The sequence below is a fragment of the Chroicocephalus ridibundus genome, chromosome 3, assembly GCF_963924245.1.
Source record: "Chroicocephalus ridibundus chromosome 3, bChrRid1.1, whole genome shotgun sequence".
NCBI lineage: Eukaryota > Metazoa > Chordata > Aves > Charadriiformes > Laridae > Chroicocephalus > Chroicocephalus ridibundus.
The window spans coordinates 72,588,954-72,660,413 of record NC_086286.1 but is presented as its reverse complement, the minus strand read 5'-3'; the positions used below and the strand labels follow the sequence as shown (position 1 = coordinate 72,660,413).

Below are 71,460 nucleotides of genomic sequence, written 5' to 3'. Positions count from 1 at the left end.
CCCCAACCCACATGCTGGACCTTGCCCTTGGCCTTGTTGAACTTCATGAGTTTTTCAGAGGCCCACTTCTGAAGACTGTCAAGGTCCCTCTGGATGGCATCTCTTCCCTCCAGCGTGTCGACTGCTCCACACAGCTTGGTGTCATTTGCAAATTTGCTGAGGGTGCACTCAATCCCAACATTCATGTCGCCAACATGACATGAATCGCGGTCCCTGAGGAACTCCACTCATCGCTGGTCACCACTTGGACACAGAGCCATTGACCGCAACTCTTTGAGTGCGACTGTCCAGCCAGTTCCTTATCCACCAAGTGGTCCATCCATCAAATCCATGTCTCTCCAATTTAGAGACAAGGATGTCACATGGGACAGCATCAAATTTTTGCACAAGTCCAGGTAGATGACATCAGTTGCTCTTCCCTTATCCACCAACGCTGTCACGCTGTCGTAGAAGGCCACCAAATTTGTCAGACACAATTTGCCCTTAAGGAAGCCATGTTGGCTGTCATCTCCTTATTTTCCGTGTGCCTTAGCAGAGTTTCCAGGAGGATTTGCTCCATGATCTTGCTGGGCACAGAGGTAAGACTGACCGGCCTGTATTTCCCCGGGTCTTCCTTTTTTCCCTTTTTAAAAATGGGGGATATGTTTCCCCTTTTTCATTCGGTGGGAACTTCACCAGACTGCCACAAATTCTCAAATATGATGGTTAGGGGCTTGGCAACTTCATCTTCTAGTTCCCTCCAGACCCACGGATTCCTTTGTTAAATTTCTCCTCTTACTGTTTTCTGCCACCAAATAATATTCTCTAAGTTTTCTTTGTTGTGAACTGTTGTTCTTTTCAGTTCCTCAGTTGTAAGTTTGGATTTTTTTGTTGGGGGAAGGGTGCTTAGGGGAGTTGTTCTTTTCTTCTAAGAATTGAGTTATTTAGTCTTATGCTGAAGAACTTTTATGTATTAGAGACTTTGTTTATAGTAGTTTCTCAGTGGGTCTCAATATGTGTAGTGCAATTTACCTGAACTGAGCATCTGGGTAGTATCTACTTACGGAAGCTGAGAATACAGCCCAAAGGTTTTATGGGGGCATGCTTTTGTGGCTGGGAGGTGTTTGGTTTTTTCACTTTGGGCCTTTGTCCAAACTTGAAAACCTCAATTATCATTTAAACTTTAGAGTATTTATAAAGGACCTTCAAAGGCCGAAGGGAGAAGATTTCTTTCTCTCCTTCCCCCTCTTTCCTCACTTCCCAGTCCCATTTTGGGGAAAAACTTCAGTTTTTTCACAGAAGGTCATAAGAACTTTGGCCACATCCACGTCCAATTTTGACAGCTGAACATACTGTTGCCCTTGCTAATGTAAGTCTTAACTGTATTGTTTTGCCTTTTTATTTGGACACAAAGAGATGCCACTTAACTAAAACTTTGTGTTTATTTTTCATTTTAAATTACTTTCATAAAGTTATGCAATATGAGTTGGGCTTCGCTGAGCAAGAACAATGCAGTTCTGGCAAGCACCAGCATCCCTTTCCTGTCCTTTTTTGAAAAAAAGTTGCTGTGAAAGATAAAAAGGAAAGTAAATAACTTCAATTTATGTTTCTAGGTAATAATATCCTAAATTTGTTCATTGGTTTTAAATATTATACTTCTACTCAGTCTTAGGATATCTCACAGATACCGATGTGTTCTAGTCTTGGGCTCTTGGTTACTCATACTTACCTCATAAGGTATGAGAAGCCTTTATCAGTTAGTATTGCTACTATTAAGTTATTTTGGTTGCAGACAGTATGACTACAGCTTCTGTAGTCCTCAGTATTTGCACTGTGGTACAAGAAAACTTTTCATGGTGAGCAACCTAATAAATTATCTTCAGTTAAAAATGTCAAAAGACACAAACACACAAACTGTACTGTCTCAGAAGGCACAGTTGTGTATGATCCTGAAATGCTGGCAATTCTTGCAAATCTAGCATCTGTGTCTAAAGAGCTGTATAAACAGCTCTCTCATTTTGGAATTTAAATATCCTGTTTCAGCTAATGTGAGTATTAGAAGTGCGCAAGCTTGCTTCTTCTGGTTCTTCAACCTCATTTTCCTTCTCCTATTCTGTCACCTGACACTAAGGGGACAAACAGGTTCTTTTAGGGATCCTGGGCAGAGTGATGATGGCACTAAGCTGTAGTAACAATTAAAGCTTTATTTTCTTAACCAGCTATTATGATTAGTATAGCCACAGAGTTTATTATTAAAATGGTGCAGGATTTCTACAAGCAGTATCAGTGTAGTACAATTTATTAGTAGTGTAATACAGAATTTATAATACAACTTAACTTACAATTTCTAATTACCTGAACCCTCTGCAGGTCGGGTCAAATCTTAATACATGGTTTGCTGTGCAATATAACAATCATAATCTAGACTTGAAAAATCCTATAAAAGAATGCGAGTCACTTGCTCAATCCAGTGAGGAAACAGATGACATTGGAGGCATCCCCGGTCACTGGGGGGCTCACAGGTCTCACAGTCCAGGTTCCCGCTTGAGACTCTTAGTTGCTTGATAACAGCGCTCTATGCACTGTTAGCCTTCCCTCAGGGTCAGCAGCAGCACCTGACTGGCCACATGCCTGGGACCTTCGAGGCCAGCAAGGAAGGGAGTAATCGTCCTGGCACTCAGGAACCTTGAGATTCCTGGCACTGTCATTTTTTAACAATGTTAGGATCTTAGTACTCACCAAATTATTAATAATTTTCGTTGTGTTCATGTATCTAGCAGGGTAGACAATTGAAGAAATAAGCTATCTGCTAAACTGAGGAATTCTAGTTTGAAAATTAAATCTCTTCAGTCACCTTCTTCTAATATGGGATAAAGTACCTTTTAGGATGTCTTTGGCTTCCTGAATCTGAGTCATTAGCTTAGACGTCATCTTTTCAGATGCCTGAAGGTGGCTGAAATGTAGTATGCCTGGAGTGCCTTATGCTTGTTGCAGTTGTGTCTGATGTGCAATTGTGTTATGAGAACACATTTCTTAAGCAGAGGTTTAAATCCTGTATTGTAAAAGAAAGTTGGGAAACTTAAATTGCCTAACATGCTCTTGTGTAACTTGAGGCTTTTCTGAGAGAGCTCCTGCTGGTGAAAGCCACAGAGACAACTGAAGAGGGGTACCTCATTGAGACCTTCTCAGGGCTTCTGAGTACTTTCTTGACGAGTTGACCTTTAAAGCTAATTCAGAAGGCTGTCAGCCTGAGTAGCTTGGATGTCTGTAATCTCTGCTTCTCCAGGTGAAGCACTATCTCTTTTCACCTGTTCAGGGTGGATTGTTGGCTAACTTTTGTTCCCATGATATTTCTTTTTTTTTTTTTAAGAGAAACAGCTCCTGTAATATAGGAACTCCCTAATTATCACGGTGGTATTTATTAAAAGTTCTTACCTGTTCCCAGGGATTAAATTTCCTCCTGCTGCCTTTTTCCATAGCTTTGCATTACACACTTAAAATAAGCAAGTAGGGTGCTGCTCCCTCCATCTAGGGAGTTCCCTGAATGTACTGTCTTCCTGCATATGAGGGCCTTTTTTTTTGTTTGGCATAGCTTTTTTGCTGCTCATGACGTTTTGATGAAGTGCTGTAACAGTCTTGAGGGATTGTGTATTATGACAGTACATGACGGTTGCTAAACCAGTATCGTGATTTTTCACTATCACCTCTTTGCAGAGACTGCATGTGGTATAATAATATATATCAGATGAGGCTGGTGGAGGGAAGTAATTATCTTTTATTAGACTGGTTTATAATGGGACAGGGTGCCATGCAAGCTTTTGGTCACACATTGCCTCAGAGGGTTTATGCACCCAGATGCATATCAGGTCTTTTTTCCAGCTATATTAGTTAGCCTAATAAAAGGTATTACCTCCTCATAGAAACATTGCCTAACTTGCAGCCTTCGTGATCTAAGGATGCAACAACATGGCGACCATTACCAAGGCAGACCAACGTGTGCTTCTGTGTACTATTTCCAGTTCCTCCCTCTCTCGTTTGCCATATGCACTTTTCAGGTGTAGGGTTTTATGTTCAAGAAGTGATGAAGTCCGCTTTAATCAATATGGTCTCTTCTTTAAGTAAATTGTGAAAGAAAATTTAACTTGTCTAAATTGAAATGGAAAATTTCACTTTGCAGTGGCTCTGGCATCTTTCAACATCACTTTAGTGCATGGTTTTTAATAAATGAGACCCAGGTTTGTAACTCTGGGAACCTAAAGGTCATCCATGCTTCAGGTATAAGCATGTGTAATTTATCATTATGTGTATTTGCTTTTAAAACTTATTGTGTTCATGAGCAACACAGTGCTTCATGGGATGACGTTTACTGTTGCCTTTCAGTTACTAAGTGAAGGATACTAGAAACCTGTTTCTGATGCCTGCTTTATGTATCCTGCTTGAGATAATAACTAAACTCAAAAGCAGCTTAACAAATAAGGTGTTAGGATGTGTCAGTAATGATCACTTACCCTGTTTTATCTCCATAGATCTTCTCTCTTTTCATGTAAATAGGTTTTACTTCATGATGAAGGAAGCATTCGATGATTGTTTTGAGGAGTTCAGTGTTACTTACAAAATCCCAGTTTCCCTTCACCCTTTTTCTTTCAATGTTGGGCTTTTTTTTTTTTTTTAAGATCTACTAAAATATTTTCCTTGAATTTTCAGGGGGGGAAAAAACCCTTTGGAAGGAAGGTACCAATCTTAAACAGAAACAAATGAGGCATCAACAGCTCTGTTGAGGCGGTGAGTAACCGTAGCTACTGAGTCATGCTAAAACGTAAAACTTTAGATAGTTTAAAATTGTGGGATTATGTCCAACTTATTTATGTACCTCTGACATTGAGGAGTATACTGGTGTCCACCTGTAACTGCCAGCTGTGTGGACTTCTAAGACAAATTTTGGTTTAAATAAGTAAGAATATCTAGCGGTGGTTTAAATTTCTACTCTTCAGAATTCCTTACTTATACCCAGTTACTCTGAGGTATTTCAGGTGGAATATTTAACGTCTTTCCTCTTCTCATAAATGAGTATGTGTGTGTGTATAACTAGTATCAATATGATGTATCTTGTCTAAGCAGCTACAGTGTAGCTAAGAAGCTACAATCTGATGAAGAAGAAAGAGCCAGCAAGGCTCATTTGTCATGGGTGTTTGCTGTGATGGTTTTTATGCTATTCCATTAGCAATAAAAAGGTTTGTGCTGACAATGTAGTGGCTAATGGCTTTCCGGTATGGAAGTTGATTTTTTTTTTTTAATTATTATTATTTATGATTTTTGTTACTGTGATCTAATTAGTTACTGAGAAAACTGCCTCTTTTTCAAGAGCAGAAGACATAGCCGTAGTGGCCCATCATGTATAAATTTTCATAAACTGTGCATTTACTTTTCTAGCAAAACGTACAGACACTCCCCAAGTTGTGTAATGATTATCTGAAGAGCCAGGTTTCAGTGCGCTTTGAATGTTATTGAAATTATGATAATGTAGTAATTTGTAGAAGAATGGGGAAGTATTTTATATCCCTCTAGCTGTCGCCTTCTCCAACTACTATAGGCTTTTGTTATGGCTCTTGAACACGATAAATCACATGAATTTTAGTCAGTTACCAGTAGATTATCCTTACCTCCACTGAGTATCAGTACTCTTCATGTCACAATCTCTTCGAGGTATTTTTTTGTTTTAGAAGTCACAGCATCCTTACTCTTAAGAAAGAGGAATTTAATATAATTAATGCCACATCATTGTTCTGAGTTTTTCGTCTTATGATTGCAAACAAGAACTCTGACATGTTGCTTGTCTTGATTATGAATGAACATGTAGAATTAGGCTGATGTAGGAAGGATTATTTTTTTATTAACTGTTGAGTGGCAAGTGGTCTGTTCTCTTGTTCACACTCTCCCCCATCCCCAGATGTTGCATTACAGTCTTATAGTCAAACTCTAAGCCTGCCACAAAAGCAGTAAGTGAAACATGGTAAAACTTAACTTTCTGAAAACAACTGACCCAGGTGTTTTTCTGCGTTGATACGTGTCATTAAAACGGTATCTCCTATAGGTTTTTCTTAGAATTTTAGTCTCTTTTTGTCAGATCCAGTCCAGGAAACACTTCCTCTCTTGATATTGAAATAATATAAATGTGAGAGTAGTAGTTTTTTATTCCTTTTGCAAGATACATACATAAGGTGATATGCAATTACTTAAAGAAATGGCCTTTTAATTACAAATCATGTGCTCCATAGCTATTTCACTGATTTAAATTTCATACTTCTATACAAGTGCTTGTAAATGAGGGCAACCCTTTTCAGAACTTTTTTTTTTAACTTAGTAAACTTCATAGTGTTTGAAGTCTATGTCTAAATCTGTTTCAAGCTGCTTTCTGAATGGAACTCCTGAAAAAATTATGATAAATAAGAACATACACATACAGCACTTGCAATATTAGCACATTTAGGTTTGCTTTTACCAGCCAGCTTTTGCAGGTCTCTTAAAAGGTAATTCATGATCCACATGCTTGTGACACTGGTTGAAAAAACAACTGGTCTCAAACTCCCATAAAATTTCTCATGTTTTTTTTTTTTTTTTTCTTTTTCCTGTGTGCTTAGCCAGTAACTGCTCTACCACAAACCCCAAGGACTTACAGCTCTTCTCTAGAGTAACCAGTGGTGTTCAGCACATACTTGCTGTGTCATGGCTGGAGCTACACTCAGTCTACACTTGAATTCGTAGCTTATAGGTAGATGATACAATGAGCTTAGTAGTTAGTTAATATAGACTCAGTACTACTCAGCCCTTCCTAAGGGAATTCTTTCTCTGCACCCTTAGAGATTTTTCATTTTCCTCTGAGCTCTAACTCTTGCTAGTTTTTTAGCTTGGTGATAAACATCATTACTTTTTGTGGTTTTAAAACAACACTGATAATGGAGATTTTACAGGGTATTTGTTTTTCTTATTACCAATGTGAGATGTAAATAATTTTGTATGAAAGCAGTAAGGAATGTATACAACTGAAAAGTATGGAGTAACTTCTGGGGCCTTGCTGTAAGAGTGCTCTTGCACCCCTAGTGCAGTTGTTGGGTAGTCTTACTGTTTTGAGGTTTTCTAAAGTTAAAGAAAAAAAATAAAAAAGCTTAACCCTATCAGTTTTAATGTGTTCTGATGTGTATTTTTCAGGGTCAGATATCTGATTGAAAAAAGCATATTCTTCATGGCACTCTGAAATTATGCCTTACATGACAGTAATTCTTACTACTTACATATGGTCATTCTAAATTGCTGTTCTTGAGAATATGGTTGGTTTTAAGCTTTCAAGTTAATATCATGCAGTGCTAAAATGGCATTTGTTCAGTCTTGAGACAGAGAACCTCAAAGTGGTAGAAAAATATCTAAGTAGTCACACTATACTGTTAGCACACTAATCTCAATGGAAATTGAGGAGTTAGCTTTTTTTATTAGACTCATTTGAAAAATATTAATTTCCTGAAAGATACACTACATTAAGTATTGCTACGCTACTTAACGCTTTATCTGAAATATTGAGAAAGAACGTCCCTATTTAATTTATTACACAAGGAATTACCCAAGTTAAGTTTAGGTTATTCAAAGAATGTGAACTTAAAAATGTGTAAAGTAGCAGGAGAAAGGAAGAGTATTACATGGGGCAGGAGTGTATTTTGGGAAGGGTTAGCAGGCATTCCATGTGTTTGAATGTGGGAAAGGAGGAATGAGATTGCTCGTAAAGGTGTACTGCCCTCCTTCCCTGTCTGGCCTACTCTAGTTATGAATTAAGAAAAAGAAATGGAACTTCTAAAAGCTCTATTTAGATACAAGGGGGCTGGGACCAGTCCCTTATGTTGATGGGAACAAGGGTGAGAAAGGGAGCCTTTTTCTGTCTCTGTGGAGACTTCTTCCTTACAGCCTGCTGATTCTCAGGGTATTATTCCTTTTCACTTGGCAGGTTATGAGTTGAAAAGTGAGTCTTGGAGTTTTTTGGTTTTTTGGATTTTCTGTTTGTGTTGGAAGTGGAGTTAAAGCAGAAGCAGGCAGTGGTGAGGGCAAAGTGTTCAGTGGAAGTCAGTTATTGTGGTCCAACAGTTGCTCTGAATGAGTCATGAGACACGCATGTATTTTAGTTATTCTCACTGAATGTGAATGGAGTTCTGCCATGGGCAAAAGGAAAGGCTTCACAATGGCAGCTTGTGCTCAGTATTGGTCTGAGGTGGGAATGTTGCTTTTGCTTCAGCTCCCTTTCTGATAAGAGTGCAAACATCAATCTTAGTGCAACTCCTGTGTTGCATTAAGAACAAATGTTCTAGTTACAGTTTTCAAAAGGGAATTTAAGGAGTATTCGGCATATGGGTATACCAGAATGAACATATATTGTGGACTCTGAAACTTCCATCTGAGATGATAATGAAATATATCTTCTGGAACTAAACAAAGACTTGTGAAGTCATTGTTTGCTGCTTTGAATCAACTGTAGTTCTTTCAGACAGTTCAGTAGTACTTGAGACCCGTCAGGTAAAATCTAACAAACTTGAACGATGCATCTTTTGGTTTAAATGTGCCTTTCTAGAATATGCTTAAGAGTGTTTTCATAGAATTATAGAACTGTTAGGGTTGGAAGGGACCTTAAAGATCGTCTAGTTCCAACCCCCCTGCCCTGGGCAGGGACACCTCCCACTAGATCAGGCTGCTCAAAGCCCCATCCAGCCTGGCCTTGAACACTTCCAGGGATGGGGCTTCCACCACCTCTCTGGGCAACCTGTTCCAGTGTCTCACCACCCTCATGGCGAAGAACTTGTCCTTAATGTCCAGTCTGAATCGACCCATCTCTAGTTTTAATCCATTCCTCTAGTCCTACCATTACCCTACATCCTAAAAAGTCCCTCACCAGCTTTCTTGTAGGCCCCCTCAAGAAACTAGTAGGTCACTATAAGGTCTCCCCGGAGCCTTCTTTTCTCCAGACTGAACAACCCCAACTCTCTCAGTCTGTCCTCATAGGAGAGGTGCTCCAGCGCTCTGATCATCCTCGTGGCCCTTCTCTGGACACGTTCCAGCACGTCCATATCTTTCTTGTAGTAGGGGTTCCAGAATTGGACACAGTACTCCAGGTGGGGTCTCATGAGAGTGGAGTAGAGGGGGAGAACTGCCTCCCTCGACCTGCTGGCCACACTTCTCCTGATGCAGCCCAGGATATGATTGGCTTTCTGGGCTGCTAGTGCACACTGACGGCTCACGTTGAGCCTCTCGTCCACCAGCACCCCCAAGTCCTTTTCTTCAGGGCTGCTCTCAAGCCAGTCGCTGCCCAGCCTATATTGGTGCTTGGCATTGCCCCGACCCAGATGGAGGACCTTGCACTTGGTCTTGTTGAACTTCATGAGGTTGGCATGGGCCCACCTCTCCAGCCTGTCAAGGTCCCTCTGGATGGCATCCCTTCCCACCAGCGTGTCAGCCACCTCACACAGCTTGGTGTCGTCAGCAAACTTGCTGAGGGTGCTCTCTATGCCACTGTCTATGTCACTGATGAAGATGTTAAACAAGACCGGTCCCAGTACTGATACTTGAGGGACTCCACTTGGACATGGACCCATTGACAGCCACTCTTTGGGTGCGGCCGTCAAGCCAGTTCTTTATCCACTGAATTGTCAGTCCATCAAACCCATATTTTATCAGCTTGGAGACCAGGATGTCACGCGGGACAGTGTCAAAGGCTTTTCTCAGGTCCAGGTAAATGATGTCAGTTGCTCTCCCCTTGTCTATTGATGTTGTGACCTTCTCATAGAAGGCCACCAGGTTTGTCAGGCATGATTTGCCCTTGCTGAAGCCGTGTTGATTGTACCCAATCACCTCTTCATTATTCTTCTGCCTCAGCAGTGCCTCCAGGAAGATCTGCTCCATAATCTTACTAGGCATAGAGGTGAGACTGACTGGCCTATAGTTCCCTGGTTCATCCTTCATTCCCTTTTTGAAAATGGGGATTATGTTTCCTCTCTTCCAGTCAGTGGGGACCTCACCAGACTGCCATGACTTTTGAAATATAATAGAGAGCAGTTTAGAAACCTCATCCACCAGTTCCTTCAGTACCCGTGGGTGTATCCCATAGGGTCCCATGGACTTGATCACTTTCAGGTTCATCAGATGGTCACGAACCTGATCTTCACTTACAATGGGCAGTTCTTTCCAACCCCTGCCATTACCTTCTGTGACTCTGGGAGTGTGGCTGGAGCCCTTGCCAGTGAAGACTGAGGAAAAGATGTTGTTGAGGACCTCAGCCTTCTCCATATCACTTGTCACCAGTTCTCCCGTTTCCTTTCTGAGGGGGCCCACATCTTCCCTAGTCGTGTTCTTACCGTTAATATATCTATAGAAATTTTTGCTGTTTGAATCCTTGGCTTCTATTTTTGCTGATGTCAGGTTACCTCACAGGCTCAACTGCAGAACGGTAATTTCCTGAAGCATTTTAATATAGAATTAAGTCTATTGCATTTCCCTCCACGTTTTCTGATGGGCTGGAGTTACGGCTGTTGAGCAGATGTTTCTTGTTTTGATTCCATGCTTTAACTACTTTGCTACAAAGCAGAAGACCAAATAAGTCCATAGGAAGACCTCTGTTGTGCTTTGACACCAAGAGAACAGAACAAAAACTTAAGAAAATGTAGTGATTTGCCATCTGTACACTCCTGTAGTTGGAGCTCGTTACCCTAACAGTATGAGTGAGCACTTCAACAAGGCTGAGACTGAGAAGTTTGCTGCCAGTCCTGAAGAATTCAGACTGTAACTAACTGATTTTACATCTCTGCTGCTGGGTATGTGAAGCTACCACCATTTTATAAACCAAGTGAAAATTAGATTAAGATTTGCACAAGGCTGTGGTGTCATTAAATTATGAGATTTTTCACGCAGTTCCATGCGACAGTCAATAGACATTGTCTATTGTGTGGCAGTTTGAAGTGTTTGTTTTGCTTAAAAGATTTAACTCTCCTGAGTCTCCTTAGGCTTCTTCCCAGTTGCAAGATCATTAACTGATGCATTCTAATAAATAAACCAGTCCTGGTTGCTATCTTCAGTTGAAAGTTATGGAAAAAATTGCTTGTTTATTGACTATCCACTATGCTTTCACACAGAGGCATCCATGTTGTGGCTTCCAAAAATGCTGAAAACAAACATTACTTGAGTTGAAATTACGTGGCTTTATGATAACAAATAAGTTTACTTAGAAGAAAATACTTTGCTTTAGTAAAAGCCTTCTCCCTTTTTTACTGCTGTGCTCATACAGTTTGAGAGAGAATGTGCATTTGCGCAGCAGAACTAACACAGAGGTTAAAAAAGAACGTACTCCATGGAAAGATACCCCAACTAAGGTGTAAGACAAGTCAGTTTCAGAGAGTCATGGGCTGTGTACAAACCAAAATTTGCTTCACCCCTTGCATTTCAACTCTTGTCTGGCACGGTTAGTAACTTTGTTAGCAAGGAAAACTCTTTAACTGGGCATATGTTACCCTAAGGTTTGTGTAAAATGAAAGAAAGTAAATTGTTAGATAAAACTCGTGTTTATTTTATGCAATGAAGCATGTGGCTGACTTAAGTCACCTTAGTTTTTTTTAGCAGGTCTGAACTTTTGCTGTCATTAGCTTTTATTGGAACGCTTCTAAATAACGCTATTTGCTGCTGCACAGCATATGGTGTGTTAATGCTTTCTTTTTATTTTTAGTATGCCAGAACTATGTGTTCCTCCCTACAGCATGAGCTGGCTTTCCTTGTTCACATTCCTTGCAGTCCATCTGCCTATAAATGTTTTTACAGTACATCGAGTGATGACGCTAAGATACTGATGTGTTAAGTCACTAACAATAAAAATAAAACATAAAATTTTGTGTATTTGGCCTGAACACATTCTACTACCACCCCACAATCAAGTAGCCTCTGGTTTTTAACTAAAATCTTATTTGGGAGCTTTTAATCTAAAATCAGTGTTTGTCATATTTGTTGAGAGCATCTTTGGGAATAAATCTGAAATTTTCTCATGTAGAATGCCTAGTGTCTTGTGGACAGGAAAGATCAAAAGATTACTTGTGATTAGGGCAGATGGTGTAAAACAAGTTCTCTCAGGCTTGGACAGAAACTGAGTGTTTTTTCCAAGTCATTGTGAAATGAAGGAACCTAAAAGAGGATACATGCCCGTTAGACACAATTCAGCTAAGTAAGTTATATTTTCTGAGATGTGTGTGATTTTCATTGTATAATCCTCATCCAAAACATTTTTGGATGTTGTGGTATAAAACACTGTATATTTGCAAAGCAGCAGAGATTGCCACCTCTTCTTGCTTTAAGTCAGCAGTTATTGATCTAAAAATACTAACAACTTACAGTTGCCTGTAATTCCCAAATTGCATCTTTAACAGTGGGCTCCTCGGGATTATTGAGCGTACTTTGGGAGTAATGCTTGCTCTGCCGGAGCCTTGAACTTAAACTGCTGTTCAGCAAGAGTCCCAGATCTTGTGATCCCACAGTGGAAAAAGGGAAAACAGGTGGTAGGGCTAGATATAATGGTTCTTTCCATTTTTACCAGTGCTCTGTCAGCTTGCCTTAGGAGGCTTACTCTTTAGAAAAGAGATAAAATAGTAAACAGAACTGGCCAGGCATATACAATGCGTGTCAGCGTCTAAGTCCTGTCATCTGTGGTACAAATCCTTGGATTTAAGATCGGTCCTTTACTCATTTACACAGCAACAAATAATTTTATTCTTTGTTTAGAAAAAAAAATTAAAATCTTTTGTTGTCAGTATATGGCATGCTTCATTCAGTAACAGTAGTTAAATTAGTGTTGTCTGTCACGCCTATGTGTAACTTTAAAAAAATATCTTAAGTAAACAGTTGATTCATAGCAATATCTCTGTATTCTTTACCAGTTCCAGATCAGTATCTAAGTAGTAGAGCAGCATACACCCACAGTCTTGTATGTAGCAATACTTTTGTATTTAGTATCAGCATTTTCTAACACAGTTCTTTTCCCCCACCCCCACCCCAGGGTAGAGAAGGTTTTTAGGTAAGAATCCTGTCCTGTGTTTGAGTCGGTTTAGACAGCTTTGTACTAGTAAATGGGCATACTGTTCTCATCAACAGCTGCTCCGGGATGAGCAGAAACCACCATATCACTGGCACAAACCTAGATTACATCAAGAAAGAAGAAATAGGCAGAACTGATGCTGCTTCGTCTGAGTCAGCAAGACAGATACTAAGTCAGAACCCTTCAGCACTCAAATAAGCACTGTATCCAGGTTTAGATCTTCTTTGTCAGAATGCTTGGGAAAGCAAGTCTTAAATACTTGTGCATAACATACCACTTCTGGTATGTCAGTATGCAAAATTTGGTGAGTTAACCAAACATTTTTTTGTAAAAGCATGTCCGTCTACCCTCCTTAATATTAATTTCCTCTATGATGCAGCCTTTTCTTCAAACCGTCGTGCTAGTAAGTATAGCAGTGTCTAGCTTACGTGAGTTATCTCAAAAGGGTATTTAAAGGGTTAGGTGCTGACTGAAGTCCCACTGATTCTATACTTGAGGTAGTAGGGTGACTCAAAATGCCTTTGTCAGATGTCTTTAACCTCTCCAGCTGTCCTGTCAGTGAGGATGAGTCAGAAGCTGCAGTCCTACAACTAACACTAAATCTGGAAGGCTCAACTGTTAGCGTAAGTGATTTGGCAGCTTGGGGCAGGATGTGGACTGGTGCATTACTGAGGTGACTACAGCCTTTCCAGAGTGCTGCCGCATCTTTTGGAGAAGAGAGGAAAGTCTCTTGGTCCTTTGTTTTATTCTATGCCAACAGTGAAAACAGTATTTTCCTGGAGAACTGAGCTGACTGTGGGCTGATAGTAAAAATAGTGTTCATGGGAACTTCTCAGGCTGGTTGTATGGTAGCACGTTGTTCGCTTTCTGTGCAGAAACAGTAAGTCTGGTATTTGGGGGAAGCTGCTAAACTTGCAGCACATGCGTGATGCAGGAGGTGACTGGTCTGCAGTCCCCCTGCTCCTGAAAGTAAGTAGGTGGCTGGCCCAGTCAGAAAGGTCTCCATTAAGACTTGGGCATCCCTACTGTTTAGTAGAGAGATATATGGCGTATGTGCAGACTGAGTTCACGTGTTCAGTCCTGATGTATCCACACCTGTGTCACCCGACACTAAGGGGACAGATGGGTTCCTTTTAGGGATCCCGAACAGAATGACGATGGCACTAAGCTGTAGTAATAATTAAAACTTTATTTTCTTAACCGGATATTATGATTGGTATAGCACAGAATTTATGATTAGAATGGTGCAGGATTCCTAAAGGAGATTCAATATAGTACGATTTATAAATAGCGTAAACCAAACAATTTATATAGGATTTATAATACGACTTAATTTATGATTTCTAATCACCTGGATCCTCTGCAGCATGGGTCAAATCTTAGGACATGGTTTGGTGTACAATATAACAATCATAATCTCGACTTGAAAAATCATAAAAGAATACAAGTCGTTCCCTCAATCCTGGGAGGAAGCAGGCGACAGTGGAGGTGTCCCTGGTCACGGGGGGTCGCCTGTGCAGCAGCAGTTTGGGTCCAAGTTCCCACTAAAGACTTGTAACTGCTTGATTTTACAGACAGCGCTCTGTGCGCTGTTACACTTTCCTCAGGCTCATCAACCCGGCTGGCCATGTGCCTGGGACCTTCAAGGCCAACAGAGAAGGGAGTAATCGTCCTGGTGCCCAGGAACCTTGAGGCCGGTAGGGAGGGGAAGAAGAAGTCGGTTTGGTGTGTCTACTTGGTTCGTAGCCCCCTTCATACTTCAGGGGCTGCTAATGAGGGAAAGGGAACAAATATGTGACCTATTCACTGCCTGCCTGCCTTAAAAAATGGCATTAGTTATGCTAACCACATTACCAGGGGTCAGGAGTAGGGGGTTTTGGTAGCGCTGTCCTATGGATGTTAAGCAGAAACACCCCCTCCTCACAATGAGGATTCACAGAAGGTCATCCTGTGCAAACCATAGTTTAGAGCCCGTAAGTCAGATTTGTGGCCTTCCCTGCCTTTGAGCCTTTGAAAGGAAAGCTCTGCGCTTTGTGGTCACCTGGCAACTATGTACACACTACAAGAGAGAGTGATTGTTTTCGAGTTACATCATCATGATTTAACTATAGTTACAAAGTGCCATTTCCAGGTTCTAAAATTTTTTTTTTTCATTTTTTCCAGCAAAACTCCACAGATCTAACAGCAAGTTTTTGTAAACTTTAAATGAAATATCAACAGACTTGTAATTTTAGCTCTGTAGGCATAGAGAAATGGGGTGTTTTTTCTGTATTTTGTTGATGGTTACCCTGGCTGCATGTTTGAGTACATTTGTGTTTTGCTTTTGCTTTTAGTATAGCGTTAAAACTATTACACAAACAAAGCTTTCATTTTACTTCCACAATATCTCCTGCAGGCTTCAATAGAAATTGAGGCATACAGGAAACAAGATTTAGTCTTCGCTTTATAACGCCATTTTAATTGTCCTCTTAAAAATATAGCTTTTATAGCAGTAATCACAAAATTTTCAACTGTTTTTGAAGATGATATTTATTTTTTTTTAGCCCAGTTGGACTTGGAGTACTCTGCTGCATGGTTGTGAAAAGAAACCAGTCAGTATAATAAAGATCCTAGGCCTGAGATCTTCTTCAGGCGGGGACAGACTAAAGCAAACTGCAATAAAAATGTTCAAGCTCACTAACGAGGAAAGAGTATCTTACAAACCAAGATTTTGAAAAGTTAGGGAAACTGGCAAACTAAAGGGGCAGAAAATCTTTTAAGTGTAAAGGCTTGCTAAGGGGACAGTTTATGGGATTGGATGAATGTCTTAAAAATTAATCTTTCTTCTGGCCTCAGAACAGATGTAACTTACCTGGAAATGGTAGGGGAAGCATGTGAGAAAGTGAGAGTAAGGCAGCACACCAGTGATATTTTTAAGCTGGGCAAGGGTATGACTATGGGAAGTATCCCCGATTTTTTTCCACAACTTAAGGTATTTTCTAAAACTAGTGGAAGAGTTGTCATGTGCTCGGATTTAATTCCTATGTTTTTTTCCAGCAGTGAAAACAAACTTGAAGAAAACTGGTCTAAAAGTATGGTTTTTCCATGGCTGAAATTATGCATTGTGTTATCACAGCTTACACTCAGGTTTTCCTTCTCTTTCTGGAATACATCCATCCAATACAGATTGGGTGCTCAGACATCAGAATAGAAGTTGTGAAAATCAAGAACATCTAGTAAGAAAAAATACTGTATTCTTCTACCTGCTGTTTGTTTACATAAAGAGATTTCTTATAACCCAAGGCCATATTGTTTCTAATACTTTCTTTTTCTTGTTGACACAGGTTTTGTTTTGGCACTTGTCTGTGTTGATCAGGAAAATACCAAGCACTTGGAATATGCTTTAACCTATGCTTCATCTATGATTTAAAGTATTTGAAAACAGAGTTGTCTTGCTTTTATTATACTTTACCCCTCTTCATAAATCCTTCACTGGGAGGAGAGAATCTCAAGGTATAATATGTCCTAACGCAAGCTTCTTTGCTCTTTACATCCACTCCTAGACCGTTCTTTCAGCTGGGATGATGCAACTGCTTTTGCATCTGAATTACCTGGATTAAAGAACCGGTTTAGAAACTTACTCTCCCCCAGGTGTTTAAGGTATTTTTTTTGTGTGTGTTTTTTTTTTTTTTTTTAATCTAATTTGTCTTGATCTAATAGTTACTGCAGTAGGAATAGTTATTGCAGGAGGTAACACAGCAGGGAGGGAGTGGAAAGGATTGAATAACATGGCATTGTAGGGGGAGGGTAGGGAGCGAAAAATGTTATCAAACCAGAGCATTTTATGTCCTGATGTTGCTTGCAGTGTTCTCTCTGTTTTTGAAGGAGCAGCACCTAGCTGAAGAGGAGAGCAGTTTTTGAACAGTATCATGGGGAAGAAGCTTTGTTTCTTGGGGGGGGGGAGGGATTATTATGTTTATGGGGCTTCTTTAGTAATATAACTAGTAAATCTGCAAGTGGAATGTCGTAGTGGTCCTCTGTGTGTGTGACTAACTTGGTAAAAGAAGAATTTAGTATACAGCTTTAGAGTACAGATTCTGTTTCATAATCACAGAATGGCAGGGGTTGGAAGGGACCTTCGGAAATCATCTAGTCCACCCCCCTGCCAAAGCAGGGTCACCTAGAGCAGGTTGGACAGGAACACATACAGGTGGGTTTTAAGTATCTCCAGAGAAGGAGACTCCACAATCTCTCTGGGCAGCCTGTTCCAGTGCTCTGCCACCCTCAGGGTAAAGAAGTTTTTCCTTATGTTGAGATGGAATCTCTTGTGTTCCAGTTTGTGCCTGTTGCCCCTTGTCCTGTTGCTGGGCACCACTGAAAAGAGTCTGGCCCCATCCTCTTGACACCCATCCTTGAGATATTTATAAGCATTGATGAGGTCCCCTCTCAGTCTTGTTTTCTCCAGGCTAAACAGAGCCAGGTCTCTCAGCCTTTCCGCATGAGAGGTGTTCCATTCCCTTGATCATCTTCGTAGTCCTTCACTGGACTCTCTCCAATAGTTCCCTGTCTTTCTTGAACTGGGGAGCCCAGAACTGGACACAGTACTCCAGATGTGGCCTCACTAGGGTGGAGTAGAGGGAGAGGATGACCTCCCTCTATCTGCTGGCAACGTTCTTTTTAATGCACCCCAGGAGACCATTGGCCTTCTTGGCCACAAGGGTGTATTTCTGGGCTCATGGTCAACTTGTTGTCCACCAGGACTCCCAGGTCTCTCTCTGCAGAGCTGCTTTCACAGCCTTCTGGTGTGTCAGCCACCCCTCCCAATAATGACAATAGTACTTGTCACTAATACAGAGCACCATAGCCTGAGACTTGTTCCTCAGCACTGAGTGACAGACCTTAATGATGAGTAGGGAAATTAAAGAAATATTAATTTGTTATTTGTAATGTCCCTAAAGGAGGTGACTTTGGGGATGTGATTGTAGCTCTTACCTAGAGGAGAGAAGAGGAGGAAGTGATACGTTGCTGAGGCTACTGTAGAGTTTCAGGATAAGGCACCAAGCATGTGCAAACCACAGACAGAATCTGCCAGAACGGTGAAGTCCAGATGCTCTGTCTGTATTTAGTTCTTACATCTGCAAAATACAGAAGACTACCAGTTGTGGGTTTGTCCTTTTCTTTGTTTTTGTTTTTTTGACATATGCTCTCAGCATAACAGCCAATTTGTGTGGGGAAGAACAAGCAGCCTGGCAAGGAAAAAAACATTGGTGCAAATTCAAAAATAGCTTTATTACATTTAACTAACTAAACAAAGGTGATGACAGCTGCAATTGCAGTTGCAGCATAGATTGCATTTCAGTCACCAGCTGTCCAGTGAACTGTGGTGTGTAGCTGCTACAGCAGTAGTTTTAAGCAAACTGGGAAGGAAATAGCAGAATCCTGTGAAAACTACAGCAAGTCATTACCTTGCGTAGTATCTCACAATACAAGAAAACTAGTAATTTCAGTCACATTTTTGGTAATCAAGTAATTTACTTTTTCCTTTAAAAAAACTTACAGGAATCTGAAAAAGCAGTGAACAACAGGGGATTAGACACAGACATGGAAGATTACAGTTCCACCTGTTCAGATTCAGGTAAATTAGACTGAGGTTAACCAGTTTGCTGTGTTCTGTTTTCAGTCTGAGGTTTTTCCAGTTTTAAACATCCTGAAGAGATTGTTAAATGGCCATTAGCATGGAGAGAGATATGACATGACAGACTGCACAACCACAGAGCAGGTGTTTTTTGTCCATTCAAATCATATCTCTGAATGGCCTTAAGAAGCAGACTAATCTAATATAATTTATTCTTGAAAATAAACTTAATTTTAAAACTTAATAAGAACACCATTAATTTTACATGTCAAATACATGGTTAAAGTTGCTTATGGGTACTTTGTGAAGAATTTCTACTGTGCTTTGTGCTTTTGATAAGAGTAAACCGATGCAAGGGATGTTCTTCGAAGCTCTGGAATTGAGCTGGCAGAACAGTTATGTTAAGGAGGTCCTAAAGTGAAATAGCATGAAATGGAGGCCTTTGAATAACTAAATCACGTAGTATGTGCTTGCTAAACTAGCTTCAGGTTAGATAAAATCTGCTTTTCATGCCTTACTTGGTTTGATTTATGAGCCCTTCATTGCTATGATGTTCATAACATCTATGTTATGAAATCCTACTTGAAGAAATGAAATCTTGAGAAAACTGTGCTAACATTTTGTGGTATCTGCTTTTCATTTTGTAATAAAACAGTGTTGAGTTTGGATAACCAATAAGCACATATGCTTACGGGTTTTTTACCATAGGAACTATTTTTCCACAATTACCAACACATGACCACAGCAAACTGCTCTAAAACTTTGGTAAAGTTTTCTGCCAGGCATGCTGCCTATGAAGCCTCTTTCCTTTTTTCCCCATATCTACCATTCTTCCAAAAGCTTCAATAAAAAGATTAACTTTGCAGAAAACCCCTAAAATCAGATAATCTGGCCTGAATTGGAACTCATTCTAAGCATGTTAAGAAATGGGTTTAGACTTGGGTATGTTTTTGGTCCCCTTTTTAAAGGGGTGTGCAAGGGGGGTCGTGTACGGCTTCAAGCATTTTAAGACTGGAATTCTTTAAAGACACTGACTGCATTTAATTGAATGCTATCTTAGCTTGTTTGAAATACACCTTTTGCAAGTTTATACTCTTTTCCTCATAGTACGAGAAAATAGTCTTTTAAGATACACTGAGCATTTTGATGGAGTATAGAGGATCTTGTCTAATTAGGAAAAGCCTAAATCACATATTCCTCATACATAAGCAAATAAGAAATGGATACCATTTCTGTGCCATTTCCATAGCAAGCTATCTCGAAGGGTTAGTAGTAAATATGAATGTAGGTCTGAATTTTCCTTTCAAGAAAAAAAGCCATTGGTCATGAATGGAAGTGGGTTTCACTTACCATAGCTTAATTTTAGATATACTGTGGGCAACATTTATCATAATTTAATTTTAAAACTTACTGCCAGTCTTTATTGTATCATTGTCTATTAGATATCCGGTGTGCTGACTGTGCCATCTGCTTTTCCTGCAGGGCATGTGGAGAAAAGAAGGACAATTAATCACTTCGCTATTAAAAAAACTGAACAGTACTTCAATCAGATGCACAAGGACAGCAAAAAGCTAACTGAAAGGATATTGGCTTTGGAAGAACAGTCTCTTCAGAAGCTCTCTTGCCTAGTTTCATCATGAACATAGAAATCTCCAAGGCTGTCCAAGGTTCAAGGAGGATTAATTTAAAACTAGGTCTCTTAGGGCCACTTCTAATTCAAGCTGCTCCTAACATGTGCAGAGCTGGAACTCCTAGAAGCACTTCCAGTTATTTAAATGGCGTTAATACCTTTTTTTGAGGTGGAAGACTTGCATCGAATTTGGCTGTGAAGTGCCATGCACAGTATTTGATATTACAGACATTCCAGGAAGGTTTACTTGTGGCCTTCTGTGTTTGTTCCAAGGGAAACATACATTGCAAGCCCAGTGACTGATTTGTCTTTTGCTTTCACGGGGATCAAGATAAACAAATCAATAAAGACAACTGGATCTGAAACATAAATTATAGCATGTAACTCTCAGAGTTACAGGATGATTGTGTCATTCTTTACTACCTTATTGTTGCCAGAACCTTCAAATGTCGTGCATTTTAGTCAGGACAAATAGTGGTCACAGAAAAACGAGAGTATCACCTTGAAATCTGTCACCCTAACTTTGGCTCCCTTGTGATTTTCAGTTGCTTGTTTTGCATCATGCTGCTTGTCTTAAGGAAAATCTATAGAGTGGTATTCTTTGGGGAGCTGTTGTAGGCTTTACTCAGGGTCTGATGTAACAGGAATTCACACAGGTTGCACTTCAGACATAGCAGCAGCCCATAAGGAAAGCGCGGCTGTTGACACTTGCTGTAGATCCCACTATAGTGGAAGAAAATAGAAAGTGAGAGAGGGCAGGTGAAGTTCATATCAGAAAAGTATTTTTACATGAGGGCTGTTTTGTGACCTCTATTTGTAAGTATGCTGTAGAATAAAGAATTGCCATCCCAAATTATTTTTCTTAGACCACATCAAAACTGGACTATCAGTGGCCAAAGCTCCTTTAAGAGAATATCGGACTGCTGTGGGGTTTGCTTGATGATCTAGCATGAGCGAAAAAGACCAGTAGCGGTTGTGATTCCAAGCATATGCGATGTCAAAATAAACAGGTAGTGATGTGAACAGATACCTAGCTTTATTCCCTTGGCTTCCTGCACAGATTTGAGGTGCGGCTACTGCTGTAGCCTCTCTATGATAAAGCTGAAGAAAGGGTGTTGGAAATGAGATGTTCCCTGTTGGCAGCACTCTTAGTCCCCGAGCACTAGGTCTTAGTTGGAATTCCTGCATGGGCGGGGGGGGACGACTGTGGGCACTGGGCAGGGGGGACGAGGCAGGGGAGGAACAGTATCTGATGGGGCTCGAGGGGTTAGTTGAGGGGTATGGGAAGAGATCTGTTCATTCTGAATTCCCAACATCTCACAACACCCAAAAAGTTTTACATTGTTAAGTTTTTGTGGTGAGGAGAGGGCAAGACCTGTATTGTGAAAGATTTAAATAGCTTGACCTGTCTCAAACTGATAGTTACCAGATTTCTGCGAGCTGAATGGAGGAAAACTTTACTGCATAGGGGAAAAAGATGATTGATAGCACTGCTCATGAAGACACTGGGAAGTCAAACAGCTCCGGGTTAAAGACTGGTGAGTTCTACAATTGCTGACTTGTAAAATAACATTAATGGGAAGCTTCATGAACATGGGCAAGCAATTACCTTGTGCTCAGACATTGTAAGATAATAAAAAACTAATTGAAGGGTTACTTGAGTTGTACATAGCTAACACTTTATGCTAAGTATTAAATTAATAACTTCCAATTATTAAGCCTTAAGGCTTCAGAAGAAAATTTTTTTCCTAAAAAGAGGTTTAGCAAGAAAGCTTAAAAGAATTCCTTCAACTGTAAGATGTTGGAAATCAAGTTATACAATGGTCTTTCTCACCAAGACGATGTTCAAGCTACTAGCGAAATGCAAAAAATTAAGTGCATGGTTCCACTTCTGTCTGAGCAAAAGTTATCAATATAACATTTTACCTTTTGAAATAATTGAACATTTACAAGCACAATTTGAAATATTGCCCAACAATTCTGCAAGTCAACTTCTATTTTCAAATGTATGTTGTAAGTAACAAATGTAAGATGGAGGGCAATACTGCGTCCAGATTAAATCACAACCATATTCGCTCTGCTTATCTAGCATTTGTAGCTAGATAAATGGAACGTGCTAGGAGCTTGCTGCACGTATGACAAGATGAAAAGTTACTTGGACAATTACTGTATACTTGTGCTTAAATTTAAAAGGCATTCTTTTAAGTCTTATCATTCCAAATGCTGACTCTGACAAGCTAAGCCATAAACTTAGTAACTGTGACTTCTCCTCTCAGGAATGGTCTAGTGAGTATCAGTCAACGAGTTTGTTACAGGCCGTTGTGGCCTGACAACGCTAAGAGAAAAGAGAAGCTGTGTGATACACATCTTGAAATGGAAACAGTAAAATTCATTTTCCTGCAGGCTACCAGGCGAAAGGTTCTCAATTTTTTTTTTCCTGTGCCATTGTACTTTCTTCTCATTGTAAACTGAAGCAGATCAAGCTGACCTTGATTCTTTAGAGACTTTTTTGAGAACTCTCAACAAGATAAAACATCTGTAATACTGTCAATTGATGAGAATTTGTTGTGAAAATATTAGTTTTACTTCCATAGAACAATTTCTTAAAAATTAGTTGCCATTAAGTCTGTGATTAAATTTGCAAAATACTTGGTAGAGTATGGAAACAATTTCATTTTATTGCATTTTACCATTCATTAGGGTAACTAGTTTTCTAGAGGTATCCTTTTGATTTAAATCAGTTTCTTTTCAGAGTCTCTCTAACCAATGGGCCTGAAGTCTAAACACAACTTGCCTTGGCAAGAAGGTCTGCTTAGGGACTGCCAGACTTTCTTTCTAGATAGCTTGGATGTTTCTGCTGTACATGTGCTTATATTATTATATGTTCTTTTTCTTAGGTCATGTACATAATGATTTACTGTGCTATGCGTGCCCGTGTTCTTCAGTTGACTGGGTATTTCTTGACCTTTCTACCAGACCTTTCTGAAAACATAGGATTGGGTAGTCTTTAAAAATGCATGTTCTTTGCACCTGTAAGTTGCCAACCTGTTCTGCTGCCCTCCCCGGATCCCAGTCACAGGCCAGAGCAGACTGCTGAGAGAGAACTGGCAGCAGAAGTGACTGTTTCAACCAGCTTTGAAAAACCTGAACAACTTTATACTTATTTTCACTGAAAATGACATCAAACTGAGGAACCTGAAAACCCGGAAGTCAGATTTATTTATTTATTCTTATTATTATTACAACCATGAGAAGCTTGAGGATAACAGATGAGGTGCCTCCAGCTCTGCCTACGTTGGCGAGGAAGCTGCCAAGATGGAAGCCGTGCCTTAGGCCGAAGGGGATGGTGCTGAGGCTCTGAGTCTGGCGCAGTGTCAGTCTGCTCTGGATGTCTGACACTTTCTGAAGGGAAGGGATCGCACAAACTTTCTCCAGCTGAGGGACCCATATGGAAGCAATACTGCCCTTAACAATTTACACAGCTGGTATGTATACAGTAGGTGTTCATCCTGTCAGCTGTGTGGGGCTGGGCCGGGGGCTTGATGAACACCTTAGCAGCCCTCCGCATGCCTAGAGCAACGCGATTGACACCGACGAGCCCCACTGCCTCCAGTTACGCTTGCCCGCTCTCTCCTGCCCGACCTCTGCGAAGGCGGCGGGAAGCCCGTCCCTAGGCCCTGGGGGCTCGGCCGGCCCCACGGCCCCCCGCCATCGCCTCGGCCGCCCCGCAGCACCCCGCCGCGAGCGGGGGCCTCGCCCACTGAGTAGCCCCGCCCAGCCCAGCGAGAGACGCGCCTTCATTGGGCCGCGATCCCTCAATATTTGCATGGGCCGCACCCGCCCCGCCTCCCCGCCGGGCCCGCGCTGTTGTGACACGTGAGGGCGGCGCACGTGGGGGCCGTTATGTAAAGCGCGCGGGGGGGAAGGCGGCGGGTGGGCACGCAGGCGCACGTGCGGCAGGCTGGCGCGCATGCGGGGGCCGCCTGGTGCGCAGGCGCGGGCGGGGCGGGGGCGGGCCCGGCCTCCCCCGCACACACACACACACACACACACACACACACACTCCCCCGGGCAGACGGCGGAGGCTCCCGAGCGACAATGAAGCAGCAGCAGCAGCCGTCGCAGCCCCCCCAGCGCCAGCCGCCGCCCTCCTCCTCTTCCTCCGCTGGCGGCGGCGGCGCAGGGGTCCCGGCTTTCCTCAGCAAGCTGTGGGCGCTGGTGGGCGAGGCCCCCAGCAACCAGCTCATCACCTGGAGCCAGGTGCGGGCGCGGCCGTTGCCCCCAATCCCCCCCATCGCCCGCGTGCGCGGGGCGGCGGGAGGTCGTGCGTGTCCGTCCGTGTATCCGTCCGTCCTGTCCCCGTTCCTCCGGCGGGGACCCGGGGCCTGCTCTGGGAGGGAGGGCTGGGCCGGGCCGGGCCGGGCCTCCCGCCGGGCCCGCGGCGGACGGAAAGACCGGGCACGCGTGCTGGGCTCGGTCGGGCTCCCCGAGGGAGCGCCCCGCCGCCTTTGCCCAGTCGCCCCCCGGCCGCTCTGCGCCGTGTCGGCTCTCCCAGCCCAGGGAGAGGCCGGTTCGCCTCGCCGGCCTCAGCCCCTGCGGCGGGTACCTGGGGAGTGGGAGCGCCGGTGCCCGCCGCGGGAGGGGGTGGGGGGAGGCGCGTCCTCTTCCGCTGCCGCGCTGTTTGCCGGCCCCGACCCAGCAGGCTGGGGTGTCCCCGGGAGACGGTCGGGGCCGAGGGCGGGGATCCGACGGCGGCCGGGTTTTGCGGAGCGCTGACACGCCGTTTTTATGAAGCCATAGTGGGGGGACTGCGGGCTGGCGAGTCGGTAAATAACAGGGCTCGCCCTCAGAGAGCCGGCGGCTGCGGGGCAGCGTCCCGCCGTGGGAGAGAACGTAGGGAAACGGGGCTGTTCGCGCGTTCTGTACGCGAAACGGGTAGGGCCGCCGTTCCACGCGTGACACCGACCCGATGGAGCGGCGTTTCGGCCGGGCCCGGGCCGGGTCCGGGTCCGCCGTGTGCCGCCCGCAGGGGCGGCGGGGCCCGGGCCGGCCGCGAGCGGCCCGCGCTCATTGGCGGGCGGGCGGCCGGCCACGTGGGGACGACAACTGTTGCTCTCGGGTGGCGTCAGGCCCGGTGTGGGGTCCACCTGCGGGAGCGGGCACACGCTATCCCCCCCCAAACCACCGCCTCTCCCCCCCCGCCGTGTCCGCTGGGGAGCGGCGTGGAGGGGATGGAGCGCGGGCATCTCTCCGGAGGAAGTGAAACTGGGGACCCGTCAGTAGTGACTTGGGGGGGACGCACGACACGACACACAAGTGTTGATCTGCCTCTTTGTTTCAGTAACTGAGATCCCTTTCCTGGGAGCTGCAGGTTAAACGTGTACGGTGGCCATGTGTGTATCCTTTGATTGTTTTTCCAAAAAAAAAAACTGGAAAACTTGGGTTGGATGTCCTTCAGTCTTGAATCCTTTATATTCAAATGCAGGCTGCTGTAGTGAATAATAAGGAAGTGTTATCAGAGCACAAAATTTATAAGTGCCTTATAATGGAAGGCAGGAAATAACCACCTTCTTACAAAGTAATGAAGGGCTGGCAAGCTTGCTGCAGTTAGCATTGTTAGTTCTTATGATAAATGCTAAGCAGTTTTAATAATTTCATTTTTTTTCTAGTTCTTAGATGTTTATAAAGTAACTTATATTTTAAAAAGCCTGTTCTCCAGCTGTATCAACTTCTTCAAGTGGTGTTGAGATAGCAGGTCTCAACTGAGTTTATTTTAAATGTTCAAGCAACGATAAAATGTCATCTTAAACATTTTACTGATAATGAGTTACCAGTAGCTTCAGCCAGAACTTCTGAGGAAGGAAGCTGGTAGACTTGGTAGATTACAGCAGCTTTTCCTTCTGATTTATTTTTCCTTCTCTATTCTGGAGGAGGGGTGCTAAGGGCTATAAGGAGATTCAGATGTTGTCTAGCTTAAGAAGTGCCATTTTTTTGTCACCTTACACAAGCACACCAAGGCTGCTATTAGGTATCCTTAGGTATTAGTTTCTTAATTAAAAATAAAGACTAATTGTTTGAGATTCTACAAGGCTGTTTGTGGAAGGAAGATCCACTAATCACAGTTGATGTTACCAGCGTTCAGCAGTTCTTGTGGGGGGGAAGGTATTGGGATCACTTAGTACATGAGTGATGACGTCTTTTAAAAATACACCATGTCAACCTTATGGGGTACGGAAAGTGTACCAAGTGTAACAGGGAAGGAAGAGTACACTTAATATAATATTTCACTTTCCTCCTATACAAATCCATATCCTTAGACTGTAAGGATAAGCGCCATCTGAAACCAAACAGCCAAATTTTATCTCCCTGCATACGTATCTTGGTGAAGCCATGGGTATGTGTTGTCCATGGCAACACATACAAGGAGTACCAAATGAAGTACTTGGAAGATTGCTGTATGCTGCAGTCAGCAACACTAGGATGTGAACTTATTTAGTACAGTAATATAGATATTACATATATATACACACACTACATATATACATATAGTATATGTATATATTGTATATATGTATAGTATACTATATATACAATACTACATAATATACAGTATTTATGTAGTAAGGCTTCAGTGAGTTCAAGTCAGGCAACTGTGCAGCTTTGCTGTAAATGACTGTCAGGGCACCAGGAACTAGTAGATGTGTTTCCCAGATTTTTCTGCGCTAGGTCTGAACAATGTCAAAGTGACTATAGAGTGAAGGCCACGTGAAAGCTGTCTCTTGGCGTCACAGGTCACTGTAATACTGTTTGAGCACTTGTAGCTGATGAGTTTCATTAATGCATTGGCTAAGATGATCTGTTCCTGCCCTTTTGCTTCCCCTTTCCCTTCTGCTGACTGATTCTCAGCAGGAGGTAGGCAGGCATTACTGGGAAGTTTTCATCTTCCTACCCTCCCCTCACTTTTAAGCTCCTAATCCATACAGTGGTGAGCTGTTTATATATCCTGTTTCTGTCAATCCTTGCTAGTTTGTCATAAACAAGCTCTTGGGCAAGGATTTTCACGTAGTCTCACGGTTGGTTTTCTGGGCTTCTTGGGATCATAGAGCTGGCATTTAAGGGTAAGAAACAAATGTGACTTGTTGAACTAAAGGGCTTCTAAGAAGATGCAGTATCACTGTTGACATTTGTCAAAGATGATAGGCTTTTTGTTAAATACAGGGTGAGAGTACTGTGGATGTACAGACAGAACCTACACCATTTTGAAGTAGCTAATTTGGATTCTGCCAATTAATTATTTGTCCTTTAGTTAATGGAGCACAGTCACTGAAGAACAAAGAGCTGAGCCTTCTATTTTAGTCAAAGCTTGTGGATGAAATAAAAGATCAGTTCTCCCTTGCAGTTGGCATCCCAGGAGGAGGAGGGATATTGCCTTGGGTGGTTACCTTTTTGGTAACCCCAAAACCCAGTGGACCCGCTCAGCTCTTTGCCAGCTCCATCTGCTCTACAAGTCCTATCAAATTAATCATGCTTGTATACTGGAAAGCAGAAGGGACTCTCAGATGGTCATTGCTTTTTTACCCCTTGCACAGTCTCTTTGTTAGATTCCTTCCCAATACTTCGAAGCTACGTAGAAAATTGGCAGTGTTGTCCTGTAGTGAAACTGTGGTAATTGTTGGTAGACAATTAATTCACTTTCTGACGAAGCAATGAGTAGCAATAGAGATGTTTCCCTTCAAATATGGATAGGCATGTAAATTGATAATACTCTGTCGCTTTGCAACTGCAGGCTTTGTACACTTTTGTTGTGGAAAATTGTAGGCAAGCAGATCAGTTACGTACTGCGTGCACAAAGGAAACATTCCTATCTGGTGATTAATTCTAAAAGTGCAGCGTGTTTTCTACAATGGTCTTTAAGTAGCTTAATGTGTCTCTCTCATTTTAGAATGGCCAGAGTTTCTTGGTGTTGGATGAACAAAGGTTCGCAAAAGAGATTCTTCCCAAGTACTTCAAGCACAACAACATGGCAAGCTTTGTCCGACAGTTGAACATGTGTAAGTTTTTGATTTCTAGCATAGTTCTAGATCCTGTACGTGTTTAGTTATAGGCAATTTCCTTCGAGCAGTGACCCTGTGTTCTCTGCAACTAGGATATTGTCTTATCCTCAAAACTGGTATCAGGATAGTTGGAACAGCATAGTTTGAATTTCTTAATATGGGTTTTGAGAGTTATGGGTTTTTTTTCTTTTTCTTATTTTAAAGATGGCTTCCGTAAAGTTGTCCATGTTGATTCTGGGATTGTCAAACTGGAGCGAGATGGTCCAGTAGAGTTTCAGCACCCATATTTTAAGCAGGGCCGAGAAGACTTGTTGGAACACATTAAAAGGAAGGTCAGTGAAAACTCAGTATGTGGAAAACCTGTACTAGTATGTATGAATGAATAGCAAAGTTTGTGTCAAGTTTAATTGCAGGATTGTGAGTGCAAATAATTTTGGAGCTTGGGGAAGCAAGCTGCACTGCTGTCATATATATCTTGACTTGTTTAAAGATATTTTGGGGGATTTAACTAGGCTACTTTATATAACCTGCTTTGCTGTCACTATAGCAAGTTTCACAGGTGGCAAAAATGAGCGAGTTACACAAATAAGACATTTTGCAAATGGGTATTAGAAGAAGGGCAGAGCATGCTTTGACTTTACCATTAGTAGTATAACAATCCATTTGTTTATGTAGCTTGTTTCAGAACAAAGCTACTAAGCATTAAACTTTCCACCAAAGAAGACAGGGGACAAACATGTTTGTTTTGCTTCTAAATGTGATTCTGAAATGTGCTCTGCCATTACTTCGAGGCAGAGGAGTATAGATATTGAATGGAAATATGGCAAGTTAAACTATGGTGAGTGGGATGTACTCATTAACACTGGGTGGTTGTGAAGCAGTTACGATGAAGTAGAGCAGTTAGGAGGATGCCTGGAGAATCTGAATGTATGCAAATGTTTGTAACAGCTAAAGCTAATGGGGCGACAGCTGTAAGAAGAAAATCCTGTGTTTCTGTATTTTTTTTATTTTGATGCTTGGTTTATTATTAACTTAAATACATAGTTTATCAACACTAGAAGAAAATATACTTGATCACCAAAAAAAATTAGTAGTTGAGTAAAGGAAAGTGTTGTTTCTGGATTCTAATCTTCTTTAAAGGTTTCTTCTTCAAGACCTGAAGAAAACAAGATACGTCAGGAAGATCTCTCCAAAATAATAAGTAGTGCTCAAAAGGTGCAAATTAAACAAGAGACTATCGAATCTCGATTATCTGCTTTGAAGAGGTAAGTTGCTCCGTCAACAACTGATCCCTAAAATTGTGTAATTCTGGTAATTGATATCAGAAAAAGACCTAATTTTAGATGTCTCTTGATTTCTTACTGCCTAATTTTAAATAGTGCTTCAGGAAAATAAATTTCAATAAAAGAATTGCATTAAAAATTTAATATTCTGATATCGCTAAAATTAATAGGCAGTTTTGGTGTTTGGAAAACTGTGTAGTAGTGGGCAATTAAATAACATCTTTAATAATAGTTCCATAATGCTGCTGAGGCTGAATATTCAACTCGGCTCTTAGCATAAGGTATGCTGTTTTACATCTTCAAGTTTGAAGTAGTTACTGTGTTAGTTTGAGGTAGAGTTTGGTTTATGCAAATTGCTTATAATACTTTCTTACTACAGTTTATGTCTTTGCTTGTTGCTTTTTATTTTCCTGGTGTTTTCTTCATTCCCCCACTGCTAAAAATTGCAGAAGAGTTAATGCCTGTGAAAATCTATTTAAAATCTAATTTGGAAATTCATTAGTTACCTCAGTGACAGAGGTACAGAATCTAAAATCCAAATGTAAATAGAGTATTTTTAGAATATCGTTATTTCCTATTTAGCAATTACGATTTATTCTCAACAATGAGAGAGATGTGTGTCACAAATTACTTAACACTTTAGGGTATGTAGATACAGACAGGATATATGAGCATAAGCTCATGCACTGTAAGTCACAGCACCTCAACAGTAACTCAACCTCAGGACTCCTTAATTTATGTTAACTTGAGAACGTAAATGATTGTGTACCTCTCTGGCAGAGGTCACTGATTAGTTCAAGTTTTAAGATGTAAATGCTGTCATTTCTAGTCTTCAGTTCTAGTTACTCGAGTGGTAGAATATTCAAAGTTTGTCTAGGAATAGTCTTTATTAAAATCTGTGCAGTCTAGAGTAAAAACGTTGAAGAATGTTCATAAGCACCTTTTTCAAATCATAGAGGAATTTGGGTTGTAAGGAACCTCAGAAGGCTGTCAGGTCCAAACCCCTGCCCAGAGCAGAGCTGACTTTGGCTGAAATGACATCTGGTTGCTAACGACCTGATAGTTTGTAGAGATGAGAAGAAAGAATGATCGGTCTTTGACATCCATATTGTTGTCCCTTGAGTTTAAAATGGTTGAGGTAGAAACCGAAACTAAGTCAGAAGAACAAAATATGTTAATAAGGCTGGTGAGAAATTGAGAAAATTCAGAATCTCTGACCTCATTTGTTAAGTTTGTTATGGAACTGTACTCTTAAATTGTATGTTGGACATAGGAGCAATTTGAGGAGTGAATAATAAGCTTCATCACACTGCATATAAGCAGCTGTTTCTGAAAACTTAGCTTAAGGTTTCCTAAAAACACTAACACCAGTGGAGAGATTTCCTCTTTTTTTGGCATACATCTGTGTTGAAAACTAAACTGCAAAAGAGATGAGAGTGGTATGTTGTCTTTCCTTATTCATTGAAGCTTTCAGTATTCATTATTTACCTCTTAATATGCTTTACGCTGTTGGAAACAAGGAGGTTCATGGATACAATAGCAAGGGCCACTGTACAGCAGTTTTTATACTGTCTCAGTAACTGGACTCCAGTGAGTACTGGAACAACCAAGGTTTGTAAAATGGCAGTGTTTCATGAAAACTGCCATCTCTGCTGCGCTCCTATTATTTTTTAGCACCTAACATGCACCTTTACTGGAGATAATAGAGGCAACTGTTAGGCTTACGTACAGCTGCATGTGTGACTTGAGAGCTTGTTCTGTAAAGATGCTTTCAAGGTGGATGTACTGTTGCTGACAGGTGGCTTGCATCTAACAAGAGGAGTGTGAGGGAGGACAAACAGGCTTGATATAGATGAAGAACTCTTTTTTTCGTGGTGGGAGGAAGCCACATTCTTATGCTGTTTGGTCCTTTGCTACTGCCAGAGACCAGTTGTACACTTGATTTGTTATTATTTTTTTTCTTTAATTCCTTAGGATTTAATTACTAGAAGGAAGAGGAAAAGGTAACTTTGTTACAGGAAAGGAAACAAAATAGTTAATTTTTAAATGCTGAATCTATGTGTAATAACTATTGCCAAATTTGGGGATTTTTTTTTTTTTATTATTTTTTTAAGGGGGCTGGAAATTCTCTGCAGGCTGTTTGTTGTGTTTGGGTCTCCATTTTGTAATTATTTGTGAAGGTTGATGACTGTGTGACTTCCCCCCCAAATTTAAAAACACATTTCAAAGAGCTTTAATGAAGCCAACTAATCTTTAACAAAAATGATTAATGTAAATATTGTAAAACTTAGCTTTAGTTTGACTTTGACCATCCTTTTCAAACAGGGAGAATGAATCACTTTGGAGGGAAGTGGCAGAACTGAGAGCAAAACACTTGCAACAGCAGCAAGTTATTCGGAAGGTAAGGCTTCATTCAAGTGTCATATGCGAATGAGTGAGTGAGTGCTTCTGAACTAGGAATGCTGTGCTGCATGTTACCTTACTTTGTCCTCACTCTTTTTTTTTGTAGTCTGTGGTATGTCTTTTTAATGCGGGGCGGGGGGTAAAGGTTGGTGTATGGTGAACAAATCTTTGTGAAACATTCAGTGTTCTCACCACATAAGCAGAAGATAAGGCCAAACTGTTGTAAACATTTTCAAAGAAAGAGGTTCAAGAACGTCATACATCTTTCATTAAGGTATCCTTAAAAAATGGTCCAGCCATTTTTTTGTTACTTCAGGAATTGGATGACTAACATTCTGTGTTGGGTGATCTCAGGAAGAACTCTTTTTCGCTGCGAGAATTGCAAAGTTCTGTATTGGAAATTCACTACTGTCCCACTTAACTGACCCACTGATTGTATATTTCTGGAGTTATCAGAAGAATAATAGATCATTGAGTGGAACACGCTGATTATGTTAGCTTAGCTTAGTTTAACAGTTAGATTTATGATTACCAAAACGGATGTAAATGCAAAAAGTTTACAGATTTTGTTTATTTTTCTTAACGTATCAGAAATAGCAACATTGAAAGCAGCCTTGTAGCAAAGAGTCTTACTGATTTTTTTTTTTTTCTTCCAGTTTGTTCAAGCCAGGTTAATGCACTTAATCTTTAAATTTAAAACATAAGGGAAGAAAGTCTAACATTACAAAAGGAAAGGCAGCTAATAATACTCTTAAGTGTCGGTATCATTTTTTCTGAGTCTGACAAAAATGCCATTCACCAGAACCACTGTTTACAGATGCATGTTATATTTACAGTCAACATCCCTAGTGCCTTCTGTCGTTGCTTATTAGAGTTCTTCTTTGAGCTACTGGATGTTTTTCTGTGTACTGTATGATGTAGTGTAAAAGCCTACTCTTTATTGCCGGCTATGGGAAAAGCCTTTCTCAGACAGCTGAATAACTATTCCTTTTAGATATTACCAGCAGTGTTTTCTACTCTACCACATTTTTTAACTCTTCAGAACAGTTCTAAATGAGAATTACTACACAAAATAAGTGTTCTGCTGTTTATATATAGATTTTTATTATTCAAGTTGTCTGCCGTAAAGTATCTTGGTACTCTGTGAGAAACAATTACAGAGTAGAGTGACTAACAAAAGTGTTCTTTTCCTTACAGATTGTACAATTTATTGTTACCTTGGTGCAGAATAACCAACTAGTGAGCCTAAAACGCAAGAGGTAAATATGGTCTTGAAAACTTGCTGCCCAGTCAATATACTGACATGTTTTGTTGACTAAAACCAAAGAATTAGTTCTGCAATGACTTACTTCCTTTACTCTTTTTCATTTAGGCCTCTACTTCTGAACACTAATGGACCTACAAAGTCAAATGTATTTCAACAAATTGTGAAAGAACCAGCTGACAGTAACCATCATGTAAGTTTTCTTTTATGCGTACTCTTTGTTATGATGAAGGAAGGAGTGGAGGGTGGCAGACGGATGAAGTAGCTTGTCTTATGGGAACAAAACATAGCTGTGTACTGAGAGGTATCAACTTTTAGAAGTGATATGCCCTGTTGTGTTTCCTTCAGAAGCCGAGTGTTGATAATCACTTTTCAATATAAGGATGTATAAGCCAGTTACTTGTAGATTAAATACAGCTTGATGTGATCCTACTGAAAGCAGTTTGCTTTTAATAATGGTGCTGTTAGAAGGACGTTAGCATATGTATGCTGTGTTGGTATCTCTGGGCGTTAGGCACCCCTAGCCCCATACAGTGACAGGGATCCAGCGTGTTGCTCTGCAAGGCAGCATCCAACCCAGCAAAATCATGTCAAGTTCCTGTGCCATTTGAATGCGTCAGGCCACCGAAAGTTATTTTCTGCTGTCCAAATAATGGTTGGTGGGGAAATCATTAGAATGAGTGCTGTAGCATAGTACTAGAATTATAGCTTTAAAACAAAGTACTATTTAAATGGCAGTCACTGCTTTAATATTTTTAGTTCTCGTGTTGTCCTGTTGTCACAGCTTTGTTGTTGGTTTTGCTGATAGTGCTAGTATACTTTTATTTCCATGCTTGTAGCATTTGCCAAACATATGGTTGTAGCATATGCCAAACATAGCGTGCCAAACATGCTTATAAATACATAAAGGGTGGGTGTCAGGAGGATGGGGCCAGGCTCTTTTCAGTGGTGCCCAGTGACGGGACAAGAGGTAGCGGGCACAAACTTGAGCATAGGAAGTTCCACCTAAACATGAGGAGGATCTTCTTTACTTTGAAGGTGTCAGAGCACTGGAACAGGCTGCCCAGAGAGGTGGTGGAGGCCCCATCCCTGGAGACACTCAAAACCTGCCTGGACACATTCCTGTGCAACCTGCTCTAGGTGACCCTGCTCTGGCAGGGTGGTTGGACTAGATGATCTCCAGAGGTCCCTTCCAACCCCTACCATTCTGGGATTCTGGAATTCTTTCTGTAGCTGTTGTTCTCTAGCTTGTTCATTTATTTCTGTGTTTTTTCTATTAAATGTAGACCTATACAAACAGTTTGTAGTCTCTGAGTTGTAGGAAACCTCTTGCACGTCATAAGAATTGAAGCATTGTAAGATACGATGATAACTGCCAGAATGCTGAAGCTCATTGTCCTTCTGTCCCCTGACTCTTTTTAAAATAATTCTTAGGTACCTCTGAATAGAAATGAGGGCTTAAAACAAAGGGAACAGATTTCAGATGACATCATTATTTATGATGTCACTGAGGATGTGGGTGATGAAGAAAATCCCATGGGTGATGAAGAAAATCTTCCTGTTACACCAGAAGCAAGTGAAGATACCACTTCAGATTCTTCCAAGTAAGCAGTCTCTAGAAGTCTATATAGATAATTGGCTTTCAGTGTTGTATAATACGCAGTAATTCAGATATCTTGGATAATTTTTTTTTAATGAAGTGATCAGAATTATTCAGTACTCTTGCACATATAGAAGCTTCATCTGTGAATTCACACTAGGTTCTGATTTATTGACCTTTGGGTTTGTTCCAAATAGTTAATTGGCTTTTGGAGTTTTAATATGTGGAGGATAGAAACTAGTGAGAAGCAATCAGTGTTATTGCACTCTTGTTAAATATACGACTTGTCCAAAGACAGAGCAAGTGACGTCTTCTTACTTTTGGTTATGAATACAGACAGGTATGACTTCCCCTGTTCTTACAGACTGTTACGGAGAAAAATTTGCGTGTGCTGTCTGTTAAGTGTTGGTGTGGTCTTTGAAATTTATTAAGCCAGTTAATATCAGGAGGTTTTTTTGCGTCTCAAATATTCTGTGACTGTGTTCCTTCCTGTCTGTACTTAGCACTGCAGAAGTAGTTCATCTTTCAGCTATGAGCAGTTGAAACTTGGTCCAGGGATTGAGATGCAATTCTCTTCCTGAGGTGCATTGTGTTGATAGGGCCTGTATTATGCCTCAAGGAATAAAAATTAGATATTTCTAGCTTATACTTGAAGTAGTACCATTGTTCTTTTTCAGCTGATGTCTGGAAATGCATTCTCTGATAGAAAAGCTTCATTAAGATAAGGCTGCAATAGAAAGGCAGCACAATTACAGCTACTTAAGGGTTAAGAAAACCAGAATATGGATAAAAGCAAGTTATTTGAGGTTCTACGTTGGTTTTTAGATTGCTTTCCTGGTCTACATAACAAGGTCAATTAGTTACAGCATTGTTGACTGAGATCCTTTGTGTTACGGATGCTCCAGAGTTGATACTGTTCAACAGGAAAGATGCAAAATAGCATATATATTATCGGTTTAGTTTGTACATACTTTACATTTATATGTGAGCTTATAGTTGTTTCTAATGTAAAAAATATCAGTGTTCATATATCTTTTTAGTAGTTGCAATTGTGTTCTAGCACACAGTGTCTACTAGCTGAGCTGCATTAACTGTATTGAGCAGTACAGCACCATATCAGTGCAAGATACTGAGAGTATCTTGGTGTGTTATGTACTAAAAAGCAGTAGAAAAGTTTATTTCCTTATAGTAGCTTGACTGAAATGAGAAGTAACTAAACCTGTGGAATAGCACCAATTTAAATGAGTGTATGTTTTACATTACACAATGCTTTTATTCATTTGTTTGGTGTTACAGCTGTAGTCATTCTCCCGATATTGTAATTGTGGAAGATGATAACGAAGAAGAATATGCCCCTGTAATTCAAGGGGACAAAAGCACCGAATCAGTTGCTGTCCCAGCTAACGATCCCCTCAGCCCTGTCAGTGACAGTACAAGCCCACTGATGTCAAGTGCTGTACAGCTGAATAACCAGTCAGCTTTAACTGCAGAAGATCCGGTCTCAATGATGGATTCCATACTCAATGAGAATGGAGTAATTTCACAGAATATAAATCTTCTTGGAAAGTGAGTAGCCTGGTCTTTTGGTTTTTTTCAAGTATTAGAACTGATTGTTTTACTGAAGTAAAAATAATTGAATAGTAGTTTCTATTGAGAACTTCAAATTTATAGGTCACCTTTATTCTAGCCAGATCCTAATGATCCTTCTATTTTAAGTTGGGACCTCAGGTTGTTGTTGTCGAGTGAGTGAGTTGGGGTGCATAATCTGACAGTGTAATGTTGTGGATATCGTTGTTCAAACTGACAGGATTTATCCGTGTAGCTCTTGCAGGCGGATGGGACTCATTAGGGCTACCTGGGTGCAAGAATCGCATCTCTGCTAATGTCATGTCATAGTGTTATGCTGATGTGGTATCTGTTTCGGAGCACCCTGTCTGCTTTACTTGGGCTCTCCTCTAAAGAGGCTAAAAGTTTCCATTTTTTTCCAGAGGTTGTTTCTAATGAAAGACTTGTTTCGTTCTCGTTCTGGTGGAGATTTTTAGATGCATGTAGTACATCTGTGTAAAGCTTAATTGTGGATTTCTCTTCCTTCTGTTAAGGGATACAGCAATAAAATATTGTTTGTCTTCTAGAGTGGAACTTCTGGATTATCTTGACAGTATCGACTGCAGTTTAGAGGACTTCCAAGCTATGTTATCAGGACGACAGTTCAGCATAGATCCAGATCTCCTGGTCGATGTAATTTTCACTGTTTATTTTAAGTATTTTGGTAATACACTACAAAAGTATTTGTGTGGGTTGTTACTGTTTAAAATTGATTTAAAACACAACAGATATTTTTTTTCTCCTTTCTCCCATTTAAAAAAGAAAAGTTATAAATATTTGTAAATATGTGCTCCTGGGGCACTGGTATAATTCTCAGTGCTACACCACTGCTCAAGTGAATGCTTAAGTTTTTGATTGAATAATGGCTTTCTTAATGAAACAATGCTTATATTTGTTGCTACCTGAACTCAGACAGCAATTAGATTAATACTCTTGCTTTGAAATAGCTCAGCACATCATCTGTGGTCTTCTCAATGAACTGGGATTAGAAAGACTCTTGGCATTTATTTTACAAGTTTCTCTGCCATTTCAGGTTATTTCTTAGGAGTATGTATACGTTCTCTTCAGATTTATGTCAAGTAGAATGGCCTTGGTTGTAAGGGGCCTGTGTGTGTTATGTTAGCTAGTCCAGCCCCCTTGCTCAAAGCATGGCCAGCTTGAAAGTTGTATCATGTTGCTCGGGACCTTGACTCAAATTCTGAAATCTCCAATGATGGCAGATTCCACAGCCTCTCGGCTGCATGTTCCAGTGCTTGACTCTTCTTTGTGACGAGTTTCATTATATCAGTCACAATTTTCCCTGCCACAGCTTGTAGCTCTTGCCTTTTGTCCGTAGCCCACCTCTGTGGAGTCTGTCTTCTCCGTAACACCTCTTCAGAAGCATTGGGAGAGTGCAGTAACCCTCCCTCGTCTGTGCTTTCCAGGCAAGATTCGCCAGGCTCCCTCAGCCTCTTGGGTGTTATGAGCCCCCAAACATCTGCGGCCCTCTGGATGCCCTCTAATTTGAAAACTCTTGTACTGGGAGGCCTAAAACTGGACACTCTTCCACAAGTGGGCTCAGGTGTTGCACAGAGAGAAATGGTTGCTTCCAGTGACCTGCTGGCTACGCTTTGCCTGTAGCAGAGCCTGCCTCCCTCTAGCAAAGCCCTGCTGCTGGCCCATGGCAGACAACACCAGGCCACGACTCCCAGGTCCCCTCTCCCAGGAGCTGCTCCCTGTCCTGTGCCTTTGTTCTCCAGCTGGGGCCAGTGCATGAGGTTATTGTGTCCTCAAAGCGTTTGGCTGTGGAACCTGATGGAGTGGCTGTTGGCCCCTCTCCCACTTTGCCGAGATCCCTCTTACAGCAGCTCTCCTCTCCCATGGGCTGATGACTTCTTCCAGCGTGGTGGCACTTGCAAACTTGATGATCAGGGTGTGTTATTCCTTATTGTACACAGAATTCTCCATGCAGAAGGAATCAGTATTTTAAGATTCCTGCCGCAAAACATGTTAGTCTAAGTTAGACGTAATATAGTTGTTTCCTTTGTGACCGAGGAATTCTAAGCCATTATGCACCAAAACTAGGTTTTCTTTGCAAAAGTGGTAACTACCTGTAAATAAACTCTAATCCAAATAGAGGGTGAAAACATTAAGTACAGGGATTATTCTCACACATGCAGATGTGATGTTCTTGTATTTGTAATAACAGCATCGAGATACCTAAAACTTTATGTTTTGTCTTATTTAGCTTTTTACAAGCTCCGTACAGATGAATCCCACAGATCATATCACTAATCCCAAAGTAAGTCTTAAATCCATTGTTCCATGCACACAGTAGTGGGAGATGCAAACTTGATTCATCCTTCACCGTTTTCTTTACTGGTATAATAGTACTTTTTTCATGCTCTGGCTTTGAAGCTTTCCATGAGAATAGGAAGGCTGCAGCTGAATTCATCCTGTTGATTGGGTTTTAAACAGAAAAGGGAAAAGCACACTAATTAATAATGTCCTTTAAAACTCGTATTGCCTTGAGGCCAATGCCTTTACATTGTACCAGTCTCTTGACTTGTGTATCCTCTAAGATTTTAGTACTTGCAGACATGGTACACACTTTGTCAGAATGGTTTCATCCATGTCGTCTGGTGGGAAAAGAAACACAAGAATAAGCAGTAGAGCAAAGATCTAACTCTTTGAATTTGTCCTGTTCGTTTATGAGCATTAGATTTGGTTCTTGCTTGAGTAAGCCTGTGTTTCCATTTCACCTTTTCTCAGCCAAGGTCTGTTAGTATGGGTAACGGATACCACTGCATCCCTTCACAAATAAAAAAATTTTTTTTTTTTTAATAGTTGGTCATCTGTGTTCTAGTGGCATTGTAAAAGGCTTTAAGCATGTGTTTTAAGATTTTGCTTTTGTTTCCAGATGGAGACAAAGGGAATAGAAACTACCAAGAATAATGCTGGTCCCGCGGCTTCACAGGAAACACAAGTTTCTAAGCCTAAATCAGGTTAGTTGTAGTGTTTTGTTGAAACAGTTTTAACAGTTGAACTAGCATTGTCCTCAAAACCATCTCAGTTATTTGCTCTTTGTCAGGTTTTGTGTCACGCTGATAAGCAAATAACCAAAACAAAATACTTACCATACTTGGGTTTTAGGTTTTTTTGGCACTGCGCCAGGGAATCTGAACAAATGTTATGCATGAATGTAACTATTCTTTAGTCACTCAATAAACACTAGCACCAATAATCTTTTCTGTTAGTTATTCTTTAAATAAATTCTCTGGGTTGGATTTTGTTTTTTCTTTCTGCACATAGAAAGGCATGTGAACTGATGATAATGTTTTGGGATTTTTTTCCCCTTTAGATAAGCAGCTCATACAGTACACTGCGTTTCCACTCCTTGCATTCCTCGATGGGAACCCAGGCTCCGCCATTGAGAGTGGGAGCTCCACAGCCGAAACTCCTTCCTCTGCAGACAAACCCCTGGAAGTGGACGAGCTCCTGGAGAGCAGTCTGGACCCCGAGCCCACCCAGAGCAAACTGGTGCGGCTGGAGCCGCTGACAGAGGCGGAAGCAAGCGAAGCCACGCTCTTCTATCTATGTGAACTTGCCCCAGCGCCCATGGACACAGACATGCCCTTCTTGGATAACTAATGTAACGGGGACTCTGTATATAGTCATGAAGATGAACTATTTATTTAGAATATTGTTTGGTATATGAGTTTTTGTAAATCACTGTTTTATGTAACCAGATAACGTGGGATCTAAGATACCTTTCCTGTGTTACTTCCTGTAAGCAGTTGTTTAACCCCAGGGTTAGACAGGCGCTTGGACACGGTTGGCAATACCAAGTCAGACTGTTACTGTGCTGCTGTCAAATACTTGGTATTACACATATCGCTAAATATCCCAGGTAACGCAACACTTGTTAATAGTAAGCTTTGATTTATGATTTCTTATACTTCTGGTCTACATATGATGACGTAAACTAGTAGTGTATGGTTAGGGAGCACTGACTTTCTGTATCTTGGATTTTTTCTATTTTTTACAACATTTTGTTTAACAAACATGAGGCTTTTTTGGGGTGGGGGGGACCAGGACCTGATGTAGGCTTTTTTTTTCCCTGCTTAAACTGGGAACAAAGTGCCTGTACCTTGCTAAATCTTGGTTCTGCCTTACTTTCACTTCAGTGGAAGTGCTCACACATAGCACAAACTGGGGAAGAGTTCTTCTTTGCAGCCACCAGGCCCCTTGACTGCATGAGTACTTTTAACTTGGACCATCTACTCTGATAAAATAAATGTTACTTAAGTGTGATGCTTGTTAGGAGTTGCCTCTTATTCCACACGCCTAGTGGATGTCAATTAACAGCTTGTGTTTTTCATGCCTGAGTAGCTGTGCAATGAGGGCTGCTGCTATGCATGTTTATTGGCAAAGTTTCATTATCTCCAAACTTCAAGGTTTATTTATAAGCCTCCAACACATGTAGTTAATGCAGCAAACTGTGTTTTCTTTTACTACTATGCAAAAGAATGTTTTCTCCTTTGTTTTCTTACTGCAAGCTGGGGCACAGCCCTGTAACTTTCCTTCCCCTGGAAGAGCTCTGCTACTCAAAAGGTGTGCTTTCATTGCTGCTTTTAGCAAAGCCTTCTGTGTTTATTAAGTGAAGTGACTGTAGTTGCATCACAGAGCTGAACAGCAGAGGGGTTACCACAACACTAGGTGAAGGTGCAGCTGACTCACTTGTAACTGAATCATCTCACCCTCAGCTCCTGATTTAATATAAACAGTAAGTTAAACTGTAACTAAATATAGAAGTTTTCTTCCCTCTCTGCCCTCAAAGCTGTAGCTGGGGAGGTTTGAGAGGCTCCAGTGTGTAGGATGTTCCTGTTGAAGGGAGAAACTTCACACATGGCAACAGGAAAAACACCTTCCACAGCCAAAGTTTCCTTTTTCAAAGGAGCAGCCTAGCCACTTGTACAAGGAGCTGAATCTGTAGACCCAGCTTTCTGTTCATCTTCCTAATGCAGTGACTAGCTCTTTGTTACAGGGGACAGGAGCTGCTGTATTAAAGCTGGTGTCTGGGTGCGTCACCCAAACTGAACACAGACAGTGCAACACGATGCAGTGGGAATGCCCTTACAAGCGTGACATGTGTTTGTGTTTTCAGAGAGAGGTTGCACAGGGCAGAAAGAGAAGAACTGTCAGAAAACTCCATACAGGGGGTTACGTGTGATCTCCCAAAGCACCAGGAACTGCCTTACAGGTGCCCTGGGCACCACTGTCAGCCGTTACTGCTCAGATGACAAGTGCTACGAAACATGCCAGGAAGAGAGATGAGAAGACAATATTAAGCCCTATCCACGCACTTGGCAGGAGTACGAGACACCAAAAGCCACTGGACCTCTTCATCCAAATTTATTTATTAGTAAGGTAACAACATGTTGAAAATTATTACAAGTCTTTACTAATCCTCCTTCCATTGCCATCTCAAGTTTGACTGACCTGTCAGACTTTCACAGAAAATATCAGTGTTTAGGTGCAGAATTAAAATAAAAGCTTAGAGAATAATTAGCAACAGGAAGTAACGGTCTAACCACCACGGTAACAAATCAGCACGACATCTGCTGAGGGCTCTAGGGTCACTCCCAGTCAGGCTGCTCTAGTCTCAAGCTGCAGCAAGTAACAGAGAGATAATGTAATGTAGCTTACGTACTTTGGTTACAAAGCAGCAAGCACAAAAGCATTTAGGATTTCATAACTGCACAGGAACTATACCGTATTTTAATCAAACAAACAGATTGATGTCTTACCTCATGCCTAGATTTAGACTTTCTAGGCTCAAGTCCATCTCTGGCAATGGACAACAAGCAAAATACCTAATACATCAAAAGATTTCAAAATTTAGAGCCCAAAATATATTAAGAAACACTTTTATTGAAGCTTTAGTTAATGCAAGCCTCTTTTTGTTACTGTAATTTCAGTGCTCCTTTCCCTCAATTTCTTTTTTAACCACAATACTCAAAAAATTCCTCTGAAGGGCTTACACAGTTTCCACCACTTGGCTCTTTGCAACTCCATGATTGTAGCTTAGCCAAGAAAATAAGTGGCACACAAAACAGCAATAAATTACAGCACAGCTATCCCATTTAAACTACTTTTTAAAAAAAAAATAATAATACATAGATGCACATTGTAAACAGGTGCCTTAAAAACATGCTTCTGAGCATCTGATACCAGGATGTTTTTCCCCCCAGGGTGTCTGTCCTCCTGCCTGCAATGGGACACACCGGACCCAGCAGCACCGAGGAGGACATCGGCTCCTCCAGCTTCAGGTGCAGGTTTCCCCACTGAACACAGGCCCTACAGGTAGCACTGCCCTCCAAACAGGAACAGGTCAGGCTTTAGTGCGAAAATGCTGCAAGACGTCCAATGAACTCCAACATACACAATTTTGAGTCTAAGAATGCTTACTTCAAGACTTACTTTGGAATCAAGGCAACAAGGATCAAAGGCAGCCCCTTCCTTTGCTTGCAAAGCCTGATCTAATACTGGTTTGTCACCCTAATTAACACTTGCACTTTTTTTTCCTACAACTATTTAATGCAATTGAGGGGAAAAAAACCCTACTTCCAAAAGGTCTTGATCTTACATTAATGCTCCTGAAGCACTCAATCTAGGAGTAATCCTATGAAAACCATCGTTATAGCAATTGTCACTGAGCTCAGCTAGAAAAAGTCATTTAGTGAATTGCCAAAAGACATGATTCACGGTAATCATGCAGAATAAAGCAGGGCATACTACATGGAGAGCACACGCACACACGCGCGCACACACACGTATTTACAACTGCACTACTCTCTGGAATACTGTTTGTTTCAAAGACAGGGTGAAGCAAGCACAATATCCCTAGAGAGCAGCACAGCTTAGTCAAAGTCACGGTTTGTAAGAACCAGCGGAGCAACCAGAGTCCACACGTACAGCACGATGCCAATCCAGCTGGAAGATATCTTCACCCAAACAGACGGCCATTTGCTGGTCATTGTCTCATAAGAAGAATCCGGACTGTGAAAGAAGGGGGGGAGGGGGAAAAAGAGATAAGTTGCAATTTTTGCTTCGGTATGACATATTTTGTGTAGTAAGCCACTCTTCAACACTGTTTTCACAGTAGATCACTTCAGCTCCACACCTCAAAGGACATCTCTACCCTCCTCCTTCCCATCAGTGCACAACAATCTGTACAAGAACACCATCCGAAAGTTGGTGTCACAGCAAGGTGGAAAGCAACAGCAGCCCCAAAAAATATTTAGTAAGAGAAGCTGTCAAGAAGCAGAAAAAATTACAAGGAATCTCTAAGCAAATCTGTGGAAATGCAGGAACTGGACAGCACTTACACAAATAATGCATTTCACCTTGCCAAAAGACACCACCTAGAATTAATAATCTTGATGTCATACTGAGCTTAGCAGGGCCACAAATCAAATCCACAGCAGGATTATCTATTAAGAGTTACTTTTGAAGGGAACACTTCTCTGGTGTTGCTGTTTTGATACAAAATATCCTTTAACAAATTATTACAGACCATAATTTTTTTTTTTTTTTTTAAATTCTGAAGAACATCTGCTCAGGCTGTTAACATAGTAACAATTCACACACAGGAGGACTATTCTATTGTGAGAATTTCTTTCCGGGAGCAGACAGCCCAATTTCCTTCCACCAGACCCTGGCTGTCACAGAATGAGTGAGGTTGGAAGGGACCTGGTGAAGGTCATCTGGTCCAACGCTCCTGCTCAAGCAGTGACACCTAAAGCCAACTTAACCAGGACTACGCTGAGATGGTTTTTGAATACCTCCAAGGATGGAGACTCCACAACCTCCCTGGGCAACCTGTGCCAGTGCTCAGTCACCCTTCCAATGAAAAGCTATTTCCTGATGTTCTGAGGGAACCCCCCATGTTTCGGTTTGTGCCCACTGCCTCTGGTCCTGTCACTGGGCACCACTGAAAAGACCCTAGCTCCATCCTCTTTGCGCCCTCCCTTCAGGTATTTATATACATTGATATGATCTCCCTGAGGCTGACCAGCCCCAGCTCCCTCAGCCTTTCCTGGTATAACAGATGCTCCAGTCCCTTTGCCGGACTCTCTCCAGTTATGTCCAAGTCTCTCTTGCATTGGGGAGCCCAGGACTGGACCCAACACTCCAGATGTGGTGTCACCAGTGCTGAGTAGATGGGATGGATCACCTCTCCCTGAACCTGCCGATGTAACACTTCCTATCTCTCCTTTTTGCAGCTCTCTGTACCAGACATGGGCCTGGTATTTACTTATTTTTATCTGTTATGGAATTTTAGACTCTATCCTGTTCACTTCAGCAGGACGTATTTCAGCAGTCTAGTGAATCATGAGAATTATCCTAGAAATTATGATAGGCACTTGTGAACAAGGCTGGCTATGCCAATTTCCAATTCATTTAATACAGATCAAACAGTATACTACCCTTGAGAAGTTCTGTCAGACCTACATTCCTCACAGCACACAACTTATGCCTCCCTGTCCAGCAAAAGATAGCATCTTGTATGCTCCTTATTAATACAATATATTATCAAACATAAATACCTGTACCAGTTGGTAAGTGTCATCATGATATACAGTGAAGCCAGGAAAAGCATGAAATGAAAGAAGGAGTAGCTGTAAGTAACTCCATCCCTCTCGTTATCTATGGCGCGGTGAACATCATCTCCATCGTCAAGGGAGCCGTCACTCCTGGGCATTCCGTCCTCTATCAGTGTTGATTCATCACTGGTCAGCATCAGCTTGTTAACTTGGCTGTTGTTGGATGTGCGGATGCTGCATTGGACAGGAAAGGACACAGTACAGTTACCCAAATAAATGCAACTTAGTATCTGAAAATGAGAAGTAATACAAGTTAATAGGTATTTTTAAAGGAATCTTACCTTGAATAGAGAACACACAGCAAAAACAAAACCAGTCCTACAATTCCTTGGGCATCCCACCACTGAACTACCTGGCCTTGGGTTGGAATGGTAGTGCTGTTGTAACCAATGATGCTCAGCAAACTCGGGTTACAGCGCCTGTCTATGGGGGGAAATTACATTGGAACTCACATAAAACAAGAACAGAACAAATATTTAATAGCACACTTCCACACTGAATGCACAGGAATAGAAAGGAACTTTGTGACCGTGACAGTCTTAAAGTAAAAAAGCTTTGAATCTAATTTTAGCCTACAGTCTCTCTAAAGCAGGCAAGTGACAGTGTGGCATAAAAATCTGTCTCTTTGCAGAGATAAAAGGATTTTAAACTTATATAAGATCTGCATCAACTGCTTCACTGTTCCATCTCATATAATTAGATGCAACAAAATAAAAGTGCTCTGCATATTAAGCTTTAGAAATTCTACCGCCAGAAAGTAAGTTTGACAAACATAATACTCTGTAGAGATGGGGTACCAGAGTTCTCTCAGAGTTGGAAAAGAATGCTACAAAGTCAGCGTCATATTATCAACAGCTCCCAACCCACAGCATCCACAGGTAACACAGATGAAACAGCCGAAAGTAGTGGACAAGCTTATTTCCCCATAATTAGTGCAGGAATTAGATACCATTCTCATCTATGCTGTTATACAGAAGCACAGATGATTATCCATAATTAAGATAAAAGCATCAGAGACCAAATTAAAAACACCAAAAATCAATATTTAGCAGTTTATTTTAATCACCAGAATTTATGGATTTATTGATTTATTTATTTAGAGATGCTCGGCTGTTTTCAGACACAAGACACACTGAAAACATTAATGATTTTTAAAAATCCTCAATTCCGAAAAATGCAATCATTAGCATCTCAGTAACCAGGTAAGAACTTGACACTTGGTAGGAGATGAACCTTCCAGACACCTTAGAAGAATTGTAGTAATCTGCAAAATCTCATCTTTCGAATAGTGCAATCCTACAGATAATTGGTAGAAAGTTTTCCACATGATAAGCACAGGAGCAAGTGAAAAACATGTTATCTTCAGAAGAACTATTTCTTCAGTATTAGTACAGAAAGCTGGGGTGGGGGGAGAGAACATAAACTAATGAGTCCTACCTATAACTTGCCTGCATTACAGTATCCCATTCTAACACTGCCTCGCAGAAAGGTGAAGATAATGGAAATCAACTCTCGCCTCAGAGTTAAACCAGTGCTTTTGGAAAGAAAGCCCCTGAGATGTCTGACACTACCACCCAGACGGAACTGGTAAGGAGGAGACTTCAGTACAGACAGATTGCAACGAGGGCCCAGACCCTTCTCCTGGAGAACAGGCAAGAGTTAAAAGGCTGCACAGTATCATTGGGGCTGAGATGGAGATAGATAAGTGGTTTGGGAACCATGCTCCTGGGGCGGACAGCACAGAGAATGAGGCACCTTGGACCCTGATGACCCACAGAACCAGGAGTCTGCTTCAGTCCCCACCCTCCAGCGTTAAAACCAAAACCAAATGTGAAGCTTTAACAGCTTTTGACACCCACGAGCAAGGTCCGCAAGAAGCACACGGGTGGATACCACAAAAAGAACCAAGTGTTTGTAGTGGGTGACTGTTAAAGGGCACCAAGGCGCCCATCTGCTGTCCTGACAGGGATCACAAGAGGTGTGCTGCCTTCCAGGAGCTAAGGAATGAGCAGAGGACTGTTTCCTCATACAAATGTTGGATGTGCCAACCAGGTACGAGGCACTGCTGGACTTGCTACTCACAAACCAAGAAAACCTGCTCTGTAACATCTCGGTTAGTGATAGCCTTGGCTGCAGTGATCACAATATTGTGGAGTTAGTACTAAGACAAAGGTTTTAGATTTTAGAAGAGCAAACTTCAGCTCACTCAGAGCTCAGCTGTGAGGGATTCCATGGGAAGCCTCAATGGAGAATACAGGATTGCAGGGAGTTTTTAAAGAATGCTCTCCTGGAAGCAGAAAAACAGTTAATCCCCTTTAAAGGTAAGGGAAGTAGGTGGAGCAAGAGACCCCCCCTTGGCTTAACTGTGAGCTTCTAAGTCTGCTCAAAACCAAAAGAGAAGCATACCAGAGGTGGAAAAGTGGCTGAATACCCATTAAGAACTACAAGGGCATTGCCAGGGCACGCAGAGATGCATCTAGAAAATCAAAAGCTCAGCTTGAACTGAAATTGGCCAATTGGTCAAAAAACTACAAGAAAGGGTTCTTCAGGTACATAAGCAACAAGCAGAAAGAAAACAGTGGCCCACTGTTAAACAGGAGAGTGAATTAGTCACCAACAACACTGGAAGGGCAAAGGTTCTCAACACTTTCTTCACCTCTGTCTTTACCAGCCCTGCTGGGGCCCAGGCCTTGGGAACAGCAATCCAGGTTGATGCAAACACAGACCCACCGTCAGTGAAGGAAGAGTTGGTATGTGAACTATGTGAAGCTTGACCCCTACAAATCGATGGGCCCTGACAATACCCACCCGAGAGCGTTAAGAGCACTGTCTGATGTTGTGAGGCCGCTCTCCATAATCTTTCAGAAGTCAGGGAGATCAGGGGACGTGCCAGAAGACTGGAAGAAGGCTAATGTCACCCCCATCTCAAGAAGGGCTTAAAGGAGGATCCAGGAAATTACAGGCCCATCAGTCTCACTTCAGTCCGTGGAAAAGTTATGGAATGAATCCTCCTGGGGACCATTCACAAGTCAAATGAAGCATGTGACTAGGACAAGCCAGCATGGATTCACCAAGGGAAAACCATGCTTGACAAACCTGATCGCCTTCTATGACAAAGTAACCTGCTCAGTTTATGTGGGGTGACCAGTGGACATCGTCTACCTGGATTTCTCCAAGGCTTTCAGCACAGTTCCCCACAGCCTCCTGCTGCAGAAACTGATGTGTTACGGTCCAGACAAGTGGTCTGTGTGGTGGGTGGGGAACTGGCTGAACTGTCTGACAGGCCACATCTAGAGGGTGGTGGTAAATAGCTCCTTTTCAAACTGGCAACCTGTCCACAGGTGGGGTCCCCAGTGATCAATATTGAGCCCAATGCTGTTTAATGTCTTCATAACTGACCTGGAAAATGGGATCAAGTGATGAAGGTTGATAATGACACCAAACTGAGAAGCGGACACTTTGGAAGGGAGAGCTGCCCTGCAGGAAGAGCTAGACAGTCTGGAAGAGTGGGCTAACTTATGAAGTTCAACAAGGACAAGTGTAAGGTCCTGCACCTGGGAAAACATAATCCAGACGTGCAGCACAAGCTGGGATCTACCTGGCTGGGGAGCAGCTCTGTGGAAAGGGACCCGGGGGTCCTAGCGGACAAGCAGCTCAACATGAATGAACAGTGTGCTGCTGCAGCAACGAAAGCCAACAGCGTGCTGGGTTGCATCAACAAGGGCATCACCAGCACAGATAAAGAAGTCATTATCCCACTCTACTCAGCACTTGTCAGGCCACATCTGGAACGCTGTGTTCAGTTTTAGTCCCCGCTAGACAAAAAAGATGTGAACAGGTGGGAGAGGGTCCAGCGAAGGGCGACAAAGATGATCGAATGACTGGGAAGCCAGCCAGATGAGGAAAGGCTGAGAGAACTGGGTTTGTTCAGCCTTGAGAAAAGAAGGCTTAAGAGAGACCTTATCACCACGTTCCAGTATTTAAAGGGTGACTACAAAGAAGACAGACTCCCTTTTTACAATGAGTCACATGAAAAAGACAAAGGGTAATGGGTACAAGTTACTCCTAGAGACATTCTGATGACGCAAGAGGAAAATTTTTCACAATGAGAACAATCTCCCCAGGGAAGTAGTGGATTCCCCATCATTGGACACTTTTAAGATTCAGCTGGAGAAGGTCCTGGGCCATCTTGTCTAGACTGTGCTTTTGCCAGGAAAGGTTGATCTGACTGATCCTTGAGGTCCCTTCCAACTTGGTATTCTACGTATTTACTGCTGAACTGGTTACCCAAAAAGCCACGTATCGCTACTACACTTACCTGGTTCATTGGTCATAGCTGACCAAGTCAAATACATTGTGTAAACTGTGATCACAGAAGACTGCAGCAAACCAGATCTTGGCTGAGATTCCTATAGAAGAAGTCATGAAATAGCAAAGTTAGGAAATTAAACGATCTCAGGCATGATCATATTACAGGTTTCTGGGACTGATAATACAGAAAAAACAAAAGATAATGGAATTAAAACTATACCTGAATCCTTGGCAGAATCGACATTACAGAAGCACCGATACACAGCAGCATATTAATACTGATGAACGTCTTGTTTTCAGAACAACCTTCTGGATGAGTGTAATAAACATAAAACAAGACGATAGCCACTAGAGACAGCAGATAATTGATAGCTGTAGCTGACAGCAGAGCTGTGAAAAGAGACAAAAACAGAGTTAAACTCGTTAACAAGGGAGAGTATTAAAATTGAAATAATATTGCATGATTATCAGGTTTTGGATATGGTATACAATGACGGAATTAGAGAGCAGCTCTGAGCGCTGAAACATAAAGGAAATCAGTTCCTCTCAATAAATACCCTGTTAAAAAAAAAGAACACAATAAATGGGAAGCCTGAAGCCATACTTGATTCTCCAGTTCTGTAACAGCAACCAAGAGCAAGCATGAGGGAATACAATTATACTACATACACTTTGGTTAAAACCTTAAAAAAAGAAACTAAGGGATTACTTCTCCAGTAGAAAGAAAAACAAAATCTTATGTCCAAATTCCATCTTATTAAAAACACTAAAGAGTGAGGTGGCCATTGCATGAGGACAGGCTGTGCTGTCTTTTGAAACACCTAAATTATCACATCTGAAACACTTTATTAAAATTAACGTATCGTTTCTCCTGTGAGATCACTTGTACTCTCCTTCACCATCTCAGCCTTTGACTCAGCATATACCTTCAAAGAATGATCGACTGGCAGACAGGAAGAAAAAACAATTATTTGAGATGCCTATGCTCAACATGAAGCAGAAGCAGGCTACTTCATTTTTAATCAGCGTTGAGGTGTAACAAAGCCTGTGGCTGAAAAAAAAAAAAAAAAAAAAAAAAAAAGAAAAAACCCAAAAACCTACAACTGCCACTGCTGTGCTACCATAAACTGATGCCCTGCTCCCAGGCATTAGATCTTACTACTCAGAGGCTGCTGCCCCCCTCCCTTATTTAACTTGACATCAAAAGGACAGCAACACAATGGAGCTGAACTACACCATCTGAGAATACGATACTTATGCACAAAGCAGCCCTTCTGCACTCTGGTAAAACCTATTACTCACTGAATAACATATTTAACATAATGCACAATGAAATTTAGAGCTTGTTTGTAGTACAGTCCTTTACCTGCATACCAGCATCTTGAGTTTCCTTCCTCCATTTTCTCAACCCAAGATTCATTCCAAGAGTGGGCAAAGTCAATAAGCAAGACCAGCTGAATAAGAATAAAGCAGAATGCTCCAGCCATACCTACGTAAAACCACACTAGAAAAGAAATAAAACAAACCCAGTTCAGAACCACAGATAATTTACAGCCGTGTCTTAATGTTCCTAAACACTGAAGAGTTACACAGCTACAATAAAAATGTAAAACATCAGCATGCATTTAGTTTTGTTTTAAAACCGTTATGATTGCACCACGATACAGTGGAAGATAATATTCCCTTACCAGTTGTAAATGGTCCCTCTGGTATGAAGAAAGCTCCAACACTAATTGCAAGTGCTGTCGCAAATTTAAAGAACCAGAATCTAAGAGAAATTTAAAAAAAAAGTCAGGCAACTGCTGAAGTCTGATCTAGTTCACAAAAACTCAAAAGTACATAAAACGCACATCCTTAAGAGTTCTTTGGTAAATCACTCATTCTTAACTTGCTTCTTTTGAAGTAGGATAAAAAAATCTTATTTTATCTGCCCAAGATTTTTATTCTCCAGAAAGCTACGCTTAAACTGTGCTAGACTGACACAGAGTTTGATGCATTTCCCAGAGATATCTCATTGACGTATTACATCTGAAGCTATGGTGGAATATAATTGTGAGGGGTTTGGGGTTTTTTTTTAAAAGGTTTTTAACTAGAGCAGTGAGATTACTAAACTGCCTGCGTATCAGAAAAAAGGGGTTAAAAAAATACCTAACTGTTCTTCATATCAAAACCAAAAAAAGGTAGAAGATCTGACTGGTGCCTACAATGACAGAAAACGTAATGCTGGAGTTCACTACTAGTCTCGATTAATTTCCTACAAGAGAGAGAGATGTACCAAAGCCTGCGTTCTTCCCACCTAACTTCACACTCTTTAGGCCTACATCTCATAAGGTTTTATCACAACAACAAAAGCAAAGGATTTATCCTTCACAGAAAAGACACAACCAAATTCTAAGTCCCTGTTCCAGTGCAGTACAATTGGATTCTTTCCCCCAGTAAAAAATACACACTCATGGCCAAACAAAACAGATCAGATGTTTCCTAGAAAGGAGATAAGGAAATATCTTCCATCTCTTCCATCTCCATCCATCCATTCTCCAAACTCACCCAAATACAGACTATGTACAAATATACCCTGCATACGGAACTTTAAATAAAGAGTTATGCCAAAACTACAAGAAAGTGAAGATTGTTTTTTCTGATCAGACAGCCAGCCAGCTCCAAATATAGACACAGTACCATCTACATGTACTTCAAAACTGAATATAGCACAAAGACATGTACCACACCCCTGCAATGTCAAACACTTGCACAGTTTTCAAGTTTTCTGTCCCTTCCCTTTCTTTCCGCTATACTTCGAGCAAGTTTAATCTCTCCTTCTGGCTGTTAGAATTGGGTGGTGGTGACCAGAGGAATAAATTCTAATGGCGTGGAGAGGAACTATGTGAGATTACAGAAGGGCAGAATTCACTGGGATACAGAGAAGTGACTAAACTCAGTTTGAAAGCTTGTCCTGGTTTGAGGTAAAACAGAACCAATTTTCTGATTTGTAATTTTACTTTTTAGCTGGGCCTCTTCTAACTGACTAAAGTCTGAAATTAACAGCATATTGTTCAGAAACTCTTCACTCCCAGAGTGATAAGACCTGATTATACCAAGGAACGGTATGCACAGAGGCTCTTGCTCATACTTATTGCTATAACAACCAAGGTCAGCTCGCTTCGCTGTTTGCCCCGTTAGAGGGTCGGAAGCGGAGAAGCGTAGAGAGGTCCCACCTGCAGGGAGGAGCGGATAGGACAGGTGACCCAAAACTGACCAACAGGGTATTCCATCCCATATGCATCACGCTCAGTATAAAAGCTGAGGGACCAAAGGGGCAAGGCTGCTTTGGCTCGCTCTTTCTTCAATGGCCGACGTCTGAGGAGGACCCTGTCTGTTCGTCTGCCTTTGATCCCGAACCAAGCATTCCTGACTCTAGGTCCGGAATTCAGCTCCTGTCCGTCACTGACTCCAGTCTGGGACTTTCCCTGTGTCTGCTGGTGATGCGATCATCATCCTGGGAGCTGGATCCCATCATCCTGGGACCAGGTCGCTACACACTGGGCAAACGAGCAGCGAGTGGGCGTTCCCTGGGTGTCACCTGCAGAACCACCCGGGAGCACCATGACAAGGGTGTACTTCCTGGGCTGAAGAAAAGGGCAGCCAAACAGGGAGTGACACACCAGTCCAATCGCAGCAGTCTGCACAGCAGTTCGTGCAGGATAGAGTTGAAAGACTGCCAACCCAGCCAGGTAGCAATGGTAACTACTCGCAAGAAGACTGTGGCATCCATGAGATCCACAACCACCAGGTTATGATGCAGCCTCTCAGACAGAACTCTTGTGGGAACACAGACATCAGGCTGTAGGGTGTGCCCTGCTCTCATGCAGGTGTCGGATGGCAGCGACATAGAGGATCTCCTCCGATTAGTCATGGAGCTCAGGGAGGAGGTAAGTAGGTTGAGGAACATCAGGGAATGCAAGAGGGAGATAGATTCTTGGAATAAAATCCTGCATCCCACGACAGAAACCCAGCAGGCAGACAGAACCCCTGCAACAGAGAACTCCCTATCCGCTGGCACCTCAACTGAAGGTGGTAACCTGGAGGACAGGGGACAATGGCAGGAAGTTCCTGCACGGCGCAGGCGCCGCACTCGAGACAGCCCGGCGACTAGACAGTAAATTATCCATGAGCCAACAATGTGCCCTTGTTGCCAAAAAGGCCAATGGAATCCTGGGCTGCATAGGGAAGAGCGTGGCCAGTAGGTCGAAGGAGGTCATTCTCCCCCTCTACTCTGCACTGGTGAGGCCGCAACTGGAATACTACATCCAGTTTTGGGGTCCCCAGTTCAAGAGGGACAGGGAACTACTGGAGCAGGTCCAGCGTAGGGCAACGAAGATGATCGAGGGACTGGAGCATCTCCCTTATGAGGAAAGGCTGAGAGAGCTGGGACTCTTTAGCCTGGAGAAGAGAAGGCTGAGGGGAGACCTTATTATGGCATACAAGTATCTAAAGGGTGGGTTGAAGGAGGATGGTGCCAGACTCTTTTCATTGGTTCCCAGTGACAGGACAAGGGGCAACAGGCACAAGTTAGAACATAGGAAGTTCTGTTCAAATACACGGAAAAACTTCTTTACAGTGAGGGTGACAGAGCACCGGAACCGGCTGCCCAGGGAGGTTGTGGAGTCCCCTTCTCTGGAGACTTTCAAGACCCGCCTGGATGCAGTCCTGAGTAATGTGCTCTAGGCAATCCTGCTTTAGCAGGGGAGTTGGACTAGATGATCTCTAGAGGTCCCTTCCAACTCTGAAGTTTCTGTGATTCTGTGACTACCCCATCTTCCCAGGTGCTATTATTTAACAGGTACAGTGCTCTGCAGAGGAACCTGGATGATGACGAGCACAATAGTTCTACCTTGGAGGCGTCAGCGAGGTCTAGCCAGACCTCCCCCCACATTAAAACCTCTATGGTAAAGAAGAAAAAACGGGTCCTTGTCACAGGTGACTCCCTACTGAAGGGAGCAGAAGGCCCAATATGCAGACCGGACCCGGTACAGAGGGAGGTCTGCTGCCTCCCTAGAGCCCAGGTCAAGGACATGAAAAGGATGCTTCCTTCCCTGGTACGGCCCTCAGACTACTACCCACTTTTGCTCTTTCAGGTAGGCAGCAACAAGGTAAAAAGTCCAAGGGCAATGAAGAATGATTTCAAGACCCTGGGACACCTGGTCAAGGGATCAGGATCACAAGTTGTGTTCTCATCCATCCCCCCAGTTGCGGGGAATGACGAGGGGGTAAATAGGAGGAGCCAGCAGATCCATGCCTGGCTTCAAGCCTGGTGCTATCGGCAGGGCTTTGGGTTCTTTGATCACGGCCTGATCTACAAAACACCTGGCCTGCTGGTAACCACTGGGAACACCTTGACTGCCAGGGGAAAAAGGGTTCTAGGACAAGAGTTAACAGGGCTCATTGAGAGGGCTTTAAACTAGATTTGAAGGGGGGTGGGGATGGTACTGGGCTTGCTGGTGAGATGCCAGGGCGTAGTTGCTCAGCGCTCGTGGGCCAGTGTGCCAGTATTTCTGAAAGCCAGAAGGCACACCACATCTCAAGGGTCAAAACTACACACACGACTCCCTCTCTGAAATGCTTATACACCGATGCACGCAGCATGGGGAATAAGCAGGAAGAGCTGGAGATCTGTGTGCGGTTGCAGGGCCACGACCTCATTGCAATTACTGAGACATGGTGGGACAGCTCACATGACGGGAATGCTGTCATGGATGGCTACGTCCTTTTCAGGAAAGACAGACCTGCGAGGTGTGGTGGTGGAATTGCCCTCTATGTGAGAGAGCATTTGGAATGCATCGAGCTCTCACTAGGGGCAGATGAAGAGAGGGTCGAGACCTTACGGGTGAGGATTAAGGGACAGGCAAATATAAGGGACACTGTTGTGGGTGTTTATTACAGGCCACCTGATCAGGATGGGGAAGCTGATGAGTCTTTCTACAGACAGCTGAAGGCAGCCTCGCAATCGCAGACCTTGGTTCTCATGGGGGACTTCAACCACCCCAATATCTGCTGGGAAGACCACACAGCCAGGCATGTACAGTCCAGGAGGCTCCTCCAGTGCATTGATGATGACTTCTTGACACAGGTGGTGCAGGAGCCAACAAGGAGAGGAGCACTCCTGGACCTGATACTGACAAACACAGAGGGACTGGTGGAGGACATTAAGGTTGGGGGCACCCTAGGTTGTAGTGATCATGAAATGATAGAGTTCAGGATCACGGGTACCACACAGAAAATATCAAGAAGTAAAATTACAACCTTGGATTTCAGGAGGGCTAACTTCGACCTCTTCAAGAGACTGCTTGGAGAGATCCCGTGGGCTAGGGCTCTGGAAAGCAAAGGGGCTCAAGAAAGCTGGTTGATAATCAAAGACCACTTCCTCCAAGCTCAGGATCGGTGCATCCCTAAGAGAAAGAAATCGGCCAAGGGACGCGGGAGACCTGCACGGTTGAGCAGGGAGCTTCTGAAAAAGCACAAGCGGAAGAAGTATGTCTACAATAAGTGGAAGAAGGGACTGACCCCTTGGGAGGATTACAAGAATGCTGCCAGAGCGTGCAGGGATGAAACAAGGAAAGCCAAGGCCACCCTGGAATTAAACCTGGCCAGGGATGTCAAGCTCAACAGGAACGGCTTCTACAAGTATACTGGAAGCAAAAGGAAGACCAGAGAAGTTGTGGGCCCACTGCTGAATGAAACAGGAGCCATGGTGACAGAGGATGCGGAGAAGGCAGAGTTACTGAATGCCTTCTTTTCTTCGGTCTTTACTGCTCAGCCCAGCCCTCAGGAGTCCCAGGCACTGGGGAAAGTAACAGGGAAAGAAGACGACTTCCCTTGGGTTGAGGAGGATCAAGTGAGTGATCAACTAGATATTCACAAGTCCATGGTCCCTGATGGGATGCACCCAAGAGTGCTGAGGGAGCTGGTGGAAGTCATTGCTGGGCCACTCTCCATCATCTTTGAAAGGTCCTGGAGAACAGGCGAGGTGCCTGAGGACTGGTGGAAGCCAGTGTCACTCCAGTCTTCAAAAAAGGCAAGAAGGAGGAGCCGGGGAACTAAAGGCCGGTCAGCCTCACCTCCATCCCTGGAAAGATGATGGAACAGCTCATTCTGGGCGTCATCTCAAGGCATGTGGAGGAAAAGAAAGCTATCAGAAGTACTCAACATGGATTCACCAAGGGCAAATCATGTCTGACTAATCTGATAGCCTTCTATGATGGAATGACTGGATGGATAGATGAGGGGAGGGCGGTAGATGTGGTCTACCTTGACTTAAGCAAGGCATTTGACATGGTCTCCCACAGCATCCTCATAGGGAAGCTTAGGAAGAGTGGGCTTGATGAACGGACAGTAAGGTGGATAGATAACTGGTTGAAAGACAGAGCTCAGAGGGTCGTGATTAGGGGCAGAGTCTAGTTGGAGGTCAGTGACGAGTGGTGTTCCCCAGGGGTCAGTACTGGGTCCAGTCCTGTCCAATATATTCATCAATGACCTGAATGAAGGGATAGAGTGCACCCTCAGCAAGTTCACTGATGACACAAAGCTGGGGGGGGGTGGCTGACACACCGGAAGGCTGTGCCACCATACAGAGAGACCTGGACAGGCTGCAGAGCTGGACAAAGAGAAACCTTATGAAGTTCAACAAGGGCAAGTGTAGGGTGCTGCACCTGGGGAGGAACAACCCCATGCACCAGTACAGGTTGGGGGCTGACCTGCTGGAGAGCAGCTCAGTGGAAAGAGACCTGGGAGTCCTGGTGGACAACAGGATGACCATGAGCCAGCAATGTGCCCTTGTGGCCAAGAAGGCCAATGGCATCCTGGGGTGCATCAAGAAGAGTGTGGCCAGCAGGTCAAGGGAGGTCATCCTCCCCCTCTACTCTGCCTTGGTGAGGCCGCACCTGGAGTACTGTGTTCAGTTCTGGGCTCCCCGGCTCAAGAAGGACAGGGAACTGCTAGAGAGGGTGCAGCAGAGAGCTACCAAGATGATTAGGGGACTGGAACACCTCTCTTATGAAGAAAGGCTGAGGGATTTGGGTCTCTTCAGTCTGGAAAAAAGACGGCTGAGGGGGCATCTTATCAATGCTTACAAATACTTAAAGGGTGGGTGTTAGGAGGATGGGGCCAGGCTCTTTTCAGTGGTGCCCAGTGACGGGACAAGAGGTAACGGGCACAAACTTGAACATAGGAAGTTCCACCTAAACATGAGGAGGAACTTCTTTACCCTGAGGGTGGCAGAGCACTGGCACAGGCTGCCCAGAGAGGTGGTGGAGTCTCTGTCTCTGGAGACATTCAAAACCCGCCCAGAGGTGTTCCTGTGCAACCTGTTCTGGCAGGGGGGTTGGACTAGATGATCTCCAGAAGTCCCTTCCAACCCTATGATTCTATGATACGGTTTTGTATATATTGTATACTTTTTTCTCTTTAATTTTTATTATTCTATTATTATTTACTATTTTCTTATTTATTATTATTTTCATTAAAGTAGTTTAGTTCTTCTTCTAAACTCATAAATCTCCTTATCTCTTCCTCTCCTCTCTGAGGAGAGAGGGGGGGGAAGGCCATGTGTCATTCTGATTGCCCAATCCGGTCAAAACCACGACAAAGCTGAACTAACTTACAACATTTACGGTGTAATACATATCCCACTAAAATTAGTTTTGGAATCCACATGCGGAATTATTTTTTTTTTACGTCAATGTCATTCTCCATTGTAGAAATAAGAACAGATTCAAGTTTGTATAAACTTGACCTCTAATTCCAGAACTTTGCATTCTGTGCAAGCCAGCAACAATCCCGTGAATACACTGTAACTGATTTTTTTCTATTACCCTTAACCTGAGGCAAGAAACCATTCTGACTGCTGTTACAGAAGAAAAGAAGGTGAACATTGGCACTGGACCACATTATTGGGCTTAACTTGTATGCAAGTATGAAAAAGGAAAACCTAATATTCTGAGTATTTCAAGCCAGTGACAGAAAGACTACATTGCAAAGTACTACTGAAGATCACGATTTCAAAAATCATAAAACCATGGTTTTCATAAAGCTACCTGTAATGAATACTACTATTGAAGCAACTAGTTATTACAGAAGTGTTGGAAGTAACTTTATTAATTATTCCACCAGTAACAATTAACAAGTGTCATTTTTCCTTTTATCCTAGCGCTGATGCTAGATTGTCTGAGAAGAGAGAACTGCTATGGGTTTCATAAATAGCACCCAAATTTGTAGAGCACAACTCCAGGTAAGGGTATCAAGAAGATCCCAAACACTTAAGATGCGGTTTTAGGTAGAGATACCACGTCATGTAAAAGGGGCCTTTTATTGTAAAAAACACGAAGTGTTGACATAGAATGTACCCAAACCATTTTCCTCCTGCTTGTAACAAGTATGCTCTCCTCAGCAAAGCAGGGCAGGGGGAAAGGCCGAACTGAGTTACTGCTGCTAACGCATCTTAATACTGTACCCAGCCTCATAGTCTTTAGACAGAAACAAACAAAAGAGTAAACAAAGCAATATTCTGCTCAGTCTCAATTATCTTCTTTTCCCCTACAGAAATAATCTGAAATTTTTCCTCATTTTATGCTAGAAATGTTTAATCTTATTATACTGAACATAAAATAAAAATGCCTTCTTAATTTTTATGGCTTAGCTGTTAATAGCTTCCATTAAATATAATCACCTTGAAGAAGTAGTAGTCTAAGCAATCACTGTGACCATCAACACTAGCAGACAGCACAAATGGGTTTATGCTTTCTAGTGCCATGCCTTAGTATAAAAATTTCCATCTCCCTCGTTCAAGAAGCTACATTACATGTAGGCTGAGCCTGTATGAAAAATACCACTTGTGTCAACCTGCAAGCTGAAATTCCACTATTATCTTCCATCTGATAATGCTAACTATAATAAAATACAAAAGAAATGTATTGTGAAGCTCAGGAAATAAATACGTAACTCACTCTTCTTTATGCAGAACAGAAGAGTGAAGAAGAGCCAGCAGAGGGGAGGAGATATGTTAGATATCTCTGTGTGTGTGTATAGACACCTATATATCACTGTTACCATCTTTAAAATAAAACTGTTCAGCAAAGAGCAAGCGCTTAAAAACATCAAAGTCAGGAGGAACGTAATTCCTAGAGGACAGATCTGGCTTTTTAATCTATTTGATGAAAACATCTCAGTGGAATGAAACTTAGCACCATTATTTATGTCTGAATTTTGTCATCTTTGGACAAAAGCAGAACCTCTAATCTTGGGAAACCTCTGAACAGATTATCCACTGACATAATTCAGGCTCTGAAAAATGACAGCCATGTGTATCTTTTCCTCTTACAAAAATTAATCTGCCATGTCTAAAACTCTAATGTCTTTGAATACCCTCTACTGCAACAACACTCCTCTAGCCACTATCAAATTCTCTGTATGTGGAACAGTAAATTTGACCAGTGTGCTCAGCCACAGGCTTTATTTTCACAGTAGCTGTATCTCATACCCACACACCACCCATCTCAGTTCTCATTTCTGTATCTTACCCATTGTGCACTGCTGCTCTTGGGTCGTTGCTGCTTTTCACTTTGATCATCAATAAGGAGAAGAGAAGGAAGAACATGGCCATACCAAAGCACACACGGTACACAGCTTTGTAACCAACTAGTACATCGCAATTCACGTGGCCGTGCACACCAGGAATAGTTGTTCCCATTCCTCCATCACAAAATCCAGGAATCTGTGATAAATACAAGATACTTCAGTGATCTATAAATCACATATTTCTGTGAGTAAATATGCATTAGCAATTTATTAATATATAACTCATTAATATTGTAACTTTACGCAAACTATTAACATTGCTAGAAAATATGACACTGAAGAGCTGTACTATTAGTTACAGTCTAAACAGAATATTCAACACATTCAAGGAAAAAAATCCCTCATAGGCAAATTCTAAACAAAACCAAAAATATATCTTATTAACAGCAGCGAGGTCGGGGTTTTTGTTATTAGTTTCAGAATTTCTCAAAGAAATGCAGTTTTCACTTGTTGATCTGAATCCAGGGATAAATAAAAGATCTGGGACTTGGTAAACTTGACTTGACAGTTAGTATCAAGTTCATGACATAGCTAGGAGAAGGCAGCCTGTTTACATTTCTTTAAAGCAGAGACAGCCTCCCTAAAAAAAGTAACATCACAATCAATTAGAAGTATCTGTAACTTCCATATGAAACAGCTGAGAGTATCCTTTCCAGTCAATACCAGGACATCAGTAACACCTTTTTGAAATCAAATCATACTCCCGAAGGCTGTAATTTTCCTTCCTAGGTGACTAGCATGGCGCGATCTGAGGAAATAATAATGGTTACTATGCTACACTGAAATAAACATTTACAGATGAATCACTTAGGGGGACAAAAATCAAAAGCATACCTAACAGATGTTACTATTTACTAGAAAAAAAAAATTAAAGACTGCAAAAAGAAGCCTAACAGAACCAAAGCACATGCAACCCAAGTTCAGTGAACCTGTAAGCTCTCCTCTATTATAGTGTATGTGATTTTACATACACCATCATATCTTCATATAATAAACTGTAAAATCCTGCAAGCACTTCCTATTATTCTTAGTGAAAAATATGCTACTATCATTAGTGAAAAATATTTTTGTTATGCATTTGCAGACTTTAAAATAGAATTTTAACTAGTACAGTACAATGAAACTATAAGATATCTTAGATTGTGGTTATTTTTCATTCTTTTATTAACAGCAATCAAAATTAATCAAGTGCCACAAATAAAAGCATCTCAATATAACTTAAAACTCAACATATATAAATTATATTTTCTTGTTTGACACAATATTTTATTTTTTCTGCTCTGAGATATTAAAGAAGGGGTGTGACTTTATTCCTGAATACTGCTTTTCATCTATGCAGTGACTATCTCACGAGTTCTTTGCTTTTTTGTTCTACAATCAAATTAATGGTGACTGTGAAGCACAGGTGACAGCAAAATTATGTATTTCCAAAAAAAACCCATGCTTTCAAGGTGTTGTTTACAATTATCTGTGACATTTGTTCTACCAACATGTTAGCAAAGAAGTAATCTGACCTTCTTCAGCTGCTCTTCCATGCCCGGTATTAACATCACACAGGCAACGCTCACACCAAGAAGTAGAAAGAATGCATAAATCAGCCGCGTTATGGTGGAGTTGTTTCCACTGGGGCAGCATCGGCAGAGCAGGCACGGGGCACTTCCACACAAGCACGGTATCTGACAGAAAGACAAAACACAAAACAAGTTCTTTAAAGAGTCTTCCATTACTAGATTTCAGTATTTAACCAGGCTGCCTAGATCATCAGAAGTTATGATGGAAAATGATTCTCCCGTGCATCTCATCACTAGTGTAGACTAAGTCACTCCAACATGTTACAGAGCCCCCTAATGATCTTGGCAGCGCTTCCTAACATACCATCATACAGTGGAATTAGTGCAATGTGAAAAGTAATCATTTATCCATTCAGAAGAAATAAAGGCTGGATTCAGGCTTATTTGTTCTCCTGAATTTTATTTAATTTCAGCTAAGTAAGATGCAAGGATTGCTTTTAGTTAGCAACTATATCCTCCCTTCCACAGCTGCAGAGATTAAACAAATACACCACAGAAACAAAATTTGAGTGCCACTAGGATCTAGGTACACTTTCAGCATCTGACAGAGTAGGGCCACAACTGTCACTGGGGCCATCAACATTACTGGAGCACAAACAACAGGTAAAATAGCCTAAAACTTATGTTGCAAATTTTTGCATATTTAGCAACTACTCATGTATCACATAATTCTCTGTCAGACAGCAAAATTAACTTATGAAATGACAAAGTTACGAACCACAATAACAAAGCAAACACACAGTACACATATCATCACTACCAAATACCAACGGCAAAAGTGGATAGGAACACTGTACAGCTGTAACACTATGAGGGAAAAAATTAGGACAATTCAACACTTAAATTCAACTCTTAAAACTGAAAATTGTGGGAAGAAGGAAAGGGAGCAGATAGTGCCATTTCATCAGGGGAGAAGATTAAAAAAAACAAAACAAAACACACACACACAAAAAAAACCCAGACACACAACAAAAAAACCACCACAAACGAACTTCATCCTGTTGCAATTTTCTGACACTTGCTGAATGACAATTCAGGAAGGAGAAGAAGGGTAAGATTCCGCAAGTAAAGTTAAACCAAAAGAGGAAAGGTACAATCAAAATGTTTGAGGGTTGGGATTTTTTTTTTTCTGTTTACAAATAAATTATTCTGCCTAGAGGACCATATCCTAGAGAGCAGTTAACAGCTAAGTTTTGGAGGCCACATATTTTTCAGGTAAAGTAAAGTTACCAAGTGAGCACTGCCTTATCTGAGCTACAAGAGACTGTGCAACTAGTGACAAAGACACAGAATGGTGGTAAAACCCAGCTTTTTCCCAGCACATATGCAGGGACACCTCCACCATGTGACAAAAGCTGTAAATGTCAATCACCACGTCAAAGACACCACATAAGAACATAACCAGTTACATGGCCACATGACCAATGCCATGACAATCATCCAGTAGGACTGCCATGTGTCAGAGTGAGTTGTTACAAGTTTAGTCATATGACAAACAAAAATGACAGCAGTCTGACTGGACAGGGAAGGCCCCAGGGCTGGCAGGGAAGAGCGGACAGACTGCCACTGTGCCCTCGGCAGCCTCCTGAGGACCCCTCAGGAAAAGGCTCAGATTATCAGTTCTTACACGTTCAACCAGACCCACATGCTGAACCCACAAACAGGGTCTTTTAAATAATTTCCTTGTATTCTTTTTGTAAGTGTGTTCCTTTCCAAGAATGGAGGAGCCAAGAATTTTCATTCCGCTATGCTACAGAATCATTTTAAATTAGCAAACTTCACCATTAAACTTGTCTTGCTAAAAAACTGAATCTAGGTAGATTCTCATTATAACTATTTCAGTATGTAAAAGATAATATATTGCCCTTTTTTACCTCCTCCTCCACTCAGTATCATTATAGCACAAAGGCTATGAAGGTGTTGATTCCAGGAGAGGTTTCATCTCGATATAGGACAGACTTTTTTTACAGTGAAAACAATCAGCCACTGGAACAGTCTCCGAGGATGTGGTAGAGTCCCCACCACTGGAGGTTTTCAAGATGCTAAATCATCTCATCTAGGCTCCCCTTCCCATGAAAGGTTGGTCCTTCGAGGCTGTTCTATGACTGCAACCAACTATATTAGGGACATCTATGCTTGGTAAGCAGGAAACGTAAAGTAAATATTGGCTTAGAATGCATTAGGATTTTACAGTACTAATGTATTGCAGTATTTCCTCCACTCACACAAATAACCTTCCTAGTGAAGAATATGAAAAAAAAATTACTTTCTCAAACTAATTCTATCTGCCTTAATATTTTTAAAGATACTTTTGAATAAAAGGTTGAATTGGGCTGAGTAGAACATAAGCCTAAGCTCATTTGCAGCAAGGACTGTCCGGCATAAAGTCATCAGGGTTAAATTGTTTTTTAAATACCTAAGTAATTCAAGCAGCTTCCTCCTGAGTGTGTCAAGGGGAACAGAGAGGAATGCATTTTTCTACAGACAGGGGAGGCTTCTGCCACTTTATTTCAGTGGCTGAATGACTGTCTTCCCCTCGATGGGAAACAATGTGCCTCAAACAAAGCAATATACCTCATTTAAGTGTCTGAGCTCCACCACCAGCTTTTAAAACATTTTGCTCCCAAACTGCTCATCTTTACAAGCCGTGATCATGCACGTCTCTGAACAAGACACCTACTGATACTGTTTACGCAAGTCAGGCACTTCTACAAGGAATCACATTACAGTCCAACTCCCTCCTTTTATCCAGGCAGAACAAAATATGTAACATTCCAATAAAATAATACTATTGTACTATTGTTCTAACAAGTAACAGAATTCAAAAAGAACAGAGAGCAAAGAACATCTGACCTATGGAATTAAGTTTATCAGCAGAAGAGTCCAGGACAGTTTGTGTCACTTACTTTCTTCCTAAATTCAGAGTATGTCTCCCGCAAAAAAATACTACAGTACAAAGACTAAGATACTACAACACAATCAAAGCTTAATAGTAAATCCCCAGGTGCAGCCCAGCTTAGTCAGAGATGCAGACAAAGAGCTACTCTACAACTACTTTTGAGCTTGCTTTCTTAAGGAAGTTTGGACAACAATTACTAAGTCATGACCACATAAACCTATAGCCATCCAGTAACATTTGGACCTGACAACCAACTCACATCCCTGCACATTTTTGAGAAAAATAAGCAGCTCAGTGGTGTTCACTGAGGCCAAATACGAAAAGATGACCCACACACCTATTTTGGGAGCACCCATCTGGGCAGACAAGTCAATTCATGCCTGCTAAACTAGTCACTTCAATCTCTAGGACAGTGTAAATTGCCGGAAGAACACATAACAAGATGAATATTGCAGGAGAGAGGAGGAGAGAGAAGACTCCACAAAAGCGCTGACTGAAAGTCAACTGCCCCTGATGCACACCAAACAAATTTTTAATATCAAACATAATCTTCTTACTGGGGTAATGACTAAGTTATTATACACTGGATTAAGTATTTGCAAAAACACTAAGCCCCTCACTGGGCCTAGTCAGGTTTTAGCTACATCATCCCTATTCATATGCTTAAAGGAAACGATTCAATCAAGATCTTTGCCTTTATAGTGAATATTCAAGTGAGAGAAGCAGCAGCTCTGCTATTTCAGAGAACAGTGCAATAGAGGCAAGACCCAGCAGAGTGACAACAGCACTGCCTGACCAATCTAGGTTGCCAGGATCAGAAGGCTTCTGGTGAGATGACAGTGCTCTTAAGGCCTTCCCCTCATCTCTAACAGGCTCATCTTTACTCTTAAAAAACGCTAAACTGAAACACTGCCGAATGAGCCCACAGTAGGGCAGACCTACAACCAGCAGTAACACCACGCAAAAAAATCGAGAAGAAATAAAGGTATGAGGCAAGGTCAGGTAACCCGGGCAGCTCTGCATGGCACAACACACAGCCTTTCAGAGAAGCTACACAGCTGAAACAATTCTGGCAGCAGTGTCTTCCCAGACAAAAGAGGAGCAGTTTTCCTGGCGGTGCCACAGTCAGCACTGCCACAAGCATTGCTACATATGGTTCCCCTGCTACCTCACCCTCACAGCTTGCTTCTCTTTCAGAGCCACAAATGCTGTGTATCCTGACATCTCCTTGGAGAGCAGCGCAGATTTATCCTATAGGAACTATGCTAGAGGCTTTAAGTGCTGACTAGCTATGGTTTTATAAGTGGAAAGAAAATAAACACTTAAAAGCCACCTGGGGGAAGGAGGGGGGAAAAAAAAACCACCAAGAAAACCCACCACACAGAAAATCCCCCTGATTTGTTTGGGCACTTTAAAGGAAGGGATGGGTGTATGAAGGTTAGTTACCCACAGTAAATCTGACTTAAACAAGATTACATGCTCATGTAAATAATTTTATCTAAAAAATCATTAGCTGAATTTCTCTGTACAGAAACACTCAAACCAAGAGCAAGTATAGAGGGATTCTTCATGCACTACAAACACCAGCCACTTATGAGAAAGGCTGTTTATGCACTTGAAAATCCAGTACGTATTAACTCAAGTATTTGAGTTAAAACCTATAGTTATACTGTCACTTAATATTTGACAATAATTAAAAATGTTAACGTTAACTATATTCAGCTAGTAATTAAAGCCTAACTGGCTGATCCATTAAGTAGTGTTTAAAATGTTAACTAAAGCAAAATGAAAACTGACAGTACTTTGTTAACAGGATATCATCGGTGTTCTAGTCGCTTATTTATATGCGTATTGGCCTGGAAGCTTCGCTCATACAAATTTACCAATTCTAGGATCATTTCATAGAGTTTGTATGAGAGATTCAGGAGTTAAGTATTATCTAATTAAATATCAATCTGTACAATCAATCAAGGGGAACCAAAGTTCATATATATTAATAGCACAGAAAATAGGAGCTTGGATCAATATGAGGCTTTGTTAGACCACTAAGTTGTGTGCGTGAACTGTTTAAATATAGGTAATTTCATTTAATCCGAGCACAGTACAATATTTTTGCTACGGAAAATTCAGATTTTCACAATCCCACTGACATTTTAAGCCAAATGTCTAAAGAGTCACAATCCAGCTGATTGTGTCTATTTACATAAGGACTAGATTTGGAAAAACGTATCACTTAACCTTAAAACAGCAATGCCTCAACTGAGGACTGCTATGCAGGATCTCTTCTCACTTCTGTGTTTTTATACATAGTGCTAACAGTTTTAAAAACACCTCAAACTATTGTTTCCCATTAAGAAAAGTCACCTGACGATGGTGACACACCACCGCAGACTACTGTGCAGCGCGAAAACGATGCCTCGATAAGACAAAGATGCTACAAAGGGTGGAGCTGCTCAAGACAAACCCGTAAGAAAGAGAAATTAAATACAGTCATTACAATCAGGGAAACGCGTGAATTTTACTTCTCCCGAAAGAAACGCCGAACTTTCTAAGCATTTAATTAGATTTTTGACACCTTCACAGATTTGGGGAGGAGGAGGAATTTCACTGTAACGCCTCCGCCCCCAGTAACGCGCATTAAGCAGCGACTAGCGGCGCGACAGGCCGGCCTGCCTAAATAAGTACCGAAGCTCCCCATCGCCCCAGCGAGACGGCTTCGGCGGATCCCTGGGGATCCCCGGAGAAGCCCAGGGCGGGGGGGAGAACACGAACGACACCCACCGGGGGGGCGCGCCTCAGGGCCCACCTCCTCCAGGCCGGCCTCAACGGCGCGGGGGCGGCAGCCGCTGGGGGCGGCAGCCGCTCGGGGCGGAGAAAGCCTGTGTGCGAGCGGGGAGGGGGCCTGCAGCCTCCCCGCGCTTGAGGAGGCGGGAAGGCAGCGCCAGAGACGGTCCCGCCCCGGCAGGACAAAGGCCCCGGCAGGCAACGGGCGAGGCCCGGCGATGGGGGGGGACAGCACCGGCCGCCGCCCCCGGGCCTGCGACAGGCAAGGAGGGGCAGGGAACCACCGCGCCCGCCCGCCCCCGCCTTACCCAGCTCGCCATGGAGCAGAGGCCCAGGACGCCGCCCATGTTCGCGGCGGGCTCCGGCTCCCGCTTCGGCTCCTCAAAGATGGAAGCGCGGCAGCCTCTCGGCGAGGTTGTTTACTGCTCCCGACGGCGCTTCCGGCTGCTGTTAACGGCAGCGGCTAACGTCACTTCCGCAGGGAAGCCAGAGGGAGGCGGAGCGGCGGCGGAGGGGGCGCGGCCGTCGCCTTTTCTTCATGCGGGCTCGGGTTCCTCGCCGTCGGGTTTGTGGCCGGGGGAGGCGCCGATCTGCCCGGAGCTGCCTGGCAACCCCCGCCTACCGCTGCAGGTGGCGGCTGGCCCGGGCCGGCGACAGCCTCGCTGCTCACAGGCCCCCGCGCCGCCTGCGGCTTCCCCCGGAATGGCGGCCGCCCGCGCCGCCATCGCGTTTTGGTCACCTGCCCTGAGGTGTTGAGAGGGTGTAAGGTGGTTAAGAGTTGTCCCGTGCTTCTCCGTTGCCTCCCTGTGCCTACCCGGAGCTGGGAGTGCGGGGAGGCGGGAACGTGTCACCAGCAGCAGTAGGGCGGCCAGCCTCTTGTCCTGATGCGTGTCCGTGTGCTTCCCGAAATCGGCTAATAGTTGAGCTGGGTGGCTGTAGTCTCCCTGACTTCAGCAGTACTACAGGGGAGGCTTCATCCCATAAAAACCAAATAAAATTTTCACCACATCAATTAGAGAACACAATTCCTAGAAGTACCAGTGAGAGCAGTGAGTTTGCAGGGCCCTTCTGGCTGCCGTGGTGGTGCTGTGTAGAAGAAGAACATAACCCAAAAAAGGAAAAGTCCAAAAAAGAGGAGTGTCCAAAGAGAAAAAAAAAATTTCCTCAAAATTATTGAGAAAATAATTGGACACTCAAGGAACAGAAAACGTACATTTTAATAATGTAGACATAATGATACCGAGGACGCTGCCTCAGCGGAAAAATACAACCATGTCATTTCTCAAGTGTGCTTTAATATCCAAAAGTAGGGACTTAAGGAGGATAAATAAATAAATTGAATTTTAAAATAAAATACTTAGCAGTATGAGGCAGAACGTTTCGTATGGAATAAACAATATGTAACTTCATTTTACAAATTAAAAAACATGTTTGGCTCTCAAGTTTATCTTACTAACATATGCAGTGATGATTCTATTACATAGAGAGGCACTGCTCAGATTGGGCTTTTCTATGAATGTTGCTATCATTTATATATCATTTATAATTGATATGGTTTTTATTATATATTTACTGTATATATCATTTATAATTTATTTTAAAGGTAATCCTATTTTCATTTAAAGGTAATCCTATTTTCAAAATCAAATATGAAAAGAAAAAGCTGAGAAGGAACTTTTGCAGGCTGAAGGTTTAAGGCTGCAATTGTTGTCCAGTGAAAAAAAAGGGAATGGGAATAATTAACAAAATGGTTATAGCTACAAGTTTGAAAGGTAAGCACACAGAATTGGTGGACCTTGAATGCTGAACTGAAATAAAATGCGGCTCCTCGTCCTTATCAAAAGGTTAAGAAAGCTTTTGAAAGCTTCTGTAAAAGTAAAAATCTCGGTAGAGTGGTGGTACTTGAGGGTGGGAGGGGGGATTGACAGTTAACTAGGGTACATCTGCTCCATAGCAAAATAGTCTACTTGCCAGTGGCCACCAGGCTGTCCGTGGTCTATTGCCGATAAGCACTTCTTAGTCCCGCACTGAAGCAGCAGTTGAGGTGCGAATAAGCTCTGATCTGAGCATGAGGTCTGAGCCTGAGCCATCTTCCCCGCAAGACTCACTGTAGCGTAATGGGACTTTCCCCCATGCTAGGCAGGGTAATGGAAGCAGATTTGCAGCTGTGGCAAGGAGGAGAAGAGAAATGGGGAGAGGGAGGCAGCGAGTGCCGCTCTCTCTCCTGCTCCCTGTCACTGGGGTGCGAGGCTGCGGCTGGTGGTGAATGAGGATTTGGTACCTGCGTTCCATGTCTCCGCAGAAGGGCAATGGGAGGGCAGGGGGTAGGGAAAAATGTTGGGAGTCCCTTTTGTTCGACCAGTAGATCCACAACAGTAATTCTTAACGATTGCTTTTGTTTGTGCACTAATTTGAATCAGTAAAGTGTGCTGTGTTCATCTTCTCCATAGCACCACCACGATAGGTCCTGCAGGCTCAACGTCAGCTCACAGCTAACACCATGGCTGGCTTTGTGTGATGAATTCATAATCTCTCAAAACAGGTTCCATTCCCTCTCCTTTGTGAAGCCCTTACTCTGTTCCAAATAAGGGTTTTCATTAATTACTGATTTTTTCTGCTTCAATATTCCTGCAATCTTCACAGTGCACGCTTTTTCCATACAAAAACCTCTCATAGCCAAGGCAGACTATTTCTGTCCAGACCAACCTGATCTCTTTTCTTTCAAAGTATTAAATCACATCATTGTCCTCTGATTCTTTCATTCTCTCTGCTCTTATTTGGAGCATCAGCTGTGGAAAGATACTGAGGCATTACATACACTCCACTGAACCAAGTCCTCCTCCTCCTTCATCACGCATCTTTTCTAAGAAATTGTAAGAGAGAAACGATCTGCTACAGAAATTTCTCCTCTGGAGTTTTGTTTCATTTTCAAGTCATACAGCTTGCCTGACAGCTTTAAATCATATCGTGAAATCTTGGTTGTGCAGAAACTAACAGTTTCTCAAAATTATTCTTTGGGAATTTGGAGGTCTATTTTGTCTGTTCATAGGCTGCTATGGAAATGCTTAGGACTTTGCTTACCTTCAGCCATGATGGTAAATTCTTTCTTTTGTACTGGAGTTTCTTTTAACTCTTTGCTGTCAGTCCACTTGCCACTGGAAAAGCATCTTGCAGCATTGCTAGGTTTGAGTCCTTTATTTTCATTGCAGTGCTTCATTTTTTTTCAGTTTGAAGGGAGGTGGTGTCCTTTATACCCAGGTATCTGTCTCTGACGGCTTCCCCAGTGTGATCTCCTGCTTCCCTGTGAGCCTCTTGAGTTTGTATGGATATGAAAATTGTACTTGTCCGTTATTTGAGTAGCGCTCTGAATTTGTTTCAGAAAATAACAGGACACAAATAGCTGAAGTAACTTTTTGATTTTTTTCTCCTTTGTGTTAGGGAGCTTCTTGCTAAAAGCTGGCTTTTTCCAAGCTAGAGACCACCTGGCAGTTCCACGGTCTGCACAAGCAACTTCCATCAGCTCCTTCAGTGAACACCAGATCTGCAGAGAGCCCAGAGCTGCATTGTGAGGGATCCCAAACACACCTACACACACTTTCACTTGCAGCAGAAAAGCCCTGGTGACCATTTTGTCTCTTGAGTTCATGTCCTCAGACCATTGAGAGGAAGGGCGAGCTAGAAGAACAAGATACACTAAACAGGCTTATGCTTTAGGCAAGGCTTTTCCAAATCCAGAGTTTTCTGTTAGTGGTTCAACACACTGGGAAACATCATGAGGGAGAGAATCCTGAAAATTGCTCTGGGTGATAGGTGGACAAGTTGCCTGCCTGCCTCACATTGAGGGAGGCTGCACTTCTTGCCGTGAATTCCTGCTCTGGATAATTCAGTTAATGTTCATTGCATTTGTCATTTGAAGGAACCGGCAAGTAGGAGGCAGGAAACAATGCACAGAATATACTGCCTGGAATACACAGAATAAACCCTAAGGCTTGCAGGAGACACCGGGTGTATGGACTGCGACCATGCATGCCACATGTCCACCGTAAGCCCAGCGGTTCTCCATACAGTTAGGCAGTGTCCATGT

At 42.3% G+C, this 71,460-nt stretch overlaps 2 protein-coding genes and 1 long non-coding RNA gene across 3 annotated transcripts in view; 2 read left to right on the top strand and 1 right to left on the bottom strand.

The window, feature by feature from the left end:
* The window catches only part of LOC134513887 (uncharacterized), a 23,227-nt gene extending 2,567 nt beyond the window's left edge, over positions 1–20,660 (top strand). Inside the window, exons 2-5 of the long non-coding RNA XR_010070535.1 lie at positions 4,684–4,761; positions 16,624–16,720; positions 18,620–18,695; positions 20,178–20,660. This is a non-coding gene — a long non-coding RNA (uncharacterized LOC134513887). The remainder of the gene's footprint in view (positions 1–4,683; positions 4,762–16,623; positions 16,721–18,619; positions 18,696–20,177) is intronic.
* A 3,719-nt stretch (positions 20,661–24,379) lies between these two features.
* Positions 24,380–40,827, top strand: HSF2 (heat shock transcription factor 2). Its single transcript, XM_063329695.1, has 13 exons — positions 24,380–24,585; positions 28,268–28,376; positions 28,584–28,711; positions 29,520–29,644; positions 31,988–32,063; positions 33,263–33,324; positions 33,438–33,522; positions 34,764–34,933; positions 36,226–36,495; positions 37,062–37,167; positions 38,762–38,815; positions 39,434–39,518; positions 39,875–40,827. The coding sequence occupies exons 1-13, from the start codon at positions 24,424–24,426 to the stop codon at positions 40,162–40,164; spliced, it is 1,722 nt and encodes a 573-aa protein (XP_063185765.1). The 5' UTR covers positions 24,380–24,423; the 3' UTR covers positions 40,165–40,827.
* A 1,082-nt stretch (positions 40,828–41,909) lies between these two features.
* Positions 41,910–67,845, bottom strand: SERINC1 (serine incorporator 1). Its single transcript, XM_063329696.1, has 10 exons — positions 67,685–67,845; positions 61,637–61,798; positions 60,065–60,258; positions 51,182–51,261; positions 50,860–50,997; positions 49,714–49,883; positions 49,501–49,591; positions 45,464–45,605; positions 45,126–45,356; positions 41,910–43,575 (listed from the first exon to the last, which is right to left on the bottom strand). The coding sequence occupies exons 1-10, from the start codon at positions 67,721–67,723 to the stop codon at positions 43,437–43,439; spliced, it is 1,386 nt and encodes a 461-aa protein (XP_063185766.1). The 5' UTR covers positions 67,724–67,845; the 3' UTR covers positions 41,910–43,436.
* Between the last annotated feature and the right edge of the window lie 3,615 nt (positions 67,846–71,460).

Excerpts from the sequence above, each read along its gene's own strand:
- HSF2 (XM_063329695.1), top strand. The coding sequence starts at position 24,424 with ATGAAGCAGCAGCAGCAGCCGTCGCAGCCCCCCCAGCGCCAGCCGCCG. Across the intron at positions 28,377-28,583 it reads TGTCCGACAGTTGAACATGT|ATGGCTTCCGTAAAGTTGTC; the intron begins GTAAGTTTTTGA and ends CTTATTTTAAAG. Across the intron at positions 37,168-38,761 it reads ATCCAGATCTCCTGGTCGAT|CTTTTTACAAGCTCCGTACA; the intron begins GTAATTTTCACT and ends TGTCTTATTTAG.
- SERINC1 (XM_063329696.1), bottom strand. The coding sequence starts at position 67,723 with ATGGGCGGCGTCCTGGGCCTCTGCTCCATGGCGAGCTGG. Across the intron at positions 50,998-51,181 it reads AGAGGGACCATTTACAACTG|TGTGGTTTTACGTAGGTATG; the intron begins GTAAGGGAATAT and ends TTTCTTTTCTAG. Across the intron at positions 45,606-49,500 it reads AGCTATGACCAATGAACCAG|ACAGGCGCTGTAACCCGAGT; the intron begins GTAAGTGTAGTA and ends TTCCCCCCATAG.